The sequence below is a fragment of the Eucalyptus grandis genome, chromosome 11 (assembly GCF_016545825.1).
Source record: "Eucalyptus grandis isolate ANBG69807.140 chromosome 11, ASM1654582v1, whole genome shotgun sequence".
Taxonomy (NCBI): Eukaryota; Viridiplantae; Streptophyta; class Magnoliopsida; order Myrtales; family Myrtaceae; genus Eucalyptus; species Eucalyptus grandis.
Window position 1 is genome coordinate 36,481,153 of NC_052622.1, and position 69,852 is coordinate 36,551,004.

General features: G+C 39.4%; 6 protein-coding genes across 18 annotated transcripts in view; 4 read left to right on the forward strand and 2 right to left on the reverse strand.

The window, feature by feature from the left end:
• Positions 1-12,230: 12,230 nt before the first annotated feature.
• On the reverse strand, positions 12,231-16,911 carry LOC104438104 (disease resistance protein RUN1). 7 transcript variants are annotated; one of them, XM_039305700.1, is made up of 4 exons: positions 16,202-16,911; positions 15,483-15,810; positions 12,982-14,948; positions 12,231-12,898 (listed from the first exon to the last, which is right to left on the reverse strand). In XM_039305700.1, the coding sequence occupies exons 1-3, from the start codon at positions 16,828-16,830 to the stop codon at positions 14,748-14,750; spliced, it is 1,158 nt and encodes a 385-aa protein (XP_039161634.1). In that variant the 5' UTR covers positions 16,831-16,911; the 3' UTR covers positions 12,231-12,898; positions 12,982-14,747. The 7 variants fall into 7 exon arrangements, with proteins under 7 accessions (XP_039161634.1, XP_039161633.1, XP_039161631.1 ...); XM_039305699.1 differs by having other exon boundaries at positions 12,982-14,142; positions 14,714-15,810; XM_039305697.1 differs by having other exon boundaries at positions 12,982-14,269; positions 14,714-15,810.
• Positions 16,912-29,021: 12,110 nt separating this feature from the next.
• On the forward strand, positions 29,022-31,575 carry LOC104438105 (30S ribosomal protein S16-2, chloroplastic/mitochondrial). Its single transcript, XM_010051185.3, has 3 exons — positions 29,022-29,335; positions 30,071-30,116; positions 31,087-31,575. The coding sequence occupies exons 1-3, from the start codon at positions 29,203-29,205 to the stop codon at positions 31,304-31,306; spliced, it is 399 nt and encodes a 132-aa protein (XP_010049487.2). The 5' UTR covers positions 29,022-29,202; the 3' UTR covers positions 31,307-31,575.
• A 3,069-nt stretch (positions 31,576-34,644) lies between these two features.
• LOC104438109 (nucleosome assembly protein 1;3) lies at positions 34,645-38,178 on the forward strand. Its single transcript, XM_010051188.3, has 12 exons — positions 34,645-34,933; positions 35,030-35,073; positions 35,366-35,461; positions 35,928-36,020; positions 36,142-36,229; positions 36,311-36,372; positions 36,466-36,650; positions 36,775-36,952; positions 37,038-37,081; positions 37,271-37,472; positions 37,593-37,607; positions 37,713-38,178. Exons 1-12 carry the CDS (start codon positions 34,888-34,890, stop codon positions 37,779-37,781), a joined length of 1,122 nt encoding a protein of 373 aa, XP_010049490.2. The 5' UTR covers positions 34,645-34,887; the 3' UTR covers positions 37,782-38,178.
• Positions 38,179-40,687: 2,509 nt separating this feature from the next.
• Positions 40,688-45,598, forward strand: LOC104431215 (DNA repair protein recA homolog 3, mitochondrial). Of its 5 annotated transcripts, none has more exons than XM_039305721.1 (8): positions 40,689-41,013; positions 41,486-41,543; positions 42,025-42,242; positions 42,402-42,489; positions 43,018-43,190; positions 43,428-43,574; positions 44,490-44,624; positions 44,883-45,598. In XM_039305721.1, exons 1-8 carry the CDS (start codon positions 40,957-40,959, stop codon positions 45,249-45,251), a joined length of 1,245 nt encoding a protein of 414 aa, XP_039161655.1. In that variant the 5' UTR covers positions 40,689-40,956; the 3' UTR covers positions 45,252-45,598. The 5 variants fall into 5 exon arrangements, with proteins under 5 accessions (XP_039161658.1, XP_039161659.1, XP_039161655.1 ...); XM_039305723.1 differs by having other exon boundaries at positions 40,995-41,013; positions 42,029-42,242; XM_039305722.1 differs by having other exon boundaries at positions 40,996-41,013; positions 41,933-42,242.
• Positions 45,599-49,385: 3,787 nt separating this feature from the next.
• LOC104440181 (putative transcription factor bHLH041) lies at positions 49,386-53,033 on the reverse strand. 2 transcript variants are annotated; one of them, XM_018871449.2, is made up of 8 exons: positions 52,783-53,033; positions 52,572-52,700; positions 52,360-52,471; positions 52,213-52,227; positions 52,049-52,111; positions 51,197-51,961; positions 50,509-50,886; positions 49,386-49,900 (listed from the first exon to the last, which is right to left on the reverse strand). In XM_018871449.2, the coding sequence occupies exons 1-8, from the start codon at positions 52,968-52,970 to the stop codon at positions 49,832-49,834; spliced, it is 1,719 nt and encodes a 572-aa protein (XP_018726994.2). In that variant the 5' UTR covers positions 52,971-53,033; the 3' UTR covers positions 49,386-49,831. The 2 variants fall into 2 exon arrangements, with proteins under 2 accessions (XP_018726994.2, XP_010051453.2); XM_010053151.3 differs by having other exon boundaries at positions 49,387-49,900; positions 52,360-52,474.
• A 15,456-nt stretch (positions 53,034-68,489) lies between these two features.
• LOC104429075 (tRNA-specific adenosine deaminase TAD3) overlaps positions 68,490-69,852 on the forward strand; it is a 10,254-nt gene continuing 8,891 nt past the window's right edge. The window contains exons 1-3 of one of the 2 annotated variants that reach the window (XM_039304719.1): positions 68,490-68,739; positions 68,862-68,919; positions 69,051-69,124. In XM_039304719.1, the coding sequence (XP_039160653.1) occupies positions 68,658-68,739; positions 68,862-68,919; positions 69,051-69,124 (214 nt within the window). In that variant the 5' untranslated portion in view covers positions 68,490-68,657. The remainder of the gene's footprint in view (positions 68,740-68,861; positions 68,920-69,050; positions 69,125-69,852) is intronic. The other variant, XM_039304720.1, reaches the window with a different exon arrangement.

A 69,852-nucleotide genomic window follows, 5' to 3' on the forward strand; every position in this document is an offset into this window, starting at 1 on the left:
GCGGCTCTCCATATCTGAGCTGTCCATGGGCAGAGCAGTAAAGTACGTTCAGTGGTTTCAGCTTCCTTTTTGCAAATGGGGCATAATGGATCGGGTACTATCTTCCTCCTGTGCAAATTCTCCATTGGAGGTAGAGCATTGTGACATGTTTGCCAGAGAAATAATTTGATTTTGGGTAGGGTTTTAGAATGCCAGATGTATTTCCAAAGAGCTGGTTTTGTTTGATGAGATGAGATTGCTGTTGTGGTATGTGTGCTAGTTGAATTCTCTCTTGTTGTGAAGTAGCCACTTCTCACTGAATAGGTCCCGGACTTAGTATTCATCCAGACCAACTTATCTTTTGCAGCAAGCAAACCAATGGGGGTTGCAAGTATTTCCTTCACTCTTCTATCATCAAGCATCGACTTTACCCTTTATACATTCCATTTTCTAGTCCCTTGGTCAATTAGATCAGCCACTTGAACTGGTTGATGTCTTGTTGCTAGGTCGCCAATAGGACCACTCTTTAACCATTTATCCTCTCTAATTGAGATTTCCTTTCCAATCCCAACCGAGTACATAATATGTGGAGATATACAATCTCTTCCTCAGATAATACTTTGCCATCCCCATGAAGATCGGGAGCCTTTTCTAGCTTTCCAAAACTCACCTTGTGGATAATACAAACCCTTCATTACTTGGCTCAATAGGGACTGAGGATTTTGTGAAATACGCCAAGCTTGTTTCCCTAACATGGCTGTATTGAATGCTATTAGATCTTTACAGCCTAGGCCTCCCTCATCCTTTCTAAGTTTCAAAGATTCCCATTTTTTCCAATATACCCCAGCCCAGCATTTTTACTGTTAGTTTTCCACCAAAAGTTAGCAACCCTCATCTCAATAGCTTTACAAATAGAGATAGGGATTTTGAAGATGGATATGGCATATTGAGGGATAGCATGTACCACTGATTTTATTAAAATCTCCTTCCCCGCTTTTGATAACAAATTCTCCTTCCAACTTTCCAGTTTCATGTTAACTCTCGCTAGGATCCAGGCGAACATATCTTTCTTCGAGGTTCCCCAATTTGAGGGAATTCCTAAATATTTCCCTGTTTTTTCAATTTCTGGAACTCTCAATTCTAAAGCCATGTTCCTCCTCAATGTAGTGGGACAACATTTGCTAAAGTATATGTCAGATTTATTGAGATTAATGGCCTGACCATAAGTAAAGCAATATTGATATAGGATGGCCACCAAGTTTTGACATTCTAACATTGTACCATTGAGGAAAAACATAGAGTCATCCGCAAATAGCAAATGTGATAGTGTAGGGCAGCTGTTGTTCATCTTAATTCCTCTAAGTGTGCCATCATTTATTGTTTTTCTCATCAAGGAAGATAGAACATTGGCCACTAATATAAAGAGATATGGGGATAGGGGTCACCTTGGCGAATCTCTCATGTTGGCTTAAAAAGAGGTAGAGACTCCCCATTAAAATTGACATTGAATGTAACTGTTGAAACACATTGCATCACCCATTGTACCCACTGCTCATAGAATCCCATTTTAGTTAAGCATGCTTTAAGGAAATCCCATTCAATCTGATCATACGCATTCTACATGTCTAGCTTTAAAACTGCTTGGAACTTCTTTTTCCTCCCCCGAGTTCATAATCTATGAAGAACCTCCTGTACAATCAATATGTTATCTTGTATTTGCCTTTCCCCCACAAAAGCACTTTGTTCTTCAGCAATGAGGTTTGGTAACGAAGGTTTAAGTTTGTTAGTCAGCACTTTGGAAATGATTTCATAAATAAAGTTGCATAGGCTGATCGGGCGAAACTGTTCCAGCTTTTCTAGATTTGGAATTTTGGGAATAAGGGTTATTAGTGTTATGTTCATGTCAAGATTAGGGTAGCCAGTAGTGAAAAAATTCTGCGTTTCTCTAAATATATCCTGACATATGTTCAACCAATGCTTTCTGAAGAAAAGTCCGTGCAGGCCATCTAATCCAGGAGCTTTGTTGGCTCCTAATTGTTGCATAGCTAACGTGATCTCCTCCAAAGTAACAGATTCTACCAACTGTTGATTCATTCTCTCATCCACCGAAGCTAGAATTTGTTATAAAAGGGGCTAAAAATCTCGATGCCCCATTAACTCATATAACTTTTTAAAATATGTGTCCATGATCTCTTTCAAAAGCTGTTCCTCTCATACCCAGATGTCTTCTACATTTTTCAGTAAGGAAATTTGATTTCTAGTTCTTCTCTAAATGGCTATGGCGTGGAAGAATTTTGTGTTTTTATCACCCCATTTTAATCAATTAATTATGGACCGCATTCCCCAGTACATTTTCTTTTGTCGCCATAAATGATCAATTTCCTAAGTCAATTTCTTTACTTCCTCGCATTCTTGAGAGACTCATGTACTGTTCATTAAGCATTGCAGTTCACTTTTCAGCCAAGCGATCCTTTTTTTAGCATTAGTGAATCTGTTTTGACTCCCCTTTAACAACTTTTTTGTCACTATCTGCAGTTTCTCCATCACATTTAGTTGCTGGGAGTCATATGAACTTTGAAGACTCGATTTTTGAAGTGTTAAGTTGAGGGAGTTCATAAACATGATAGATGAGAACATTATAAAGCTATGGAATTTGACGGTAGTCAATTTGGCATAAAAATTTAGTCGAAGTGAAATTCCAAAATTTGGCACTTGAGTTTCGCATTATGGACAGAGGGTTTTGTTGGAACGTAGGAGTCATTTGTTAGCAAATAAACTTGATTTAGCCCATTCGTAGTGGAGATAGTGTCACGCCTCGAACCCCAAACGTATACTCATCCCTCTCTGGTCAATAAAATTTGCGACTTCCCAAGATGAGTCGCCGACCCTTTTTATTTTATTGCACATGCGGAAGCAAAAATAAATCCCCTGACAATGATCATCCCGTGATAGAAAAGCAAGACAACAAATTCACAACAAACATGCTTTTTACATTCATGTAGAGTCATGTACAAAATTCTATGGTTAAAAGATTACAACAGACCAGTCTTCCAAAAAGAAGCGGTCCTAACTGACCTACACTTCAAATCATCTCATCTCCGCTCCAGGTCCTCCACGATCCTGAAAATTAAGCACACGACGGGGTGAGATATAAATCTCAACGAGTTTACATTCTAAACCCCGATTAGAAGGGAAATACGCTAAGAAGCGTCCTAATCACACAATCAATGAGACTTACCTCATCTCAAATCCTCCCTGCAGGTCAATACAATTCATATCACAAACCAGAGCAGCACTCAAGCTCAATAAATTGGAATGCAATATTCAACCTCAACTAAGCACAGAAGTCCTGATTATAGAGACAAATCGTTATGACACGTCACATACCGTGCCACACAATTTTGTCCTATAATCCGATACATTCAACTCAATTCATCATGCGTTCTTAGTTTTGATCTCAGCATATAGCACGGCCTACTCTCTGTTTGGCGGTCTTTTGGCATGCCAAACATCGTCTCACCCCATTGAGCACGGCACGTCTCCATCATACGGCTTTCCCGAAGGAGCATAGGGTCCAAAATTTACTGCGACCAACTTCCCGTTATCTAGGGGCGTCTCATATAGGGGTCATGTCCAACTCAACAGCCTAGGACGGTTTCTCTTAACCACACACGAGTACTTAATCTCGGCCCAAGACACCGTGCCTTACACTCAAATGCCTCTATTAAAATAGTGATCCTGGCCTGTTTTTTTTTTTTTCGTACCCAAGGAACCTCCATGCGCTGCTTCGCGATGGAGTAAACCCTGGAGGAGCAGGAGAGCACCACCGCCCTTTCTGCCTCGGGCAAGTCATGAAAGTGTTGAGAAGATCTCTTCACATTATGTCTACTGAACCAGAAATTCTCGAAGCACCAGTTTCTCTAGCTCCATCTCCATCATCCCCAACCCCCTCAAAATTTCGTGTTTCCAATGCTTCTAAGATAGATTATCTTTACGAAGTCTCTCTTAGTGATGAAACCAAGATCTCTGAAACTCAACTTCCTCTCATGAACCCTTACTCTGCTTTTGCCAAACCCAACTCGTTATTCTCACCTATCAGCTCCATTCGCTAGCTTATTCAATAAACTCCCAAGCAAGTAAAGAAGTACATCTAGTCCTCCAAATTCGACCAGCACCTCATTCTTGCTACTGAAAATGAGTACTTTGTTACTCTTCATATCCCTCCAAAATTCCCCAAACAATGTGCTCAACAGAGATATACTCATGTTCATTATGGCGTTGTTCGTCTTGCTCTCACCTTTCATGGTCATAAAGGTTTGCCCGTTGTGGCAAGAATTGCGTTGTTAGATACTAGGTTTTTACAATACCAGCATGCTTGCATCGGTACTATACAAACTACTCTAAATGCTTGAATAGTCTTTGTGACTTTGTATCCAAATTCAACATCACTCTTTCAAACCCTCAGCTACTCTCTTTCTTAAAAGTCCAAGTCCAGCTCACTGGAGCTCCTCAAACTGCTGACTCTGTGGCTGCAACTCTGCGTTACCAGATGGTTTATCGCGTATAGAACCATGCTCTTGATCTAAACTTCACAATGGTAACAAAGATGCTTTGTTTATCTCCATGCAAAATGATCAGGCTTCATGCATCCATGTTCCTAGGCAGATCACGAAGGACACATTAGCCAAGCTCCTTCCAGAGACTTGGATCACTAACTATGAAAAGCTACACCAGCATAACAAGCATTTCCAGTCTACGGACTCTGAGTTCATCCGGAAAAAAGATGGAACTGTTTCCATCAAATTTGGCAAGGAAAATGAAGAAAGTCCTTCCACCTTCTTCATGATCAACCATGTGTTCTTGAATCAATTTTCGAGCTAGATCCAAAAAAACTTGTTCGACACTTTAACGGTGATGGACATCCTGTCCATTACTATAAAGACAAGTATGGTCATTGTTTTTGGGATCCTTTTTGCCAATGTTCTTATTGCTTAAATTCTCATGACAAGGTAAATCCATATGATAAACATCCACCTCAATGGAAAAAGCCAAAGGATAAAGTGTACCAGAGGTACTTAAACGAAGATCCATCTGTTGATACTCTTGGTAAGTGTGATAAATATCGGTTTATGGTTTCTCATGCACCACCTCCACCACCAAAGTTCAGTACTACACCCTAAGTTTCACTAGATCCACCAAGATCACCTCCACCATCTCCTTCTCAGAAAAAACAAACTCTCTCCCCATTCTATAAGCCAATCCTAAAGTGGGCCAAGAAGCACTCCTACCCACTTGAAGCTCCAGCAGAAATACCACCCACTTCCTCCAAAACGTTCATAAGAGTCCTGAGTGGATTGGACAATATCATTTGCTCCTGTCATTTCATGATCTTGAGCTGATGCAGCTTGTTTGTTTTGCCTGAGTGCTTCCTTAGCTTTTGGTGAGAGCAGGCTATTTCAAGTTATGTATCGTCTGTGATGTAGGTGCGAACCATCCAGCGCTTTAGGCACAATTCTTCAAAGCATAGATAGATTTCTTGTTGTATTTCTCCTAAAAGAATATCATGTACTCTCCTTTGGTTGAATACTCAGTCCATCACCAACCATGATATGAATGATGTCATTTACAACTTTGTTATGAGGTTTACAGGAAGCCTCAAACTTTGGTGGAAATCAATGTTAGAATAAGACCAGATTCATTTTCTGATGTCACCAGATTTTAGCCATGCCATTACTCTCTTATATCATTTCTTTGTGGGAAAACCCACTGACCTTATAGAAATGAAAAGAAGAGAATTTTTTAAAAGAAAATGTTGCTCCCTCCAGAAGAAACATCTTGATAAACATTATCGAGAAATGCTTCAGCTTTTTTATCAGATTGGAGCTGATCCAAATCTAAAGCATGTTCTCCAAACTTCTATCCCTAAAGAATTATCCCATATGGTTGAAAGATCCTTTTTTGGAAGACAAAGGAGAGTACAGGATATTCCTTTGGGAGAAATACAGCAAGAAATCCATCTATGCCTTGAAGAATTGTGCCTAAAACGCCAAATGATCTGCACCTACATCACAGATGACAGAAAACTCGAAACAGCTTGCTCTCGCCAGAAGCTAAAATTCAAATGTTCCAAGAAAAACTGTGATGGTACTTGTGGAAAAGCTTCCCGAAAAAAGAAGCACTTTAAGAAGTATTGGATGAAGAAATCATCCAAACATGGCCAGAAGCACTTCCGAAGAAAGAAGAAATGGCGATACCTATGCAAAATGAAGGATCGCACAGGCCATAAAAAGTCAAATCGTTGCTACATCTACAATCAAAAAAGACATTTTGCCAAAAACTGTCCCCAAGCCAGAAAAGGTCAGCATCATTTGATACATCAAAAGATAACGAAACAGGTATTTCTCTAGAAAATGATGATACCGAATCATTGTTCTCCGCTAATGAAGAACCATCTGAACAAACCCTTTGTGTCATTCCATGTTATCACACTTTCAATGAAACTGATTCAGATTCAAAATTTGAAGACATTTTTCACATATCACCCACTTCTGCAGAACCAAGCCTTGACATATTTTCAAGTTAAACTCACTGTCCCCATTTTCCTGTAAAATCCGCACCTCAAAGTTTGTTAAACCTATCACTGTAATTGCCCTCATTGATATCGAGGCAAGTTGTTCGATTCTGGATACCAAAGTTCTTCCTGAAAAGTATTGGACTCCTTATGTCCGATATTTCAACTCTACCTCAAGAGACACTTTCTCCACAAATGTGAGAACCACCCCCGTAACTGTCCAATTCTTTCCTCAGTGTTCTATAACCATAAAAATCTTTGGATCTAGTCTTCCCAACGAAGACTTAATCATTGGTTGGGATATCATGACTCAAATCACTCAGCTTCATATCATCCTTGGAAAATGTCTTAGATATAAAGACCAATTCTCTGAGTTTGTCAATATTCAGAGACTCTTTTCCATTCAGATGAGTTTATTAGATCCAATCATGCAAAAATGGTTAGAATCTTGTTCGGAATCCCATTTGGAATTCACTTAAAAGTGTTCCCATCCTTTGTGGGAAAATCCAAAATTCTTTGTTCGCCTTCCTTTAAAAAAGAATGAAGATATAAATCCAACCAAGGTGAGTCATATGGGAATGAAGCCAGAACACTTGGCTTTAGCTCAAAGAAAATGCTTAGAACTATTGCAACAAAGCCTTATTGAAATCTCCAACTCTCAATGGGCTTGTGAAGCCTTCTATGTCAATAAGCGTGCTGAGCAAAACAGAGGAAAAATGAGACTGGTAATCAACTATCAACCTTTCAACCTTTTTCTCCAAAATGATAAATTCCCTTTACCCTCCAGAGATTCCCTTTTTATTGGTTTAACCAAGACCCACATCTATTCCAAATTCGACCTCAAAGCTAGATTTTGGCAATTGGGTATCCATCTTGAAGACAGATCCAAAACAGGATTCTGTATTCCGAACCAGCACTTCCAGTGGAAAGTTCTTCCTTTTGGCCTAAAGGTAGCACCATCCCTTTTCCAAAAGGCCATGTGTCGTATCTTCTAACCAATTCTCTCAAGTGTTGCAGTGTATATCGATGATATCTTGCTCTACAGCCTTGATGAGCAATCGCATTGCCAACTTCTCTAGCAATTTGCAGAAATAGTAAAGAAGCATGACACCATGCTTTCTCAAAGAAAAATTAACATTGCCCAAATAGAGATTGAATCTCTTGGTATGCACCTCAACAAAGGTACGTACTACCCAGGGCCACATATTGCTCAAGAATTATTGAAGTTTCCTGAAGATAACTCACCACAAAGCAAGTTCAGCAATTTCTTGGGATCATCAATTATCTCAGAGATTTTGTCCCAAATATTGCAAAGCTCATGATTCCTTCATAATCTATGTTGAAGAAGAATCCCCCACCTTGGGGAAAAATTCAGACTAAAGTAGTCGTTGAGCTTAAGGAGATAATGCAGAATCTCCCACCATTGCAGGTACCATCAACAGGGAAGAGAATTCTTCAAACTGACGCCGGTGATGAATATTGGGTAGCCATCTTATTTGAAGAAATTGATGGTAAAAAACACATTTGTGCTCACAAAAGTGAAAAGTTTTCTCAAGTTAAAATGCATTACCATTCTATCTTCAAAGAAATCTTAGCAGTAAAAAATGGAATCAAGAAGTTTGAATTCCATCTCATAGGCCATCATTCCTGGTAAAATTAGACATGGCATCTTCCCCCAGATAACCAAATTTAAACAGAAGCAAATTCCAAATTCCCAACTACTTCGATGGGCTGAATGGTTTTCAAAATACTCTTTTGAAACTAAACATATTCCTGGAAAAAAAATGTGCTTGCCGACTTCCTATCAAAGCCAAAAGCACCAGCCGAAATCAACATGTACATCAAGATGCCTGCTTTTCATATGCTCAATTATGGTGTGAAATATAAGATTGAGAATATCAAAGATTTGCCAAGTTGGAAATATCACTAGGAGATTATTCAACAAATCCAGAATGACACCCTCGCTGAGAACCTGGAGAACCTTATGTGGCAATGTCACACAGATCTGTTCAGATTTAATGGAGGTTCGATTTTTTTATCATTTTTGGGTTAAATTCAAATTATCCGTTCGTACATTCTCTTATTTGGAAGGACGATGATTTCCCTAATCAGCTCAAAACGTTATTGTGGTACTTAACCAATAAGTACTTGATAGCTATTGAAATTCCAACTAGAAGGTTCATTGCCAACCTCACCAAGATTTTCTTACTTGGGAGAAATATCGAGAGAGAAAGTGATCAAAATCTTTTAGACTTTCTCAACTAGTTCTATCCTCCTACTCACTGGAAACATCTCTTGGAGAAAGAACAAAGAACCATGACACCAAATCTTGAAGTCCATACCATCCTATTTTTCAGATGCCCGTGGCATTTTTTCATAAATAATGGTAGCATCATTAATGCCCCACAAGAAATAGGAACCACATCCTATAAACCTCACTTGAATAGCAGAGAAGCTCGGATTCACAAATCTTATCCAGAATCTGTTAGATCTTGTGAACACTAGTACCGAGAACTTCAGAGAATCTTGTACCAGGAAAACAAGATCATTCCCAAAAATGTATGGAATAATGTACCCATTATGTGGAATTATTATGACCTAACACTAAAAACTAAGGAAGCACTTAGGCAAAACAGACAAGCTGCATCATCTCAAAATCATGAAATGACAGGAGCATATGATATTATCCACTCAAGACCCCTATGCACGTTTTGGAGGTTCTCTATCCCAGGATCCCCACGAACAAGGACCCTCATCCTCAGCTCAGAGCATAGATACATCTTTCTATACACAGCCATCCAATTGGCCTCAGCCAAGCATTCCTGCCAACACTTCAGAAGATGATAATACAAACTGGACTGAAGAAGAAGCATCCCACTGGGCTCATGAATAAGCCTCTGCATCCTCATCTCGCCAGCTCAACTAGATTCTATCACCTGAATACCTTGAAGCACTTGAGCAAAAGTATGATGCACATTGCTTAGCAACAATATACAGCTTGGATGACTCCGACTATGACTACAATGCTCATGACGGACGAGACCGTTAAGTGCGTACATTTTCACTGTAGCAAATTACTATTCACTTTTACTATAACACTAGGCTAGGGAAAGTATTGTTTACAGTAAAGTCACTGTTCAAAGTGTGCGAATAATTCACTCTCGGAAGTTTCCATCGCCTTTGTTTGTACCCAAACCCATGAGCTTGGTCCTTGTGTGTTTGTTTGTGACCTCTTATTGTCTATATAAGGCGAGGAGAGTATATTGTGTTGGGCAGAGTCCCTTGAATTAAAGTGAGTGTTTTGTGAAAACCTCTCTATGGCTTCTAAACCCCTCTTCTTCTCCAGCCTGGTAGGATCCTCTGAGAAATGCAACTCGGGTAGATTAGAAACATTTTCATCTTGGCATCTCTGAGTGTCTCTAAGCTCTGAACTAAAGGGCGGAGTGGTTTCATGCTAAAAGGCTATCCCTGAAAGGCTTGAACAGGAGTTGTTCGCCTACTATGGAAATGCATACCTGCAAGAAATTTACTCTTTCTTCACTGGTTCTAAGGACCAAGGCAGACGACGCAGGGATTCGAACTACAGACCTCTCTCGAAAGGAATTGAAGCTCAACCACTACGCCGCCACCACGAGTGGTTCCTAGCCTGTTTTCTTCATATTAGAAATACCCAGTAAAATAATCGTGTGTGGGTAATGATCAATTCGACCTAGAAAATGTGATATCATTCCTTTTTTAAAATCCTATTGTTTTATATAGTACTTAAAACTATTTTCAATGTCAAAATCCGACACCCAAGATTTTCTGAATAAATATTGGAAATTCACAATTTTTTTGGAATTAAATACCAAAAATCCAACCATCACTCAATTTGCGTAATTTAACATTCAATTACAGAAATTAACCACACCATTGCAATCAGCATGAAATTCTGGTCACCGACTGTCCCGGCCTTAATTATGGAAATTAATTAAATAAATCAATTTAAATTCTAAAAATACTAACCTAAGCCAAAATCACTAAATTGAATGTCAATACAAGCCTGGAAAATTCCCGAGCCCTTCTAGATAAATATTACGATTTATCTAGACCTTAGCTAAGCTATGCTAACCACCTAACATGCTCAATTAAGTAATTAAATTTATAATTTAATCTAACTAACCACATAATTCTTAATTAAATTAAAATAAACATCCATTAGTCGTCATTAGCCTACTAAAAAGAGTTTAGTGTATAAACTCACTGGTTTATTGTGGAAACCAGTTCACCGCAACGGTGGCCAAACTTGGGCTCGTGATAGCACCCACGGGCTTGGATTGGACCTGAAATTGGCCCAACAAATCTCAGCCCAATCTGAGATTTGTTTTTGATTTGGGCTGGGCTTCAAAATGTGGGCTGCTGAGCTTTCAAGACTGGGCTGAACTGTTGAACTGGGCTGAGAACTTGGGCTGCTGCAGGGCTTCGTGATGGGCCGAATCTCACATGGGCTGAGTTGGAAAGAAGTAGCTTCGGTGGGCTTCAAATGGGCTGCTGGTTTTACTGGAGTTGAGCGGTTGGCTCGGTGAAGATGGGCCGTGAAGATGCGGCCGAAGAAAAGAAACAAAGCTGCAAGTGTTCGATGGAATTGAAGGAGAATCGGTGGGCTTAGAGTTGACCGAGTGTGCTGGCGTGTGCTGTTACGGAAGATGGGAGCACGCTGGCGTTGAGCTGGGCTTGAAGACAAGAGGAATGGGGCTACTTCGTGGACGGGTGTTAAGCGTGATTATGAGCAATTGATATATGAGTTAATTAAGTTGAGTAAATGTTATGAGCATTTGAAAAGAAATTTATTATTGGAAAGCAAAGGAGACTCGGCTTGAAATAAAAAGCATAACAATGAACACACATGAGGGCCCGTAACGATGCCCTCTCACTTTTACTAAAGCCACTTCATTTTCCTCTTATTTGGTTTTCGTATGATAGAATAAAGTGTCACACTATGACAACAAAAAGAAAAGAACAAAATGTCAGACAATACTTTTCTCAAGACCTCCTGATTTGATCGTTGCTTTGCATATTCCATCCACTCTAGTAAAATTGAGGTCACACGACAAGATATGTTTGTTGTCACTGGTCTCTGTGGATGACCCGCGGCTTGCAAGCATTATGCAGACAATTCAAACCTACTGCGGTCATTGAAAATCTCCTTTTAGTTAAGCCGCAGCAAAGGAGGTGGTAATAGTGGACATGACAACCGATGGAGTACTATGATAACTTACATATGGTCATGCTTTCTTGAAGCACATGAGGAATTGTGCTTGAGGTGAATTGGAGACGAGGCCAAAGTAGACACGACCATGTAGCTGAGCAGACTCCACCGCCCATCCTTCGTCTCATGACTGTTCAGTAATAGTTCCTGATCTACCTTTAGGCCGAGATTACAGCTGGGCAAAAAAATAGAAAGAGCAACTAAATTGTTTTCACGACTAAGTACGTCATAACTTTATAGAACCAAAATCGTGTGATTTCTTGAAGAAAGATTGGGTCAATTTATAAATTCTAGTTCTCTGTTTAGAGCCCTTCTTTGTTCTTTGGGTTCTCTTCCTTAAGCTTGGTCGTGACGGGATACGGGTCAACAAGTAAATTTAGGAATATTGACTAGACAAGAACATCCTTGCACTTTCTTGGTGAGGAAAAGATGGATGGAAGGTGATCGCATAATCTTAAGGGTAAAGAATAACACAACAGTAAGTTTACTCTCAGTATGAGGAAATACACAGTCAAAGCCTCTCGTAAGGGCATTAATATAACCCCCTACAATAAATTACAAGCTAATTGCTAGTCATAGTAACGATATCAGGAGTCTCAAAACAATTTACTCCTTTTGCATCTTCGACCACGAGAACTTGTAGGGTTCTTGTTTGCATTCAAAGGATCAATGTTTGCGTCATTTGGTTGCTTACCTTGTCTGTACACCAAATGTGCCCCACAGCTTCTTAGAGTCCCCTCCGATGCTCGGAACAGTATTGTAAATTGACTGCGGAGATTCAGCAATTTCGCATCCAATCCCCACATCATTCGTCGTGGAATGTATAAGAGCCATACATGATCAGACTCTAACGAGGAAAAACAATCTACACCACCATAAGTTTCTTGATTGCTGACAAACAACTGGATCTCACACAAAATATCAACTTCCTTACGAGTAGGTGAACTGACAATAGCACAAAAGGCCAAGCCTGCTATGTCTCGGTATGATTCTGAAAGTACAGGAAACCTTATGAGTCTTGTCGTGCTTTGATGTTTAAACCACCTTGGGATTTTGTTTCCTGGATGAAAAATGTCAATCCGAGTCTCTCCAAGCAATCCCTGCCACGCGGAATATTTACACTTGAGACAGAAACATGTGCGTGCATGCCGAGAGAGAGAGAGAGAGAGAGAGAGAGAGAGACCTCAATTGACAGCATAGTGCAATTGCTGGAGCATCGATCCTGAATTAGCTTTTGACAGCCAGAGAAGTCAATTCGTCTAAGCCAAGGTGATTCATCTGGATTATATCGTAACACATCTAACAAGTCCACACATGTTTCCAAAGATTCACAACCTTTTGCATGTAAAGATGTTATGTTTGGGGGGAGAGCTAGAATCTCTCGAAGCTGCTTGCAGTGCATCAAACAAAGCTGCTGCAACTTAGTAAATTGACTGATGCAGGTAGGAAGACTGACAAATTTGTTCTCCGACAGATCTAACATCGTCAATGAGGACATGCAGTGAAGATTTTTCAAGAAACTAAGCTCTGATAAGCTGCATCTTTGCACATTCAAATTGATAACGCTTGAGAGGGCTAACGGGAGAGAGACATTGGTGCAATCTCTTGATCCCCATACACATTGCGGGAACTTGGTAAGTTGTGAGCATCCATCAACAAAAATATGCTCAAGATGCTGCAGTGTATAGATGCTACAAGGAAGGTTTTTAAGGTCCAAACAATCGCTTAAACACAACTCTTTCAGTTCGACAAGATTTGCCAGAGAAGACGGTAGTTCTTCAATGGCAGTCTCATGAAGCGCAAGTGTTTTCAGACGTTTCATTGGTACAAGAATATCTGGAAACATTGAAAGCTTTGAGCAACCTCTAAGAATAAGATTTTCAAGAGAACTTGCCTTCAGACTATTGGGGAAACGGCTAAGATTGCAGCAGTTCAAAAAGTTCAAATATACGAGCTTGGCAAGACGCCCAAGAGACTGATGAATCTCAACAAGTTTGGTGCACTCTTGGAGATCCAAACTCTCAAGATTTGGCAGTGACGATACGTCAGGAATTTTTCTCAGTAATACACAGTAGCTAAAATTAACAGACCTCACATTTCTAAAAAGCTGCACAATATATAATGAGATATATAAGTAGTCTTTTCAAGATCTTCACAGTTTTATCTTCACAGAAGAAAAAATTGCAAGTACGTACCTTGAATTCCTTCCCTAATATGCGGATGCTGCTTTTACTCAAGTCTAGGCCTACAAGTTTCCTGTCGCTTGTATTGAACGGCACCGATGGTTGAGAGTACTCAGGCCATTCCAGCCATCTTAATTCCGCGGGAAAGTATATGGGATCACCTGAATGTTTTACATTGGGAGCTAAGAAAATTCTGAGCCTTGTCATGTTTGTGAAGGCTTGAGCACTAAAGTGCACTGTATCAGGAGCGGGCAACTTGAGCATAATTGCTTCTACTTTATTAGTTCCCTGGCGGCACACACATGAATAGACAATTTAAGTACAAAGGTGCCTAGGTTATGTAAGGACCTAACTAGTAATAATAAAAAAAAAAGATTTGGTGTGCTTTGAGCGCCTTTTTTTCTTAGCTTTCAGATTTGCTTTTACTTTAGCATTTGACTCATGGGTTCTATTAACACCTCAAATCATGAAAAAAAAAAAAAAAAAACACAGTAATTATGCTCCTACAGATTTTTTCAATATACTTTCTAGGGAGAGGTCAATAGTACAAACCTTACATATGTGGAAAAGGTGATTCTTATGGGACCCTTAGCCATTATATTGCTTAGCAAAAAAATATTCGCACCCCTTTTTAGAAGAAGGCCAAAAGTACTTCTTAAGCAGATTTAACCCTACCAAATAAGCAAACATATCGTCAAAAACAGAAGATCATGATTCAATTTAGTACCCTGCCTTCTGTTAGGACATGAAGCACATCCTTATAGAATCACAATCTGCTGCGCTTCCCTGGCACTTTGGGAGATTCCCTCCGAACAATTTCTCTTCCCATTTCTTGTATCATGTCATGCATCTCCAGCTTGCCATACTCAATAGTGATGAGCGACTTATCTATAAGAACAGCAATTCCAACGTCTGGGCAGAGATCACAGCTCCCCAAAATCTTTGTCACCTTACTTCTACTTTCTCCCTTGAAGAAACATGCAATGTCAAGAAAAATATCCTTGTCATAATCATCTAGACTATCAAAGCTTATTCTCAGCACACTGAAGATTTCTCCATTGAAAACTCTCTCCAATCTATCTAATGTGCTTTTCCATTCAAGTAAGCTTCTACCTTGAAGGAAAGAACCCAAAATTTTAATGGCTAATGGAAGTCCTTTGGTGTAATCCACTATGTCATACGAAAGCTTTTCATAATCCAGAGGAGGATAATTTTGGAAAGCAATCGAACTGAAGAGCTTATGAGCTGGTAAACGATCTAATCGTCGAACCCTGTACATGCTTTGTATGTTATGAGCAGTCAGTAAATGTTCATCTCTAGTTGTTATGATGATTCTACTTCCACAACCAAACCAATCACATCCCCCAACTAGTTTTTCCAATTGGATCAATTGGTTCACATCGTCAATGACAATGAGGACCTTTTTTTTGGAAAGTCTACTCTTTATCATGCTCATACCTTCGTCAACATTGTGAAGCTTCAGACAATCATCCCACCTTACCTTATAAATAAGTGCCTCTTGAAGCCGAAGTAGGCCACTCTCTGCGAATTTCTCGCAAGATTCTCTAACGCTGGAAAGAAATCTACAATACTCAAATTTGTGCACAAAGGCATTGTAAGTAGCTTTGGCGATAGTTGTCTTCCCTATTCCTCCAAATCCGCAAATTCCAACTATGCGAACCTCATTCAACTCCATGTCTAGCAAAGTATGCATGCGGTCCACATGCGAGTCCATGGCAACCACGTTTTCAGGAATGTGTAACTGGTTGCGATTCTTCAGCTGAGCGCATACTGCCTTGACAATGCTCCGAATGACATTTGACTCGCGCCTAGTAGATTCAAAGACATTGGATACAAAAAGTACTTAGCTGATCTCAAATAAAATCAAACCGCGGTCAATATCCCACGCACTGTAGTGCATATTAAACTCAGTTTCAAGCAATTGACATCTAAAACAGAACTGGGCTAGTAGAGGGACAAGGACGTGGTCCACCTGCATGTTTATATAATCAACTCACGATTTGCTTAGTCGCTCGTCAAGATACGTAAGCTTTCCTGCTTCAATCAGCGTGAATTGATTTTTCTCCCATTTTATGCATAAGCATTGCCATGAATCTATTGCCATGGAAATTAAATTCCGTAACCAACAGTTTTTTTTTTTTTTTTTTGCCACAGAACAAACAGTAGGCATACTCAAAAAGGATAAAATGGTCGGCTTACTGCTTAACCAGATGCCAGCCAGAGACGTTAGCTGCTTTGGTCAAAGCTTTTCTCCACCTCTTCACCTTCTCCGAATCACCGCCGTTCGACTTCAACCTCTCCTCGTGATCGTTTAGCGCTCGTCCGTACCTCCGCCTCTGCTTCCTCACATCCGACGGATCCACCTTGTAGAACACCGGCCACACGATCTGCCCCATCGTATCCCTGCACTCCACGATTCTCACCAGCTCGTCCAAGCACCAGCTAGAGGACGCGTAGTTCTCCGAGAACACGACGATCGAGATCCTCGACTCCCCGATGGCTCGGAGGATCGCCGGCGCGATCTCCTCGCCCTTCCAGAGCTCCTCCTCGTCCATGAACGCGGCGATCCCACTCTGCTTCAGCTCCTCGTGGAGGTAGTTGGTGAAGCCGTTGCGTGTATCCTCGCCATGGAAGCTCAGGAACACGTCGTATCTGTATGGACGGCTGGACTCCCCGATGGCCTGCGTCATCTTTTTGTCCTTCCGAAGCATTCGCTTTTTCGTGAACGCCGGTAGCACCTTGTTTCTATCTCCATCGTCCCAAGGTATCTGGGGAATGGGTAACCTCGCAGGGCACCGTGAGGGACGGGAGGAGCGACCTCCTTCCATCTCCAAACAGCAACCCGACTGGTAATTGCCTTCGCCTGTTGGCCGGAAAAGGGGTTGACTCTCACGGCCGGCCAGCTCTAGTTAAATAGAACACGTCCTGGAAAGGCCAAAAATGATGAAATCTTCACCTAATCCAATCCGAGAAAATAGTAGCCACGTACTCGTTAGTCCATTCAATGGACGACAAGTGGCACCGTGGGGGCCCGCTCTGTCAGCAAGTCTCTTCTCTCCTCCCCACGAACTCTGTTTTGCATTGTATCTTCTCTCTCCTTACGAACTGTCCATTACTGATCCCAAAAAAATAAAAAAAACAAATACATGTCTACCGGAAAATATCGCAAAAGCAAAAAAATGCGAAATTTAATTGCCATCTAATTTTAGTAAAACTCTTAGAAATTCAAGGAGAGTGCGATGCTCTTATGTTTTGTGTAGCTGTTTTATCTTTCTCGTGGTAAATTGTCTCGACTTAAATTTAATTGCCAATCTTTTTTGTATTTTTGGAATAAATACAGTAATTAAAAGATAAGCACCAAATCATTTAATCTCAACACATTATTCATTATTTGAATTAGGAAACAATATCCAATCAATTTAATAATTAATTTAATAAAATCAATAAATTGATTTTAAGCCTTAAATATTAAAATATCAATTTTATTTTTGTTTGATTAATTATTTCACCTAAAATCTTATAAATGTAATAAATCATAGTACAGTTGCAAATTAGGCAAATAACCCAATGAATATTATACCTCTTATATAAAAGGTTTCGATTAGATATCAATCTCATCAATCTAGTCAATATCACGTTTAAATCAAATTAAAATGAGATTTTTTACCTAATTGCCGAATATACTTCAAAGTGGATGGATGGCTTGCGAAGGACGTCACGGGTGACTGGGGCAGCAAGCTCGCGATGGTGCTTGGCGATGGGACTCGCAATAAATTCTGCAAAAGAAAAGCCATCGGTCGCGGTGACACTACAAGGGAGACTGTTGATGACGTGGACGTCGGGACCTGCAAGGAAAAACAACCAAGCTCGGTGTCTTTTAAGAGGTCAACACATCGCCACGCATCCCCCAGCTCTCACGATCTCCTTTCTCCCTTTTTTCTTAATGATCTTGGAAACTCGTAAGTCAAGAGCCGACGGACAAAGTCCGGAGCCCACGAAAGAACTCACCATTTCGTGAAGTGAGTAAGTCCACCGGCGACGTATTGGAGATTCGAACCCTCCTTTAGTCTTATAGCTATGAAGAACTTGTGCTCTTGATGAACTTGACCGTGAGTAGGTGTCTGACTGAATGGTCAAACTACAGTCACGAACATTACTACTAGATCACCACCTTCAATCTCCAAGGGCAGTGCAATATTTCTTTCTCGACTCCCACTCACGATTTTCTCTCTGTTTCTTCGCGAATCACACTTGCAACTTTTAAGACAACATGGATTAATATCAAAACAAAGAATAACCCGCAAACAAAAACCAAGGCTCACCAAAGGCTGGTTAGCAGTTGTCCAGGACTGGAGGGCTATAGCTACGTCTCGTGGCGTGACCAGAGGACAAGTGGTGCGGCATGGGTGATGCGGGCAGTGAGATCAGCAACTCAGCGTTGTCGTGGAGTGAACAGTAGCTTCGTCATCAACGCGGCTGGACTAGAGCAGCAGCATCGTCAAGATTGACGACAGCGAGCTCAGCACGGCTAGGCTTGCGGCTGATCGGCAAGTTGTCGCGGATGATGAGAGCGTGGGGGGTCTCGGCCAAAGCTTGGCCAGGAGAACTCACCTTCTTTCCTCTCTCTTTTCTCACATATATCTCTACATGTGGCCGTGGGTATCGATATGTGTGCGACCCTTAGTTGCCGACCAAAAGAATCCTCTCCTTTTATACTGAACGGCTAGGGCTGGTAAAAGGAAAACCCAAAATCCTCTTTCCTTCTTCCGATCCTTGCATATCATGCACATATAAGCCGATTCTTCTTTATTTCCTGTTTTTATTGACTGAATATTGCTCCAACTTCGAATCGTGAGAATCAAATTTCGTTTTTGTTTTATTTCACGATGCCCACGTCTCCTGCTCTTTTGCCAATCTGCCCTTTTTATTTTGTTTCCTTGTGACTCACCAAATCAACCATACTTTACTATTTTTTTCCTACTTTTGTTATTTCCTTATACTTTCCGGACGACCCACTTCCTCTAGCTGACTTTTTCTTTCCATTTTTTATTCAACCACGTGAACATATACAAATTCTTAAGATCGTCATAATATTGCTCATTATATTTCCTAACTTGAAGTATCGCACGTGGAGAGAATATATCGATTTTAGCCTCATTAAAAGAATCATGGGCTTAAATGAGCAACAGTTCAGCCGAATTTTTATCACCATGGCATTAGCTCAACTAGCTAAATTTAAGCTTAGAACCATCAAGTCAAACCCATTCGTCGTTGGTCCAATGCAAATGGAATAAAAAAAATGCTCCTAAAACTATATGTTATGCAATTTAATTCTAATATTTTTTTTAGGGGTTAAAATTAATCCCTAATTTTTATGCAATAAATAAATGATTGAGTCACCAAAATTTAGGTGTCAATAATGCTCCATATGTGGTTCATACAGGGTTAACACCAGAGAAATTTTATATTTACAATGAAGTTGAATATGTGGTTAATGAATGTGACTTTTTTTTTAAATTTAAATACTTTAGTTTTCAAAATTAATTATAAAGACGCTTTGATGTTAAGACATCATAGATATGTTCTTAAGAATGTGTGGTTTTTTAATGTGAGTAAATTTATAAACATTTGTATTATCATGAACTTTTAAATTTAGAATCTTATTGTTCTAGGATATAATTAAGTTGGAAGTTCATCTCTAGTTTTACCATTGATATATATAGGGAAGGATGTATAAGAACAAGGAAGTAAATAACTTAAATAAAATCGCGAGAATTAAAAATAATGTAAAGAGCAAAAGCAATATATAAGATATAAAGTAAGAGTATGTATAAACAAAAACCAACCATGAAGGTGGTATGAACTTGTATTAAATAAAGCTGAAAAGCTGAAATTACATGTATTGAAAGATGCATAAACTAAAGCATCAAGTCATCCACTAGGGCGGTAATCCGTACTCCAGGGAGTATTGATGTTTGTATTACAAGAAATGGTTAACCAACTATCATGTAAGTTGGTAACCCTGTATGAAACTATGTATATGGAAAACTAACTTACTTTGAAACCAGGGGATACAAGGTAAAAGAGCTTGGAGATGGAAGAGATGAGGATGGAGATGGAAGGAATGAGGGTTTACAAGTGAGAGGGAGAGAGAGAGAGAGAGAGAGAGAGAAGAGAGAAATCTGGAAAATTTCGGTCCCCTTCTTCTATGTCGAGAGGGTGTATTTATAGGGGGTGCTACAGTGAAAGTGCTACAATGCTGAACAGTGTAAAAGTGAACAGTACTGAGTGAACGGTGTAAAGTGAATAGTGAACAATGAATAGTGTATGAACAGTGTCTGTCTACTACGCTCCGGTGTGTAGCCTTTGCACCGTTTGTAACAGTATCTGCATGTGATGTCTTTGAATTTAATCTCTGTCTAGGTTGATCCCGTAGCAGTCATCTTCATTGGTGTTTCCACTATGATGTGACTGTGAGGATCGGTCTGTATTGTCTTGAGATTTGGAAGATGCACATTGTGATCCTTCCGCTTCTGAGAGCATTGTTCTGAGGATGTTGCAGTATTCTTCTTTGCTTTGGACTGTGGCAAGTGCTGCACTTGCCATGGATTTCTCCTGTAAAAACGATGTATTTGATGGGGCTGCAATTATTTGAGTCTTCTGGCTGTTTAGCCATGTTCTAACTGCAGCTTCGGATCCCCATTCAAGTCTATTGAATCCATCCCACCATTTTGTTTTGTATTTACGAACAAGTCTTTGGTACACCAGGTTTCGTGGATGTATTGTATTCGAACCCCATGCTGTTACCCAAGAGATTCTGAATATTATAAAGAAATGCATAAGGCATGGGAACCTTATGTCATGCGGTGTTGGTTTGAAGTGTTCACCGAAGATCTTGTATCCTTGTTTGACGTGTGGGGTGTAATATTATGTCTAAGGGACCAAAGAGATCCCACCAAGAGTCAAACCAGTTTGGTAGACTTTGTCTTGGGAAGTTATCTTTAAAAAATAACAACCAAGTGTGTTGGAAATTTGTATTTTGTCTAAAGAAAACGTTCCACCAAGCTTGTTGGTAGTCCCAGTAGGTGTATGAGGAAGAATATGGTAGGTTTTGGGTAAGTCTAGTTTGGAACTTTCTAGGTGTATGAGGTGAGGCTCCCCAATGTGAGGGGTGTATGACTTTGCTGATGGATATAGTGGAGTATAGAATGTTTTCTGTATTGTTTTTGTCGGCAAAATGGATAAATCTTGCTGATTCTGTCTCCACTAGAATTTGCTCATAATAAGTAAGGGTTTTGTTTGTATTATATGGTTTGAATAACCAGTCTTTTGGAAAGATGTTTTTTGCAAATTTGATTGGATCTTCGTCGAAGAATCCATCTTCTACGGTTAATATTTTTTGAAATGATGTTTTAGGAAAGAATTTTGATTTTTGAGATTGAGGGGTTGCCTGTGGCCTAATAACCACCTCATTCGAAATTCTTTTGTATTCTGTTGGTTTTTGTGTAACCAGCGGGGAAGGATTGTTGCTTACCTCGATGGCGTTAGATGGCTCTTTCTTTTCCTTGTTTTGTCTCGACTGTGCAAGTAACAAAATGGTTTCTTTTGGTATCATGTCGGCTAGCTGGTTAAAGGCTAGCTTGGGATCAGAAGATATGTGTTCTATTGTCAAAGGTGTTTGGTGTAGGAATGTCTAGTTGTTTTCTGCCATTTCAAGCCATGTCTTGACAGATGTTAAGTCTTTCGGCTTTGGTGGTGTATTGGAGGGTTCGGCAGTGGCTTTGCCTTTGCCTTTGCCTTTGTCTTTGTCTTTTTTGGATTTTGGCATATTAGTATCCCCTGTAAAAATTCTCTTGTGAGAAAATCAGGTAATGAATTTAAAGAACCATTTATAAATTCAATGTCAAAATCGAATACTGAAAGTATGGCTTGCCATCTGGCAAAAATCTGTTTTGATGCAATGTTTAAAACATCTTTTTGTAAAATGTCTTTGGCTGATTTGCAATCAATTCTCAAGAGGAATTTTTGATTTAATAAATCTCCTTGGAATTTTGATAAAACTATAGCAAGTATTTCTTTTTTGATTGTCGAATAATTCTATTGAGTGGAATTTCAATGTTTTGAAATGAACTGAACAACCTGTTCTTTGTTGTTATTGACCTGTTTGAGAATACCACCATATCCTAACTCTGAGACATCTGTTTCAACTATTTTGAAAGTGGAAGGGTCAGCAAGGTGTAAGCATGGTATATCTTTTACATGTATTTTTATTTGTTTGACAATGTCTGTATGGACAGAGGTCCAGGGTGGAGGATCCACCTTTGGTGTAAAGGTTTACAAAGGATATTCATATTGGGAAAGAAATCCAAAATATAATTGAGACTACCCAAAAATCTTTGTAATTGAGTTTTGTCTTTAATCTCATCAGGAAATTTATCAGTAAAAGAGATTGATCTTTCAATGGGGGTTATAGTACTTAAATGAATGTAATGATCTAAGAATCTAATCTTGGTTTTGAAGAGTGCAATTTTAGTAGGAGAGACTACAAGACCGTTTTGTATAATTATTTTTATGAAGGTAGATAAGTGTTTGAAATGCTATTCTATATTAGAGGAGAATATTAGGACATCATCTATATAGACTATGATGTATTCTGAATAAGGATTGAAAATTTCGTTCATAATTCTTTGGAATTCTGAAGGTGCATTTTTGAGTCCAAATGGTATAACATTCCATTCATATTGGCCAAAAGGGACTGTAAAGGCTGTCTTGTATTTATCCTTTTCACTGACTTGTATTTGCCAAAATCCCGACTTCATGTCAAATTTTGAAAATATTTTCGATCTACAAAGCCTGTTTAGCAAATCTTTTTTATTGGGTATAGGATATCTTATCCATCTAAGGGCTGTATTAAGGGGTTTGTAATTAATGACTAATCTGGGAACTCCTCTTTCAAGTTCAGCATTTTTATTGACATAAAAAGCAGAACAACTCCAAGGTGATTGGCTTTTCCTTATGAGTTTTTTTATCTAAGAGATCTTGTATTTCTGCTTGACAGAATTTCAAAACTTCTTGGTTCATTTGTGTTGGGCGAGCTTTGGTAGGTATTTTGTTTTCAGAAAAGTCCTGTTCATAGGGTAAATCAACGATATGCTTCTTTCTTTCCCAAAAGGCATTGGGTAGAGTAGAGCATATAGTCTTTTCTATGTGTTTTTGAAGGGAAGTTATCTTTTCTATGATGTTTGGTTTTATAAGATTTTCTTCTATTCGTTTGAATTCTAAATATTCTTTTAAAAATTCAAGCTGGTTTTCCTTGTCTTTTATAAGGCAATTTATTTCTGAAATATAATGTTCTTGTAAAATATTTAAGCTTCTCTTCTGTGGTTTTGTTATGAAGTTGAAGATGATTTTTCTGTTTAGAGCATAGGTTTCGATACCTTCGTTAGTAACAAAGAAGGGTTGGATTAATTGTATAAAAGGTGTTCCAAGGATAACTTGTTGCCTCATGTTTTTAACTAAAAGAAAAGATGTTTTGTAAGACATTTGATCTTTTATTATTAGGGCTTCGGGTAATTTGTATTGTATATTCAATTTGTCTCCTGAGGCCGATTTTAAGGATTTAGAAGTTTTGTCAAAGTATCTTGTTGGAACAATGCCTTCTTTGATACAATTGAGGTCGGCTCCTGTATCAAAGAGTGCTATTGTTTCAATAATATACTCATTATTGATTTTTATCTTAATATTTATTATCCATTTTCTAGATGTTATTTCTATTAACAACATAAGAAAGGCTGGATCAGAGGTGTCTGGGGTACTAGTGATTTCATTTTGGTCATCGAGTTTTGTTTTTCCTTTTATGACAAGAGATTTTATATCAGAAATTTCCTGTTTCATTTCTAATTAAGTCTCTTTCAAGGCTTGTATTTCTAACTTTTGTTATTTTATTTCATTTTGGAGGTCATTAATATTTATAGGTCTAGACTGTGGTTTTTTGTTTCTATTCAAAATGTCTTTAAGATTGTATGAAGTATTAGGCTTAGAAGTAATATTCATAGAAGAGTGTAGTCTATCTAAGTATTCTTTTTTGGCTTCAGGGTCAAGTATTTTGTCAGCAGTGCTAAGAAGGAATTCTTCTTCTTTTGTTAAGACGTTTACTTCAAGAATGGGTTTTTCTAGAGAAGCATCTTCATATTCGGAACCTGAAGAGGAATCTATTTCATTGATCTGAAGACCTTCTTCCTCAAGAAATTCATCAGAAGAAGTATCATCATTTTCTATGAAGATGTTCTTTAACTGGTTAAGAGTATTCTCATCTAAAGAAATCTCATTTAATTTTTTATTAATCCTACAGTATTTTGAAATATGTCCTTTTCTACCACAAGAGTAGCACTTAATGTCTTTAAAAATTTTCTTATCAGTGTGAGTCCTATTTTGGTTATTCTGGTGTCTTTGGTTATTCCTACGGGGTTGAGGTTTGTTGCGATGTTTCTTTGTTTCTTTCTCAGGAGGACAAGTTCCCTTACATTTTGGTTTTGTTTTTTCATTATAAGAAGGGTCGTATTGAGCACAGAAATCTCCTAGACTTCTATTGGTGAGGGATTGTTCTTCCTTGAGCTGTCTTTGTAATTTGATAGTATTACACATTTATATTCCTTGACGGTAAACATAAGAGATTATTTCACCATAAGAAAGAAGATCATAAGGTATTTGGCCATTGTATTCTTCTCTAATTTTATCCCTAACTTGATCACCTATAATTTGGGGTAAACCTACTAAGAATTTTTCTTTCCAAAAGGGTTGATTGCAATTAGGTCTGATGAGAACCCTTTGAAGGAAAAGTTCTTTGTATTCTCTAAACCTTCCTAAGGATTTGCAACGCATATTGGATAAGAGGTCTTGATTCCTATCTCTAATATGTGAAGGGTCTCCTACGAAGTGTTGTGAAATGGAATAGATAAGAGTATTCACCGCATCTTGGATGAGATGTCCTTGATCATCATCCACGCGTTGGCCAAAATCATCTATTTTATAGGCAGTTAAAATTTGTATTCTTTGTTCATCGGTCAAATAATTATCCCACCAGCCTTTTAGTTATCCAGTAAAACTGGCTACTAAAAGATTAGCAACAGCATGATCAGAAACATCTTGCTGGGTTTTGTAGGCATTGGCAAGCATGACCATGTTATTAAGAATATTCATGATATTGCTTTCGGCAACACCATCTATATTCCATTCATAAATGGCATCAGGAGAGTATTTATTTTGTATTTTCTGTGATGATTCTTCTTGGGCAATGTCAAGTGGAGTAGCCTTACTATAATAAAGCTTCTGAGGTTGTCTCCAATTGAGTCTGTTAATCTCAGCGACCGGTTCATTATCAGAGTCACCAGATTGTTTGGTCAATGTACTGATAGTGGGTTGGTCAGGGGTGTCTTTAATGATAAGATTCTGGAATTTAGGGGTGTCTATAATAGGAGTAGGTTCTAGCTTTGCTTTTCCTAGGAGTTTTTTCTTTTGTTATATGGCTTTGGCAAACTCCGAGCTAAGGTTTTTTGGGAATTCAAAGGCTTTGAAAATGGGTTTTTTGAAAGTGTCAACTTGTGGTGTGATGAGTTGAGTAGGATTCTGAATGGTGGATTCTATCTTATTCAACTGTTTCCCTATGGTCGTCAAATGTTGATTAGTGTAGTTGTTTTGTTTAATGACTTTGTGAGTATAAAGAGAGTCTCCTTGATCTGAAAACCTAAAAGGAGTAGCTGTAACCTCACTTTCTCCATGTTGTATTTTTATTCTTCTAAGGGGTGGATGATTGGATTCTATGGTTTCACCATTATCAAGTTTCCACTTATAATGATGATCTAAAACGAATATTTCTTTTGGTTCAAGGAATTGTTCTTCTAACCAATCAAAGAAGAATATATAGACTTCATATTCGTATATGTAGTCGTAATATTTTTGTTTGATGTCTTTTGCTTTGGCAGCAAAGGTTTTGAAGAACCATTCTCTGATTTGTTTGTTGTCTTCAGAATTAAATTCTTCATTAAGAAAAGTTTTGTTTGGTTCAAAATGTTTTTCTAAAATATTAAGCTCAGCATCTATCATTTGAGAATAAGTAGGAGAATGATGAGGGGAATCTGTATTTTCTAGGACTAGTTCAGACTGGTTTTGTTGATAAACTGGCTTGGAAATCCCTGATCTATTATCTGAACCACTAATTTCTGGTTCAGGAGGTGTCTCATGATTACTTCTACTGGTGGAAGGAGGTAAATGTGTTGTATCGTGTGTGGGAGTATTTCTATGTATACTAGGAGGATGAGTGTTTCTGTGCGTACTAGGAGGAATGGTGATTATAGGAGGAAGATTAGGATTAAGATCTACGGACCTCGTATAGGAATTATGAAAAGAATGACTAGATCTTGAATCGAAAGATCTTCTGGGAAATCTAATGGTCACTCTTCCTTCTGGATGTTGAATGACATTAGTTGGATCTGTATTTTGAACAACTTGTTGGGGAATTTGGTTTTCTAATTCCCATTGTTCTAGTAAAGTAACTTGGTTCCAATTAATAGACCTAGGAATTGTTGTATTGGCTCTAGAAATGTCTGTTTGGAGGAGAAGTGTTTCTCCCCGAGGACTATGTTTGAACGCATTTTCTCCAAAGGCGGAGGACATGGCTTTATAATGAATTCTATAAACAAGGGCTAAAGGAATAGAACCATCTGCCACTTTGTAATTATGGGTTTTGATTTGGAGTGTTAGGGCTCTAAGAATGTTCTTATCTTTGAGAGATACAGAAAAATTGGGGTAACAGTCAAAATGTATAGGTCCTTTGCAGAGGCTTGTCTCTATAGTACCGAGAATAGATTCATCGTAGTTTAAAAGACGTGAATCTCGTAAAACTAAAAGAATGGAAGTATTAAGACCTTCTTTTGTAAGAGGTTTGACTCCTACTATTATTATTAGGGCTTCGGGTAATTTGTATTGTATATTCAGTTTGTCTCATGAGGCTGATTTTAAGGATTCAGAAGTTTTGTCAAAGTATCTTGTTGGAACAAGGCCTTCTTTGATACAATTGAGGTCGGCTCCTGTATCAAAGAGTGTTGTTGTTTCAATAATATACTCATATATATATATATATATATATATATATATATATATATATTTTTTTTTTTTTTTTTGCTAGAGGAACCGCTTTAGCCGATGACGGTCACCACGTAAACCCCTAGATGACGCTAGCCCAAGACCCACCATCAGGGCGCCACGCCTAATACACCTAATAGTCTGCCAGTCTCCCTGTAGCTTGCCTTGCAGGGGCTTCGAACACCTGACATTTCCCTTCAAAGGCAGGAGCCTACCCAGCAGAGCCACCACGGCCAGTGGTACCATTGATATTTGTTCATCTTTTCTAAAATAAATTTTATTTCCTTTGTGAAAGTGAATTTCAATTATACGGTTGAATTATTTAATAGCATTTAATTTTTGGATAAGTGCCGCAACAACATTAAACGATTCTTTGGAAAACTATTATTTTGAAGGTTACTTCGATAAGTAATAAAAATCATATTCACAATTATGAAAAAGTAAGTTTGCTCCTTTAAGTAATTTTTAATTCCTAAACTTATTGCTAATTTCTTAACTTAAGAATAATTTACAGCTATCCAAAATTGCTTACTACCTACAAACATCTTGAGCAAATTGCAAAATATAACGTCAAATAAATTTTTTACTCGTCAGTAAGTTTGACAAGTAGTCAATAAACTATATAATTAGAAGAAACTTATAGTAGGCAATAAAGTTTCTAAATGCGAAGTCATATTTCAACTATAGAAGTAATTTTCATGAAATTAGTTTGTACTAATTTTGAATGCAAAATTAACAATTTATTAAGAATCTTATAAAATCTGCATAGCATATGACAAATAATTTTTTCGTTGGTTTTGAGCTAACAAACTAGGCTTGATCCAACACCAAGAGCCCAGCCCCGACTGAATTGATATGGTCCAATTAGGTTGGGGGTTATGGCCAAGTCCGAACTTTCCAAACATAAAGATATTTTTGGAAGAAAAATCCTTTTTGACATACTATACTTTACAAGAAGATTAAGTCATATAAAAATAAAAATAGCGCTTACAAATTTACGAACTTCACTTAGAATTCCAATTTCAATAGGCTGTAATTTGGTACGATTTGGAAAGTTATTTCAAAGGGCTCCACTATGTTGTATTGGCCGCGCTAGGCCGTCTTCAACTTTAAACTCAGTTGTTTCTACATATTTCTAGTAAGTTTTCTTTAAACTTAGTTACTTATACCTACTGATTTTCAACTTCTTGATAGTTGAAAATTTCAAATTATCTATTAAATACTTATCTAGATGATATAGACTGAATTTTATTAGAGTTTGGAATGAACTAGTTACGTGTACTCATAAAATGCAAAAGATTAAAGTATATCGAAATCTGTAAATTCCCATTTATGTCGCTCTTCTGAAAAGGCAAAAAAGGAAGTTTTGACATTTGGTTTTTTCTTTTGAACTGTCTATTACTCATCCGAAAATAAAGACGTGTTCATGAGAAAATATCACACGAGAAAAACAAAATGTGAAATTTAAATTGCCACCTAATTTTAATAGAACTCTTTAAAATTCAAGAAGAGCGCCATGCTCTCATTTTTTGTATAGCTGATTTTCCTTTCTCATAGTAAATCATCTCAAGTTATGACTGATGAAGTTGTAATTTCATAAATTTAAAGAATAACAATCAATAACTTGTACTCAGATCGCCCTCTAAATTTGTTGTTTCCATTTCATTTTGTTTCTACTTTCCTAGAAACTTATAATTTAATGAAAAATCAACACCGAAAAAGGAGGGCGTTGTGATTTTCTCATATTAATCACGCACAAAACGAAAAAAAGAGTATAAATTAAAAATTGCAAGTATATCGGTCCATTTAGTTGATCAGTAAATTCTTTAAAATTCATTAACAACAACTCTAATAAAATCGCAGGGGGGAAATTGTGAAACACAAAAAGAGAAAGGGGGAGAAATGGCGAATGGAAGCCGAACCACTCCGTAAACCCCAGAACCCTCATCAGTCGCCCCTCGACTTTCGACCCCGAAAGCGCGACCGCGACTGCAGCTCAGTTCGCCTTGCTAGCGAAGCGAAGCAAGGGAGGAGGAGGAGGAGAAGAAGAAGCAAAGACGATGGTGGTTCGGATCCGGTTGGCGAGGTTCGGGTGCAAGAACCGGCCCTTCTACCGGGTCATGGCCGCCGACAGCAGATCTCCTCGCGACGGCAAGCATCTCGAAGTGCTGGGTTACTACAACCCCTTGCCCGGTATACTCCTCTCTCTCTTTCTTTTTTCCTTTTCTTTTCGTGTCTGGGTGGCGGTGAAGCGATGGTGGGTCCGTGGCTAGTGCCTGGAGTTCGCGGCTTGCCTGTTCGTTCGTCGAACGGCTGATTGAATTTGATTGGGTCGGTGAGAAAGAGTGCCCGTGGCAATATTCTCAGGTGGGTTCTGTCGGGTTTCGTTGGGTGGGTAATGAGGGAAGTGTTGAGTATCTGGGTTAGGAGGTACGAGCGAGCTGCGTGCGATTGATTTGGATAGCGAAGGTCGGAGCTCGTTGACTGGGTGCCGAAACTGCGTGAATCTGGAAGAAGAGAAAGGAAAGAAGTGCGAATCTTTACATTGCTAGATTAGTTCTCTCCCCTTTGTTTCGATTCGCTTGCAGTTGAGGTTCTTAGTTGTGTTCATCGGGTTGTTCGCGCATAGGTCAAATGTTTGATGAAATTCCCCAGAGAAATTTGACTTCAAACTTTCACCTCTTTAAGTGTTCCTTTGGAAAACTGATGTCGTTTTGTTATCTTGTGGTTTTTTGTATCCAGATAGCTATGTTTTTGATGATTGAAAGTCGTTGCTTGAGAAGCAAATAAAAATTGGAGAATGAGGACCAACATATGAAGATTGATATCTTATGACTGCTTGTCAATCCGTGTTTGTTTTTAGACTTGATGATGATGAGGATGATGACCATTTGCTAATTGCTCTGGAATTTTCTTGGTTATGAATAGGTCAAGATGGTGGAAAGCGGATGGGTCTTAAATTTGACAGAGTGAAGTAAGTCCTCTCTATCCATTCATTTTTTGCTTTGTCAATTAATATCTGGATGTTTGGAGTAGTTAGTTTGATTGCAATCTAGAACCTTGCTGGAGTGGTTTGCACTTGAGGCAGTAATGTTACTAGAATTCTTGGTGACACCCAATAGGCCTCATTCGTCTTCTGCCTTTTTTCCTCTTTATTGGGTGCAGTCATCTAGTTCTCTAGCATTGAGTAGCAGTTTGACCCTTAATCTGGTTGATTCTTTCAAGAGTTCTTGCATAGCAATAATATCCTTTACTATTTAGGTAACAGGTTTGTTCATTTGTGTCCCCTACAAGCGCCGAATGGCTTTTTGCCTCTTCAGATGTTTTGAGCCGACGAATGCAGCTTCTCTTCTTGACAAATAGTATGCACCTGTAGGTGCTTCCTTCCTTGTATACTTAGATTGGGTGATTCTTACCCAACCATGACATGCATCTAACTGAGATCCCCTCTCTCTGTCTTGTTTCTGATAGTTTTGTGTAAGAAGTTAGAAAACCTAGGAATTCATATCTAAAAATGCCTTGCTCAGCTTCGAGATTTCAATGTGTTGCCTGGAGTATTTACTCCGAGGCATAAGAAATTCATTTTGGTCAAATCTAAGCTTTCCCTTCATTGTGCATCTTTGAGATTTTATGTTGGGAACTTGGTGATTAGTACGCATGGATGGCAAACAGATATTTTGTTAATTCCTAGTGAGGCCCATGTGCGTGTGTCGTAAATATCCTCCATTATCTGACTTAAATAATATTCTGGGCGTGTGGAGCTAGAAAGGGCGATAGCTCTCTTAATAGTTCTCCTGTTCCACAATTCTCTGTATATACATGCACATATGCTTGCGTTTTCTTTTGTTTTGTTTTGATTGTCTTCTCTCTCTGTAAGTTTCCTTAATTTCATGCCAATGTACTTGTCCAATCAGCTTGATTATAATATCTTCTGATTCATCTAGGTATTGGCTTTCGGTTGGCGCTCAACCTTCGGACCCCGTCCAACGCATTCTTTTCAGAGCTGGTCTCCTGCCTCCTCCACCCATGGTGGCAATGGGACGCAAGGGTGGGCCGCGGGACACACGTCCTGTTGATCCACTTACTGGACGTGTCATAAGTCCTGAGAAACAAGCTGTTCCCAGCAAAGCAGATGAATCCACCCCCGAAGATGCAAATGCTTGAGGCAGCAAGACTACCCAGTTAAACTCGGTCGCGGCAGTCTCAATTACTTTCACTATTCTAGAGTTTCCTTCAAAAAATTTTGCATATCATTTCACTTAGGGCCTGTGAGAGTCTGTTTTCTAATTTTAAGGATAGTTTTCTGTACAAATTGACTGCTACCTGCTCCAGAATGCTAGGAACGACCGCGTGCAGGAAATAAAAACTTGTTTGGTGCATGCTATAGACCGCATGTCTTTTAAGGGGTTGATTGATCCAGCGAATGTTCATGATCCTGAAACCATCGCTTTCCTTTTGTGAGGTGAACTGCTTGTCCTCCATTCTTTACGCGCGTCCCTGTCCTTACCCCGCGACTTCTCTTGTCGGTGCGAACGACAGTAGGTCCTGCGTTGGTGTCGTCGGGGTTAAGTCTTCTGTGGCTTCCTATTTACCTCGGATCTTATGCGATCTACGCCGCAAAGCGACAACGACGATTCATCTGTAGATAAGGTCTACAGAATTAGAGGCGTCTCCCTTTTGCTCTGTAATGAAAATGATGTTGAGACGATTGGCCGTTGCTATCCTCTAGAGTTTTAATGGGTGTCGGTTGTGCAATCAAATTGACATCGGAGGACATGTCCGGAGTCTGCAGACTATTATGGAGAATGCTAAAAAAACAATGATCTTTTCAGTACTTGTATGAACGCTGATGGCACTGGTCATTTTTCTTTTTAACTTGGTTGCAGTCTTTTGAGTACTTTTGAAGATGAAATTGGATGGAAATATTGACACAAATGGTCCCTCATCTTTGGCTCAATATGCTATGTGGTCCTTGAATTTTAAAGTTGTTCAACGTGATTCTTGAATTTTATTCTAATATAAAATGTTATCTATAAATTTTTAATTTATTCAATATGATCCATAAATTTTTGATACTTACTTAATCTAGCTCTCGAACTATATGTATCATTTATCCAATTAGTCATAATAATCTTATGTCACTGCTTACGTTTAACATTCGTGTTAGTTTCTTATTAATGTGAATATCGGCCTAGTAATGGAAAATAAATTTTTGGGAGGACTACTTACTGATAATGTGAAAAAATGCCGAGAATACATTGATCTGATCCATTTTAAATAGCGAACTCATGAAATAGGGTCGTCACTCTTCGTGTATATATAGCGTATAGGTAGACGGCTAGACGAGAAATTGTTCTTTCATGAAACACGATAATTGCTCTCGACATATATATAGCGTCCCAAGCTATGGCCAGCCAGAAATTCTGTTCGAACTTTTGTTCTGTCGGTTCTTGTTCATATAAACATATGATCTTCCATTTGTTTTAGATCGTGGAAATTGGAGAACTTCATGACGATCATGTCGAGCAGTCATGAACCACAACGGGCAAGCGGGCTTGGGACAACCGCAATCGTGGCTCCGGGGACCCGTTGGACAACCATGACCCTTGTGAACACTTGATTTTTCACCTAAGTTTTGTCCGAACATCCATCCTCAAGGTGTTGATGCAAGTAAGAACCCTAATCAATGACCTTTCAATTTACATTTACCGGGCAACGATCTATACTTAACTCGACTTAGGTTGAGAAGATGTGGGACTTCGGATTCACAACATGGGAATAGCCGTGTCTTTGCACAGAGAACTTTTTGCAATCTCTCATAAAAAAAAAAATTAGATTTATTGAAAGCCCCTAAATTACAAAAATCGCTCTGAAAAAAAAAAAAATCGATATCACAATACAAATGCCAGCACAAATTTTCGTCATATACAAGTAAAACAGAGCAAACCCTTTTTCTCCTCCTATTTTCTTTTCTAGTATTTTCAACCGATTTTTAAGAGGTCAAGTTCAACAAAGCAAAATTTAAAAAATGAATGTTGGCAAAATCTTTCAAAAATTTACAAAAATCAACTAATTCCTTCACCAAGCGCATTGCTTCAATTAACTATTCGAGATTTGGTTTACCTATCCGAGCCTTCTTCATTCGGCAACCCCTGAACAAATCTTGTGAATTGATTTCTCATTTATTTAGAGACCCTTTAATGGAAATAAAAATCTACTTATGGACTATAACGGGAATATCGAGAATGGAAAATCTACGACCAAATTGTGAATAAATGAAGGAAAAAATCCCTCTTCCCCCATTACGGCTTTTCTAAAATTAATAAGGGCGCGTTTGTTTGTGTTTGTTTAAAAATTGTTAAGGCACGAGAAATAAAAAAAAGTATTTCATTCGGGGAACAATTTTTGAACAAAAACACGCGTTTGGTAAACTTGTTCGGAAATAAAAAATAAACAGAAACATGTTTGGTAAATTTAGATAATTTTTTTATTTCTTTTATTTTTTCTATTTTTTTCTTATTTTTCCTTTTTTTCTTTTTTTTTTTCATTTTTTTCTTCTTTTGGCCGGTCGCCGGCCAAGGCCTTGGCCGGCGGCCGGCGAGGCCGAGCTCGCCCGGCGGCGGGCGGCGCGGCCTCGCCGGCCACCGCCGAGCGAGGCCGAGGCTCGCCGCGGGCGGCGGCCTCGCCGGATCGGGCGAGATCGAGCTCGCCCAGGCGGCGGCGCGAGGTCGGCCTCGCCATGGCCGGGCGAGCTCGAGCTCGCCAGATCCGGCGAGGCCGACCTCGCCCGGCCGGCCGGCGAGCCTCGGCCTCGCCGGATCCGGGCGAGCTCGAGCTCGCCCGCCCATGGCGAGGCGGACCCTCGCCCGGCTACGGCGAGCGTCGGCCTCGCCGGGGGCGAGCGCGTCGGCCTCGCCGGGGCCGGCGAGCCTCGCCGTGGCGGGCGAGGCCGCCGCCCTCGTCGGCCGGGTCGCCGGCCATGGCCGAGGCGGCGACCGGCCAAAAAAAAAAAGAACAAGAAAATAAGAGAAAAAAAGAAAAAAAAAAAGTGTTTCTCATTTGTGTTGAAACAAGAAACACAAAATTTGTGTTTCTTGTTTCTGTTTCTTTTTTGTTCCTGGGAACAAAAGAACAAAAAAGGAACAGAAACGCACCCAAACGCGTTTACTGTTGCTTTTTTTTGCTCCTGCGAACAAAAAAATGAAAAACTGTTTAAAAACAAAAAAAAGAAACGCAAACAAACGGGGCCTAAACTTCCCAAGCGGCCTTCAAGCCCAATCCCCTCCAAAAGAAATAAAAATACCGAAAAATAAAAGAAACCCATCAGTAGAAATAAAAATCCTGAATTCGACCCGAGAATTAACAAATATACCAAAATGAAAATGAAAAATCTGAAAATGAATAAATGTACCTAAAAAGAAAATGAAAAATCAGAACGTAATTCGAAGGGGAATCCGCTTCACCTTTCCATAAATAGACCAGGTTGTAATTAGGGTTTCTAGAGAGAGAGAGAGAAGAGAAGAAGAAGAAGAAGAAGGAGGAAGAGGGGGTGGAGATATAGATTTAATCATTTATAAGCAGGCCACGCTCGCCTCTCCTCTTCGCCCAAATCCCTCTCTCTCTCTCTCTCTCTCTCTCCACCGCCCTCTCTCTCTCTCTCTAGCCCAATTCCCAAATCCTAGGGTTTAAGCTCCTCCGCCGGCGGCCGCCTCGCTCCTCCCCAATTCAAGCCGCGCCCCGCCGCCATGAGCAACGCGAAGGACAACTTCAACGTCGCCGATCTCACCGCCGGTAAGGCTCGCCGGAACGATCTCCGCCCTTTGTTTGTGTCGAGCTCGTGATGTGACGATGATTGGTTTCCCCCTCTCCCTTCTTCTGTGCGTGCAGCTCTCAACGACGAGGATCGAGCGGGCCTCGTGAATGCTCTCAAGGTCAGTTTTGAAGTGAAGTGGAATTCCGCCCGCCCCCTTTCCCCTTCTTCTTTCGTGGGTTTACTTTAGTTAGGGCGAAAGGCGGGGACTTTAGTCTTGTCCGCTGCGGAGCTTCTCCGGGACGGTTGTCCGTGCCGTGGGGAAAGTTGCCTTTTTTGGGTTTCCTTTGGTTGCTTGGTTCGTCATTCGTCGGATCGTGGCGATTCGTGTCTTGGGCTTGAACTCGTGGCGGCTTGTGTTTTCGGGTTTCGGCACGGGTGCTGACTTGTCTTTGTGGGGGCTGTTTTTGCAGGATAAGCTGCAGACGTTGGCCGGGCAGCACTCGGATGTGCTCGAGAGCCTCGCGCCCAATGTCCGGAAGCGCGTGGAGGTCCTGAGGGAGATCCAGGCACGTTCCTCTTGTCGATTGGGAAAAAAAGAAGAGAACTTGCTGTCCTAAGTCTTGTTATCTGCTGCTAAGATTCGCTTCTTCTTGAGTTTACGCCTTTTACTGGTTGTTCTACTTTGTGAATTAGCATTTTCATATTGTTTAAGCCCTGCGAAGTACTTTCAAGTTCTTAGATTGCTTCATCGTGAGATAAGAACAGAAATGTGTGGGGACACATGCGTAATGTCTGTTGCCTCTAATTAACATAATTGTTCTTTTGTGGAGGTAATGGCCTTTAAAAGTTGTATAATTTTGAACATTCCTTTTTCGTGAATGATTAAGTTGGTTTAAAAAAGATGATTTTGTTCTAAAAACTCTACCAGGTTACTTGTCTGTTGATTTTTTCTATTTGCAAGCATTCATGTTGTGAGGAGATGTGAATTGGCCCAAGTGGGTTTTACTGAACCTGAGCATTTGAAATGAACAGAGCCAGCATGACGAACTGGAGGCAAAATTCTTTGAGGAGAGAGCTGCACTGGAAGCGAAATATCAAAAGCTGTATCAACCTCTGTACACAAAGGTATTGTTTTCGTTTTCTACTTATTGATTCATATCCTCTCTCAGCTTTCTACATATTTATGATTATCATCTCTCATACTCTTTTTTCTTATGTGTTTGGGGTCGGGGATGCTGAAATGCAGAGATATGATATTGTGAATGGTGTTGTGGAAGTTGAAGGAGTTACTAATGAGGCAGCAAAGGAGCAAGAGGAGGACAAAGCCGATGAAGGTATCTAGTTGATGACCCTCCTACGCCATTATTTTCACTTGGTGCAAGTTATATGACATGCCCACTTTTTTCTCTTTGCAGAGAAAGGAGTCCCTAATTTCTGGCTTTCTGCTATGAAAAACAATGAAGTCTTAGCTGAGGAGGTGTGTGTAGATTGCAAATGCTTCTTTCAAGCACTGACACCAAATATTGACTACTTATCTAACTAGATTTATCATTTAACTTTTGTTGATCAGATCTCCGACCGAGACGAAGGCGCTCTCAAATATCTCAAAGATATTAAGTGGTGTAGAATAGATGAACCCAAAGGGTTTAAACTTGAGTTCTTCTTCGATACAAACCCCTTCTTCAAGAACTCTGTCTTGACGAAGATCTATTACATGATCGATGAAGACGAACCTATACTGGAGAAAGCAATAGGGTAAGTGGCTTTTCTTTTTGCGTAGTGGAAGTGTGGTTTTCCTTTGCTTCTGAGAAGAACTCTTTTTATCGTTTGTCTTCAGTTTGATATTCTAATCTTTACGGAAACTATTCGATTCTTATAGGACGGAGATCGATTGGTATCCAGGAAAAAGCTTGACGCAGAAGCTCCTCAAGAAAAAGCCAAAGAAAGGGTCAAAGAATGCGAAGCCTATCACTAAAACAGAAAATTGTGAAAGTTTCTTTAATTTCTTCAGTCCACCTCAAGTCCCTGAAGAAGATGAAGACATTGATGAAGAGACTGTATGGCAGCAGAATTGATTAAGAAATATTTGCTTTATTCTTCATTCTCATTAGGTTTATTTGATCTGTGCTATTTCTTTTTCAGGCTGAGGAACTTCAAAATCTGATGGAACAAGATTATGATATTGGGTAGGTACCTCATGACTTGTCCTAATCCAAGATGCTTGCATGTCATTTTAGCTTTCTTTGGTGGTAGCCAGCCTATGTTAATGGCAGTGAATGAAATGTGGTATTCTTTGATTTATGCTTGCTTTGACAGTTCGATTGCTTCCTGTGGTTGCTTCACACTTATGTTTCTGACTTGTGTGCATCTTGCAGGTCAACCATCAGGGACAAGATCATTCCGCATGCAGTCTCATGGTTTACAGGGGAGGCTATTCAAGGAGAAGAGTTTGAAGATCTAGAAGAGGAGGATGAGGATGAAGATATTGACGAGGATGAGGATGAAGATGAGGACGAGGACGAAGAAGAGGAAGACGAGGATGAAGAGGAAGACACAACAAGCAAGAGTAAAAAGAAGGTGAGATTCTGTTTGATATTTGGGTATTTCTATATGCTTATTATCTCACAGCTTGATAATTCTGATTAGAGCTGAACTAATTTCTATTCATATTTCATGAACTTTGGGAATTCACTGCAGTCATCCGGACAGAAGGTATGGTGATTCCCTTTATACATATACTTTTACTTGGTTCACTTTTCATACCAACTGGATTTTGTCTTTGATATCCTAAATATACTGTCGTTTGGTAATTTACAGAAGGCTGCCAGAGCAGTGGCTGGGGATGGCCAACAGGGAGAGAGGCCTCCGGAGTGCAAGCAACAGTGATGCATTGCTTGATCGCAATCACAAGAGTCTGAAGCGGCTCATCATCAATTGAGGGAGTATGGGGGGTGAAGTGTTTGCAGTTTTGGTCGGTCTAGTTTGTTTCTCGTCTGGTATGTGGGGTGATTGATTGAGGGGAAATTTCTATTGTGGTATAGTCGTTCGTTTGATTGGGGAGGTGTGGATTATGTGTCAACACCGTGAGCAGGGAAAAGCTCAGAGCATGTCTAGGGAACTTGAAAATGATAGCAAATCATGTGTTTAAAGTCGTCTGCTTTTAGGATCTCCGTATCTTCAATTTTGTTCCAACGAAATGTCTCCTTAGTGCTATTGTATTTGTGATCGTCGGACTGCTGATTATTTGGTATTAAAAAGTCGATTCATAGTATTTCTTTCTGAATCTCTCCTCTGGACTCCACCTCTGCTGTTGGATTTGAGCAAATCATGGCTCCCATCTTTGCCTGCCCTCTGATAATGTTCTCTTGGGTATGGAGTGCTGAAAATTCAAATCATGCTGATGCCAAGGTGGGCAAGAACATGGTATATTCAATATGATGACATTATGGGCAAGAGCATGATTTATTCAATGTGATGACATTATTATGGACACTTCGAAGGCTTTATATCTTGGCTGCCCTGTCTGTTCGGAGGGTGAAAAATGATGACCCAAAAGTTGATTCCCCCTCTGGGTTGGAGATGAAATGGGGGCGCAATTATCTCCTTAGGATGATGATTACTAACTCGAGGTGCACTTGCTCTGTCAGCAAATGAATGATTTCGAAAGTATTTGTGTGAAAATGATCGCTTGTGTGACTTAAGAAAAGGGAATGAAAGAAGAATGCTTTCATTGTATCGTTGCGGAAGTTAAAATTTTATTTTATGGAGTAATTGTTATATTTTTGGTAAATATAAGGTGCAAAACTGAAAAAAAATTAACATCTAAAATCTACCTTTTGCAACTTCATCACTAAACAAAACATGATCTAATTCTCTAGGAGATTGCAAGTAGAAGATAGTATCTAAACACTTCACTGTCAATATAACAAGTATATCAGTAAGCTGATTGTCAATAAAATAATTAGTCTAAGTGATCTAAACGATTATTTTTAAGAAAATAATTTTTAAATTATTCTTTTTTTTCATGAAAAAATTGGAATTGTAATAACAATCGATATTGGTCTAACGGGATGGAATCGAGCGACATTATGAACATTTCAGCGCATTAGATTACATTTTGTCAAAAGCGCAAATGACAAAATCATCTTCTTGCCATAATGAAAATTTGGAAATCAAAAAAACTAGACGTGAAGCGGATATCGCGAAAGTTTTCGGACGTGATGATGGGTTAAAAAAAAAAGTATGCCCTTCATAGGATCTGAATAAAGTAAAATAATGTAGAAGATTTAAAATAAATCCAAATGAAAATAGATATGGAGCAATAATCGCACATTATTTTTGGAAGCAATAATTGCACGTGAGTTGGCGCTTAGTTCACGGATGGGGTCGCTCCAGCCGAAGGTCTAACACGAAAAATATCAAAAGAGAGAGAAAAAGAGGACGGCCATGGAGTTGTCAATGCCATCCTGGATGCATTGATAATTCATGGCTTCGACACTTTCACGCACAGTCGAACGCATTTCCGACGCCTTATAACTTTGGCTTTGGCCTCGACTGTAGTAGCTCCACCGGAGCTGCGCACCGGACGAGCTCGTATTATGTCGCGATCCAGCTCGAGACCCGGTAATCACTACTTCAAAAGAAAGAGTTTTTAGAGCATTGATAGGTGATCTTATGTGAGCCGAATAAGAAATCAAAACGTGATCTTCACTATGTTTTCCCCCCTTTCCGTTGGGACCGAACCCCTCATCTTTCATTGACTCGTCCTTCTATCCTCGCTTTTGGGATTTAGGGCCTATTTGTTTATTTTTATTTATGTTCCTGGAACAAAAACTTTATGTTCTTTTGTTTTTTGGGAAAAAAAAATAATAGAAATACGTTTGGTAACACTATTTTTGTTTTTGGTTTTTGAGAATAGATTTGAAATAGAAACAAAAAGTAAAAAAAAATTATTTATTGTTCTTAGAAATAATTCCGAGAAACACTTTTTTTTCTTATCCTTTTTTCTTTCATTTTCTTCCTTTTGGCCAATTGCCGGCCCCTAGTGAGGCCGAGCTTGAGCTCGCCCGGCCACCGGCGAGACTCGACCTTGCGTCGCTTGGGCGAGGCCAAGCCTCATCGGTGGCCAGGCGAGGTCACTGGCAAGGCTCAACCTCTCTTAGGCGACGTGAGGTCGGCCTCGTCAGTGTCGATGAGGTCGTCGGCCCTCGTCGGTTGGTCACCAGCCATGACGAGGCCGGCGATTGGCCGTAAGGAAGAAAGAAGAAAAAAAAAAAAAAATATAATAAAAATGTTAAAAAATTAAAAGAAACAAAAAAATTATAGAAGTTTACTAAACGTATTTTTATTATATTCAGAAATTGTTTCCTATAACAGAAAAAAATAATATTTATATTAAAAAATTATTCTTTCAAATAGAAACGATACCAAACGCGCCTTTTAACTATTAGGCTGACTACTTAAGGAGCGAACTCACTCAATATGCATATTAGTCCAAGCATTTGCGTCCCTAAGACCATTTGAAGCAATAAATTAGAAGGTTCCCATCAATTTTTAGGTGAGGCTCATTGAATGTAATGGCTCAAATAATCTCAAAATATATGGTCCCTAAATTACCTAATAATTTATCAATTTCATGATCATTTCATACTCGAGCCTCGTCTGCGAGGCTCCTATGGCATCTTCAATTTCAGAACCGCGACAAGGCACATCAATCATCATGACACGAGCAATTATTCATTGAACCTATAAATTGGACGTATATCCTAATACTGTGAATGCATTTTAGTACTTGCAAAAGCCGTCTTTGTACCCCGCATCCAGTCCGAAAGTTCATCCTACGGATCGTCGCACGGAAAAACAGCAAAGTCTCACCTTTTCGGCTTCGCTTGCCGCACGGAGAAAACATCGACGGCATCGAAAAGGCTCGCTGCTCCGTCCCTACAGTAGAATTCGAATCGCCGCATCGTCGTCCTCCTTTTGGCGGCAATTCGAGGCTTCGACGCCAGCTCGACGAACCCACTTCTTGATATTCCATGGTGGGGCTGCGTGCGATCGCTTGATGGCGAGGCCTCTGCGGGGCGCTTGTTCGCTCGGACGCTTCTTGCTCGAGCCGGAGGTCCCATCTTTTTCCTGTCCCCTGTTCTTGTACTTCGACAATTCTCGAGCTTCCTGTGTGATCGTTCCGCAGTTGACTGTTGAATTTGGTCGCGTCCGTGGTCTTGCTCTGTTTGCGTCCATGGGATTGTGTTCTTTTGACCCTTTTTTCTAATTTTCCTCTCTTTTGGTTGAGCTTGCTGAAGTTGCTCGCTTGTGAGAAGGGGGGAAAAGGGTGAAGTTGTGTTTGGGTTGCTCGTGCGTGTGGTTGTAATGGTGGGTCTTGGCTGACTGGAAAAAGTGGGGATTTGTACCGTACCGAGTTTGGAGATGCTTTGTTTTTTATGCCCTCTGCACTGATCTGAAGTCAGATGTTGTCCCTGCTCCTGATACTTTCTGGGAGACGGAATTGCTGTGTCGTGGGTTCACTTCACTCTTGCATTGGTGGTCTTGTTCTTTTGGGGTTAGTCATTCTACTTTTTCTCGGACTGCAGGGCCGTTGGGGAGGGCTGGTGAGAACAACTTCTCAGTTTCGTGACTTCTCTTCCGGAGGTGTTCTTTTTTCCCGATGAACCTTATAAGATTTCACATTTGTTTATGTTGTGTGACGAGGCCACGCTCTTGGGCTGCACCAGTGCAGTCTCCTTTAGTGTCCATTGCTCAAATTTTTTTCGTGGTTATATGACAAGTTGCTTAATTCGAATGGTTATGGCCGTGCCTTTAGAGGTAGTGCTCCTATTTGGTAAATATTAGTGCTGCCTAACATGCATTAATCAAGAATGCATAAGTCCTTCATAGATGTAAGTCACCCTAGACATATAGCTTCCCCAATTCTCTTTAGTTGGAGGGCACTCTCAGAAAAAAAAAATGTTTCTTTTTTCCTGGGAGGGCAAGAGATCTACTAAAGTTTGTCACAGCAACTTGATAATTGAATGAAACAGGATTATGCTGGATCAAGAGAGCATTCCATCTTTGAGTTTACACATGAAAGCTGTACTTTCCATCTGAACGGTAAATTTCTGCCTGCACGAAGGTAGGACGAGATCCGCCTCTGATGGGAGGGAGTCTAATGAGGAGAACATGTCTAAGAAAGATTTGGCCTTGCAACAAGCTCTGGATCAGATTACCTCCTCTTTTGGAAAGGGGTCAATCATGTGGCTTGGTCGATGTGTCTCTCATAGGCAAGTTCCAGTCATTTCCACAGGCTCGTTTGCTTTGGATATGGCTCTTGGAATTGGTGGACTTCCAAAGGTACTTGGATACTCTTTTAACGCAATAAAGTTTCTGGTTCATTTGATGCAGGTGGCTTTCAAATTATATGTATTTCTTACAGAAAGTATAAATTGGATATGTAATTCTCATGTCTGATATGTTAATAGTTCCGTGATTGATGCTTCTTGAATTCCATAGGGGCGTGTTGTAGAGATATTTGGTCCTGAGGCTTCAGGAAAGACAACACTTGCATTACATGTGATTGCTGAATCACAGAAGCAAGGAGGTGACTCTCTAAACTCGTACAGTCTCTCTCTCGATTATGCTGGCTATTTAAAGAAAAAGAACATGATTATCCAGTGTGTATATGTGTTCAACGGGCAGCTCATTCAGCTTTACACTTAATGCATTCAGTAGTCTTGTATTCTCTTCAGTTTATCCATGCTTGTTACTATGAAATGATTATACTTTCTTTGAAGTGTTACAACTGGCACAGATTGGTATGCTGTTGCTATCGATAAAACTCGTCTGAATGCATAGGAAAGTGTCAATTGCATATATAATGAGTACGCAATATATTCGTCGGTACATGCAACACAGGAAATCTGAGGACTTGCACATTCATAGTTCTTGGAATCCCTTATTTAAGTGCTAAACTGGAGCATATCATAATAACTAGTATCTCATAGTGCACTGTGCTTGAGGATAATCATTATTTTTCTTTATTTGTAGTGGTTAAGTCAGGAGTGAGGCCTATTGGCTGACTCTCAACATGTTGAAACTTTGCCTTATGTGAGCAAATCATTATCTGTAGGTTACTGTGTTTTTGTTGATGCGGAGCATGCTCTTGACCCTGCACTTGCTGAGGCTATTGGAGTGAACACAGAGAATTTGCTTCTGTCCCAACCAGATTGTGGCGAGCAAGCTTTGAGTCTTGTGGACACTTTAATAAGGAGTGGTTCTGTAGATGTTGTTGTTGTGGACAGTGTAAGGCCTCTTTACTGGAAGTGTATGTAGTCAACACTGCCAGATCCATTACATCAATAGTATATGGAAATTCCGTTTGTGGAAAGTCAATACTTGGACGACAGAAGCAGCGCCAATGTCGGTGTAGGTTTGAAATAACTAGGTTATTCTACCATTTTAACCGTTAGAATCTTCTTTTTATCATGCAACTAAAATTCAAGCTGAGGTATATGAGTATTAAATTAACTTTATTTGTAGGTAGCTGCACTTGTGCCAAAAGGAGAACTCGATGGTGAAATGGGGGATGCTCACATGGCAATGCAAGCTAGGCTGATGAGCCAGGCACTTCGGAAACTGAGTCACTCCTTATCACTGTCACAAGCTATATTAATCTTTGTAAATCAGGTATACCTTCTGGAGATTGGACAATTGTATTCATGGTTATAAATTCCTAATGTTAAAAGCTAATCTTTCATATTCAACTACCTTCATGGATGAGAGTTTTCTTTAAGGGCATTCCAAGCTATTAAAATGTTTTCATTCCCGGTCCGGTCCAGTTCCCAAAAATTGGAACCAAGGACCGGTCTGGTCTGGTCCAATAGAACCAATCACTTATTTTTTCCCTCTACTTTTTTCGCACTACTTGAAACTAGACCGAAATAGTGTTTAGTTCACTTTTTTTTTTTTTCAAGAACTAATAAAATAAAAAAGTATAGTTAATCGGTCCAGTCCCGTTCCCCATTGGAGCCGTGAACTGGAAGGGGGAACCAGGAACCAAACCTCTCGGTCACTGGTTCCACTTTTGGGAAGTGGGAACCGGGCCGACACTCCCGGGAACCGGATCAAACTGGCCAGTTTGGTCTGTTTCAGGTGCTTCCTGGTTCGGGCAATCCGTTTTATACATGCCTAGCGAGAACACAAATTATATTTTTGTCTATGCTTGTGCGTGAGATATGATCGTTCCAGCTAGAATGAATAGTTCAAGCTTGCTTTTCGGTTGATCAGAAGTATAACTTGGATCTATGCTTGAGTATTCCATCTGGTTGGTTCCCTGTTGCTGCTTTTAAGAGTTTAAGAATCCCTAACTTCATGGCAGATGTATGCTGACAAAAATAGGGGCACATCATAGCACAGGAAATTGCGATAACCACCATGAATTTTCCCTTCACACTTCCTTTTCTTGTCTTTTACACCATGAATTCTCCCGCCATGCTTCCTTGTTTTTCTTGTCTTCTTTTTAGATTTTCCTGTGTGCTTGCGGTGCAATTGATGGAGTGAAGTTTTCAATTATCTACCTGACTGAGTTTCATTTTCTTTCAGGTGAGATCCAAGATTTCGACCTTTGGAGGCTTTGGTGGACCCACTGAAGTTACCTGTGGTGGAAATGCCTTGAAGTTTTATGCTTCTGTGCGCCTAAACATTAAAAGAACAGGGTTTATCAAAAGGGGTGAAGAGGTATTTGATCTATGAATACATTTTCGCCTCTCTTTATTCGGATACGAGGTTGGCTGAAATAAATCATTCTACTTCGATTCTCCTGTACTTCAAGTTTGGATTCTCTGAGTAGTCTTTTAATTGCGTGATCAATTATATCATTGCTCATATTCATAGTCATTTCAGGAGCATTTTAGTATATTGTCTTCCGGGCTTTGTATTCTAATAATTCTTCATTGGGGTTCGGATCATATTGCTTATTCCAGATTTATTATGTAGACTACAGGCACACAAGTCCAGGTCAAAATTTTGAAGAACAAGCTTGCCCCTCCATTTAGAACGGTACAACTTGAACTGGAATTTGGCAAGGGGATATCTCGGAATTCAGAGATCATTGATCTCGCTTTGAAGCACAAATTCATCACTAAATCTGGGGCAACATATGGACTAAATGATCTGACTTTCCGCAACAAAGAAACTTTGAAACAGTTTTTGGACGGCAATGAGAGCATCCGAGAAGAACTCACAACTAAACTCAGGGAAAAGCTCGCGGCTGAGACGATGGTTAAAGATGCAGAAGATGAAGGCCAAAAGCCGGAGGAAATAGTTTCTACGGATGAGGACTTGGCTTCTGCAGTTCAAGCCTAATTATGCATGCGGTAACATGGTAACATAACGGTTTCTTTCCTATGCTGTATCTTACTGTAGATATTCTGCAACTTGACTGTCAATAGCTCAAGTTATACATAGACAGAATAGCAATTCCACCTAATATAGTACATGTAACCAAGCTGGTAAGGTCGTTTTTGGTAGGAACATAGTGCAAGGGACGGAGGTCCTTACGAGGTTTCCCACAGCTGTCCCTGTTGTTTTCCCCTTCCCTCTTTTCCTTCTAGTGAGGATGTGAATGTTTCAAATGTCTGGGGAGATATTAATATTCCAAAAACTCCTAGATTCTGCATCCAATATATTGCTAGAGCTTAAAGGTTCAGGAATTGCGGCAAGACTCGTGATCTGAATGATCTGATGAGCTTTTTCCCTGCTTCATGTAACTGCATTTCCGGTCGCCCCTCATATTCACTGAACATCCATCCACATCAAGAGCCCCATTAATCAATGACCAACTTCGGTACCTTCTATTGCCAAACGCAACGCAACACAAATGCTCCCATCATGGGACAGATTTCAAAGAGTCGAGTTGGATTCAATGTACTTTGCAGGATGAGTAGCCGAGTCACGAGTTAATTAGGTATATGCTAACCATTTCACATCGCGTTGGATAACCGATGTCAAACTTTCCAAAAATACTCCCCGGCAAGTCATCGATACTTTAATGTTCGGCTTGTGACTCGAACATCACTCTCCCTAGTACTCTCTCAGGGTGAGGCTGGCAGCATCAATTGACTTTTGGAACTTCGAAGTATTTTCCCCAAGAATCCCCTGTTTGAATTCAACAGAACTGGTCAATTTCATGATCAGACAGCATCTCTCTTTCAGTGCGATGTATACGCATAAGTATCTATCTTTCAAGGCTCCAAACTGGTCATCAAAACAAGTCCACAGTCAATTACGTAATTGTGCTCTAAAGCCAGCATACATCAGCACTTTCAATTGGCGACGGTCAACCTTGTTGAACGTTACCTCTTTTTCCCGTCAAACATTCATGCACATGAGCAGTCGATGTTAGTGATTTTGGCGGAGCGATTAACGTCAGTAAGCGGAAGAGGACATTGCACGAATCAAAGGATATAGCTTCTTCTTCTTCTTCTTCTTTCCATTCATTTTTTTAGGAAACAAATAAACCCAAAAGTCTATTGATATCAATCCTTGAGATCTAGTTTCTCGAGGGACGACTATAGGAATTCCCAAATGATGAATACATCTTTTCCATATTTAGTGTTTACACCGAACTTTTGGGCGAAGCCGTACTCCTCAACTCAGAAAATAGTTCAACCATGCTCTAAAAACATCCAAATTTATGCTTGATTTTTATGGGTGAGGTTGTCTAATCAGGACTAAACTTATTGCACGAATGCCAATTAAGTCATAAACTTTTTGATTTTATAAATTAAACCTTGAACCTTTGCGCGAAATTCTATTGACCGGATCGTCACGTAAGCAATTTGTAGCGAAAATTGACTAGGGGGATTATATTGGAATTTTACAAAAAGTTCAGAATTGAATTGACAAAATTAAAATATTTAGGTCTAAATTGACATATATACAATAAGTTAAGGATTGATTGGGTAATTGTCCGATTTTCATGCCATGCCAATGATTGAAATCCATTTGATAGAAGATTTGTTAATTTGAGTTAGAACTTTCAAAACTAAGTAAGATAGAAAAGATACTTTTATCTATTAAATTGAGCACAAAATCCAAAAAAATCGTGCAACATGAACCTCCTTCACTTGCTTTAACATAGCATATGCAATCAATTTTGGACTTTGCTTCATCCCCTAAATAATTATATGATAGGCACGTCCAAATTTATAATTACCAAAATTTAGGAATGGTTAGAATTTGACTGAGTGTCACATAGTCAAACTCAACCCTAGGTTACACTATCCTAGTAAGCTTTGCCGCTTTTGGCTTGTTTTGTCTCAAACGCTCTTATTTTCTTTTTGTGAACTGTTGAAACACGAGGGTCAATAAAAACTATGTATTCTCCATAGAAAATTGAAGTTGCATGCTTCCTCGAAACCGCGCAAGGATTGCGATTTTGCCAAGAGGAGCCAGCTTCTTGGAAACCTCATCTTTGGAGCTGCTCCTAATTTTCTTCCATAATCATATTTCTTGTTCACTTTGTCAATTCATGATGGGGACATGTGGACTCTAGACAGAAGAAAAGTAGAAAAGACGGGAGGGGTTAAAAAACAAAAATAAAAGAAGGTGCCGCAATTGAATTTCTAGAAGTGGGATCCACCACCTTTTTTTATAGGATGCCTTCAAACAAGGAAAAAGAAAACTTTTTAATATATTATGCATGTATGCATTTATAAGCACAGGACACTGCTGACCATCTATTCTAATGTGATATATCGCCCTAAAAGTTGATCGGAATAATTACATTGAAATTTTACGTAAATATTTATAAATAAATTGATAAAATTAAAATGTTATGGATTGAATCGACATTCGTACAATAAGTTGAGGTGATTTGACAATTGTCCTATTTGATTTGTCATGCAAATTCCTTGCAAGTGCAATGTCTTGGGACACTTTTTTGGACATTTTACTTGTATACAATGTTCTGCACAAATTTTTGTCGCTATGATAGGATATAACTATTTTATGGCTTTCCATATTGGGTGAAAATGCAAACCTAATGCAAACCTAACTATAGTATATAGCGAAATGCGATGTGTAGGATGGACGACAATAGGGCAATCCCGATGATGAATTCATAAATGAAATCCAATTCTGAATGAGATTACTTTTCGGAATGGGGTTATGAGGATGTGATTCTCCAACAATCTTCTTTGAGGCAGACGTGAATGACTAATTCTAGCCTGCCTCCAAGAAAACAAGGATCTAAATTTGGTACACGATTTTGTAATTTAGTACGTCACTTTAAATTATCTTATTGTTCCACAAAAAGAATGATAGCACTTTGTGGATCATCACAGAGGGCTTTACTTGTTTATTTATTTTTTTCATTCAATGAACTCTCTCCATTTGTTCTCTTCCTGCATAAGCGTTTCCCTTCTTCTAACGTCGATGGAGTTTTCCTAGGCTGATGTAGACCTTCACGCACCCTCACATATTATAACCAAAAGCTGTGCCAATTTATTATAATTCGGAAGAATCCGACGCCGACGCTTGTTCATAGGATTTACTATAGGTGCATCTCTTTCTACCTAATGACTTAGAGCAAAATATAGTATTAGAGTCGGGTTCCACTCCGATTTATTTCGCTTTTGTATGAACTTTCCTAATCGAATTTCTCATACGCTTTCTATATAAGTGCTGCCTCTCCATCGGCCCTTTTCGTCTTTTGGTCTATATGTCGATAATGGACGACAAAACCCTAAATTTGTGCTTGAACACAAGTGATAACGGACGTCAGCTTTTTTTTTTTTTTTTTTTGGAGGTTCGGTCAATAGCGCCGTCTGAAAGTCCTTTTGATTTGTATGTGGAAAACAAGGAAAGTGACCCTAATTTTTTTTTTTTTGAATTCCCCAGCTGGGAGCACAGCCAAGCGTTTCGAGGTGCCACGTCACGGGTCCAACCCATGGAATATTATTCCTCGACAAAGAAGCCGTGAGAGATGACGTCATAATTTGATTAACTTTTTTCCCCGTGGCTGGCGGGTGGGCCCCACTCGAGGAAGAAGTGTCCCCATTGCTAATTTTTCCAATCTTTTGACCTTTTGACCGGCTTTGAACAACGACAACATCTTCAGTTCCATCCATGTTTTTGTCCATGTGTTCGGTGCGCTCACATATAATGGTCTCCTCTCCTACGAGTTGCAGTCAATTTGGGCGACACATGATGGGATTTTGAAAAGTTCCCTTTTTTTGCTCTCCTCTTTTTTTTCTTTTTCTTTTTCCCCTTTTTCATTTTTTTCCTGGCGGCTAAATCTCGCCCCTAATTCCCAACAGAAACGATGACATTTCGTTGTCTATGACTTAAGAATGCATCGAGCATCTTCGTAACGGCTCGAAGGTTTTTTTTTTTTTTTGCTGCTTGATTCTACTTTGATCCTAATTTTACGCTATTGGAACGAGACAAAATATCTAAGTGAATACCAATCGCTTTTGTGTGGTGGAATGAGAAATATTGATTTAGTCTATTCAACATGTAAAATTAGGCATCGGTTGTCACGAAATCGCAAATGGAACGGGTAAGAGTCTCACATAATCAAATGAATACTGTATGTAATCGGTCCAAATATTTCTCATAGGGAAAGAATACTTAAAATTAATTATCTATTGGCTATATTATCCCCAAGAAGAAAAAGCTATGTTATGGCTACAAAATCAGAAGGGCGGCACTCCACTAGTAAGCACTAGAACGTTTGACAAGGAAGGAGAAGAGAATCATGAAATCATGTATGATTACTTCGTGTGAACAAAAATGGACGGCCGAGATTAGGTGACGGCCGGTTGATGAGCGGTGGAGATGGGCTGGCCGTGTCAAATACCGGGGGTGCGCCGCCGCATGGCATAACTACTACCTACCCCTTGGAAAACCTGAAACTGGTTCAAAAGGTGGGGAAGAAAATGTCATTGTGCCAGGTCAGCAACCACCCTCCTCACTGCTTCCTGGAAGCCCGGCTCGTCCCATTCGCCTCCCTACAATAATGTATGGACAAGATTTTAGTTTAACTTGCCATTAAAATAAATAATAAATCTAGAGATTGACCTGATTAAGATAATTATAATAATCTAAATTATAATTAATCTCCCCCTCTCTTTTTCATGCAAGACAAGGAAAGGGAATAAAACAGTTCATTTAATTCACCCTTTTTTGGGACACGTGCAGCTCATAAAAATTCACCAATTTGGGGTAATTTTTTGGGATATTGAGTGATATTATTCATCAATGTGAATAGTACGTAACATCACGTGCACCCAAATGCACATCATCGCATTACAAACTAACATACTTTTAAACTCATCAAATTGCGTCCTTAAAAGATGCATACAATTGTAATTTGCATGTATATGTAGACCCATTTTGGAGGTGAATGATATGTTTAAGAGTGATGACTAACCCTAAATTTATAATGAGAAAAAAAATTGATTATGTTGTTCTTTGATGTGTAAACTATTAAAAAACGTCTCATAAGTACGAAAACGTCCATAAGATATTACCGCTAATTAATAATTACTATCTTGAATTTAAAATTATAATTGGTCCAATATATGACAAGCTTCGCATCATTGTTTATCGCGCGTACCTCGACGTTTAGTCTTAGGTTGACCCGATTGACGATGTTCGATTCGTGCACTTGGGTGTCGGCATCCATGGACATCAAGCTCACGTTCCTCACTTGCCTCAAGAACTCGAGGATTCGAATCACCAAGCTCATCGCCGGACAGTCTCCCCGCACGGTCACTTGCAGATCCACGGTCCGGTCCTGCGACGTGGACTCTGAGACGGTTCTCGTCTGGACCTCGACCCTGGAGCCGTCGCCTGGCGAGCCGCTGCTCGTGGGTTCCTTCGGTGGCAAGAGTTGGGCTTGGAGGACCGTGTTCTTTCGCCGGAGATCCTCGACTTGTTCCTTCAACGAGCCGAGGTGCTCCCTCGTGGTCGCGAGCAAGGATGCTTTGTCTTTCTACACAATGTGAATGCATCTTGAATTGATATATAACATTATAAGCTGATCATTGAACAAACTGTCACTCGACATGATGAGCTACATAAGGTTTACTTTTTGCCTTTGAAATTGCAAATGTTTGCAACTTATAATGCGTCCTTATAATCAGTTCAAGATTTACAAGGTCACATGAAATATCAAATCCGATGTGACCCAGAAAAAACCTAAATTACTTCTTCAAGTCACGACCTCTTAAATAGATGCCAAAAGTAGCAAGACTGGTTTTCTTCTTTTCTGTAAAATGACAGTCTCAAGATAGCTTACATACCTTGGTTCCAGGAGGAAGAAGTGATCTCAATGCGAGGAAGCTCTCGTTGAGCTTCTCACGCCGCTTCCTCTCCGACATCATGTGGTGGAGCTGAGTGGTCGACGGCTGTCGGCTCCCGACTTGCAATCGCTCGCGGATCCGCATCAAGTTCATGCTCCGGCAGTATGCGATTGACCGCTTGAGCATGCTGTGCTTCTGAGGGCCGTGCTTGATCTGCGGTCTTGGAAGCCCTGGCGAATACCTCCTGAACGCGGTTGGTCTTGGGTTTTCGACATTTGTCTGTTGTTGCTGTAGTTGCGACGAGGAAGAAGATGAAGAAGGCGATGATAGAACTGCGAGGAAGGCTCGCGTCATAGCAGCGTGTTCGCTCTCAGGGACAATCGGGAACTGAATGTTCCCGAGTGATCTCGCATATTCGTGCATCGCTTGTAACGGGTGAGAACTAGCACCAGTTGTACTAGTACCAGGAGTATCCGTGGTAGTCATAATTGGCATCGACTGTGTGGTAATAGTCTCTGCAATTGAAGGGTCTCTGAGGGCTAATTCTGGGTTAATGAAGGAACTGGTGGTGGTGGGTATGTTGAAGAGAAGAGACGAGTATTCGGGGCTGTCCATGGAAAGCGATCTTAGAGAGGACGAGGAGGACGAAGGAGGATTTGTCATAGGGGTAGTGTTTGGTTCAGTGGCTCGGGCCAATTCGCGCATCGCCATTTGTCTTGAGAAATCCTCTGGGAACAAGTTCATCATCTGCGTTTGTATGTCAACCTGCAAAAGTAATCAGTTCTGAGATTAATCATACTGATTTCTTCATTTTGATTCATCTACATAAAACATTGTCCCGAATTCATGTACCTGAGGTATGTTGGAGAAGCCTAGCTCAATCTCTCCGCTACTGCATCCCATGAATACTGCAATCTTGAGAAGGATTTAAGCATCATTAGGATCTGCAGGATTTTTTCGGAAAAAAACTACATAAATGCTCATCAAAAAGCACATTTTTTTTTGCATACACCTACCTTGATGGATGCTTCCTACAGCCAAGATGAGAGAGAGAGAGAGAGAGACAGACAGAAAATTAGCATCTCTGAGTCAGTAAGATGATGCAAAATCATCAGATTCAGCATCAAGAACGAGAATTATGTGATGGGCGTGCGAGGCATTACTTGATAGAACTCTCTTTGACAGGAGTTGGAGGCCAATCTCGAAAGGTCTTCCTCTCTCAATTCAATGTAGGGGTTGCTGTTCCTGAAGGCCAATCCCGGGACTTGGGTGTGGCTGCTGCGAATTACGGAGCGGAAGAGCATGAAAAACAAACAAAGTCTTAAATTGGGTCAACTCCTAAACTGTAATCTGTATAGTTTAGATCGTGCAGTACCTGTTCGGATGAAGGATGAACAAGGACTGCCTATATTCATCAAAAAGTCGCCTGGGTTGAACGTTGTCATCGTTACCGCCACTTGCGGCGGCAGCTTCCTGGAAGAGACCATCCAAGTAGCACAAACAGCTGCAGAGAAGGACAAGATCATCAGTCAACACGAAAACACCGAGAAAAGTACTAATCAAACATCAGCAGCGAGAGAGGAGACCTTGTCGGAGTTAAGTAAGACCAGAGACAGATGTATCTGCAACCGAACGACTGGGCGATGAGGTGGAGGACGTTGGAGCGGGCATCGCCGTCAAGGAGGAACGCCGAGTCCATGAGATGAGAAGGCGGAGCCGATGGCGATGAAGTGGAGGGATGGAGCGAGAGAGGGTGGACTGATGTTGCATGCATGTAGAGATCCCTTTATATGCTTCTTCAGATCGTCTCTCTCCTCCTCTCTGCTTTCTTCTCGCTTTCAGGCCATCTCGATGGTGGGTGGAAAAGTATTCTCAGGTATATATAAAGGGGGAAGAGAGAGAAAGAGAGATAGAGAGAGAGAGAGAGAGTCTAAGCAGCCAAATTTAATTAAGCTTATGCCAGTAGTTCGCTTCCAAGGGTTAGGTGCTGAGGAGGGATGACAGGGTCCATTCTGGAACAAGGAGAAGAGGAAGTCTTTGAGAGGGTGAGGTGGAGGGCCGTTGAAAAGTACACGAGGCTTTATGGGGGGAGAGAGGGTCTTACAGAACCAAAAAAGAAGGAAATTTTAGACACAGGGAGAGCTTATGATAAAGACCGATTCCATTGAATCAAGTTAATCAGAAGTCGAAAACGATTGACATACCCAGTGGGAACAAATCCTAAAAATCTGTACGAGGAAAAAATCGATCGTGTTGTCAATTTACGAGAGGGAGAGCTCATGATAAATACTGATTCTATTGAATCAAGTTAATCAAAAGTTGGAAAAAGATCGACATACTAAGTGGGAACTAATCCTAAAAATCTGTATGAGGAAAAAGTCGATTGTGTTGTAAATATACGAGTGGAATTAATCAAACTTTTATTTGATTATGTTAGTTGATATTGTCAAATTTAAAAGGGACTACATCCAATTAACACATCAAAGCAAAATGTTTGTGTGTTCATGCTCATTTTTACTTCTCATTCTTCTATTTTAAATTTTCTTGTATTCTGCACATAATGAACTTAATCGCATAGTGCCTATGGAGCTTGTTTTAACCTTAAATACGTGGATTGTTTTACTTAATATTAGACCCATTAAATGTGTTATCTATAAGTCAAGCACCTCACACAATGTTTCCTCTTAACCCTTGTAAGTTGCCAAAAATGATTGAAAGTTTGGTCAAAATATGATATTAACATGTTTGAATCGCAACATTACTTGTAAAGGTCATGCTCGCTGCCTTGTGAGCAAAATCTCATCCGATGCACCGAACCAACGCTATTACACGTATCAATTTAGATGAATTGGGTCTGAAAATTCTTTTATTCATTTATATTTTGCCTCCCAATATTGTTGACATGCTCCTTTAGCTGGAGACTGCCCCCACAAAACGAAAGAAAGATCCATGGGAGAGAGAGGAGAAGCCACCAAACCAGAGAGAAAAGTAGTGGTCAAAGTCCACGGTGGTGAGGATTTTGGAAGAGGGTCAAGGGAGGAAGGCAGCGGGTCCTTTTCCTCTCTCCCTTAAGTTATTCCTGTCCCTTTATATTTTAAAAATTGCCCTTTGTCCCCATTCCTCACACCCGAATTTAACTCCACCGTTTATATTATTTTTCTACCGTAATAAGAAAAAAAAAAACTCAGAAAGGTATTTCACGTTCACACCGGTCATACAAGAAATCAATAGATAATCCTTGTCTTTCCACACGTGCGATTCAAGACTGGTCATACGATCTAGTCATGGTAAGAAAAACCATATACAAACACCATATAATACAATATCAAGGCCAACCCATCACATAGATTCAATTAACCGTAAACAAGCATGTCTCGAAACCTTAATATAGTAGGTTTTGACATAAAATTTTAACATTAATCTGTGGCCCCATCATCAAATTTAATTAGATATTGGACCACTTTTGGAAGTATCGCTTGAATAAGTTTTTTCTAGAAAGCCTCAACGGGTCATCGGGTTTGAGTTTACCATGTAATTAGGTCACAATGCAATGTGAACACACAATAGTTTATAAATTATTTTCACTGGTCTTTGACTTTTCTCTGAGTTGTTGAGAATATTATCCTCTCCTTCTCTCCGATATGTGTCTAGTTTGGACCTTGGACAAGAGGAAAAACCTGCAATTCATATATTTCTGATATAGATAAGAGTGGTAGCTTATAATGACCACTACTTTGATTAGGCGCTGGTCAATTAGGGAGACTAGTCATTCTTGAGGACCTCCCTAATACAGTGCCTATTCAAATTAGTCAAACGAAGAAACAAAGCAGCCCATCCAAAGTAATCAATGATAATAACCAATTCTTTTGGCGAAATTATCTGATTAATCCTAAATCTATCGCGTGATGAAATTCTAATGTAATCCTTCCGATCCATTTTTACCGGAAGTTGCTAACATAGCTATATATCACGTAGGATAGCCGGCGATGATCGAACAATCACGTTATTAAGGAGAAATAAAAATATGATATTTATTTTGTGGTATTATTGACAATCAATCGATATTGTATGGTTTGTTGTATGTGGTGCCATCAGAAATTCAAAGTCAACGGGTTTTCAATTTGTGTCTATGGCGTTTGTCAGATGGCACGGTTGGCGGCGAGGACCCCCACGAATCTTTGTCCCTACTTCTCACGAGCAATACCCAAGAGGACTTTCCACTAGTAGAAGATGAATTATATGGGATAGTCCAGCGGCAATATTGTCACATTATCTTTCTTGAGATACACAAATTTAGATTATTCCAAGAGTGAGCTTTTGGCTAACACTTGCCGTGAATATTTGATGCCTCATATGAAGAGATTTTTCAACTTTTGGCACGATTGAATGACAGTAACGAGCTCATCGATCTTGGACCTTCATGCTCCAAATTGAATTGAGTAGTTGTGGCTCATACTAAACATTCATAATGAATGTAAAAACCATATAATAGCATTTTAGAGCTTTTGCCCACCGAAGAAAAAGTCAATAGATGGATAACCACCCCAAATTTGGTAAGCTTTTTGATCTCATGCTCACCTATCTTTCATGAAGTTTTTCACTAGCCCTATGAACGAACCTTTGGCTAACTTGAAATTTGGCGATTTTACCTCATATATATAGTTACATACTACGAATATGTTAGCGGAGCTATAATAAGGGACTCACAAATTTTGAACTTTTATGTCTTGGATGATAATGGGTAATTATAAGCTAAATCGAACATTTTTATGGCGGCATTACTTTTACGGTGATGTCTAGAAGGTTATCAACGTTGATCGCCTCCTCACTCCCTCTGACCTTTTCTTTACATCAATAAAAGTGTGAGGAGGGACGACCAGCCCAAGTATCCCCTTTCAGCTTTATTTTAAGGTCCTACACCAATCATTAAATGCTCAGCTTGAGTCATAGTTACTTGACTCACTTGTATTAGCTCAACACCGCATATCAGAAGTTAAAATTTTTATTCACATGAGGTTGAAAGTAATGTCCAAAGCACAAGCTGGCAAGTGGTTTACTCAAGAAGCGGGAGGTCTTTAATCTGATTTCTATTCGATAAAATTACTTAAAAGGCTAGCCTAAAAAAGGTAACTCCTTGTAAGTGCTCTAATCTCGACATGGATGAGCTACCTTTGGATATACTTAAGTGATGGACTTAATCTGATTTACGAAAATTGGTTCAGAATACCATATGACTTCTATAACGAATAAAAATTGAAACTCTGAAAGTATACTGAAATAAGCCCATTTCTTTTTTTGGTTGTCCTCTCTATTTTTTAAAAGTCTTCCACAACTGATCTCGAGTTTCTTAGATTTTCAGGCAACAAACAATGGATCTAGAACTTTGTCTAGGTAATCTTATTTCCATTCAACTTGTGTGATATAAATACGGTCAACTATCAAGCTGGTGAGGCTGGAAAGCAATTGACTTGATTCATGATATGATTTCTATCGAATGATCGAGAACTTGCGCTATCATGGATATGCGTATTCAACAAACCCCTCATTTTCTTCTCCTCCTCCTCCTCCTTCTCTAGGTACGACGAGATATCTGAATCTTAATCTCGACTCATCCAATTTACGTAGCCTACCCTTTTCACCAACGCTAGAAAAGTAGTATTATTGTCGACGACTGGCAAGAAGTAGGGGCAAGGAAGCAGAGAACTTCTAGATCTTCCACCTTTAACAGCTGCAAACTTTGTTGCATTCGTATGACTCAGAAAGAGTGTTCGAAGCTTCGTAGCTATTCGGAACCGCTCGGATCGCTACTTAGATTTGGCACGACGAGCACCACGACATATACGTCATTTAAACCGCTAAATACCGGCAATTTGCAAAATTTTCCTACGCCATTTTTCTCTTCAATTGTACTGGAGCTGAGGAATGGACTGACTCCAAATCAACTAATGACAAACAAATTCATTTTCCCCCCGTCGCCTATGCTTAACTCATGAGAGGCTGCGAATAATCTATCTTCACATTAATCTCATCTATTACTACCCCCTTAATTTTCTTGTTCGTCGTCTCTCGGGCCATTTCGGACAAGGAAAGAAAGACCTGCGAACGGGGCCTACCAAGTCACACCCAAGCTTATTCTCTCGCAATTCCCGTAAAAAATGCGGCACCTCGCGACGGAATGCTTACAGATGTTGACTTCGTCGATGAATGGTCATTAATGGGGTCGGCGAACCGAAGCTCTAAGGAGCGCTTTCTATTTCCCGTCATTAATGGGTTCCGACCGCGGGTGACCCCGCAAGGGAAAATGCCCAACGGTGTGGGACGAGACATGATCATTTCAAGCTCGCAGCTCCCGCTCGAAGCCAAGATCTTATGACTCGTATTGCCATCCGAACAGGGCAAATCCCACACCCGCTTTGCCTAGGGCCCCCACTATAAACGACGCCCGTTCAAGCCCGATTCCTCGAAAGATTGGACACCCGAAAGAGAGAGAGAGAGAGAGAGCCACGCACCACGTCGTTTCTGTCGTGTCCACACGTGCTCGCGGGAATCTCGGTGTGAACGATGGACGAAGAGGGAGAGAGAGGAGAGGGCTAGGCCTGGATAGTGTAGCGTGTGGACGGGATCGCATGTTCAAGGGAGTTGGTCGAACCCTACTTTCAAGGAACGAGAGACTGGCGTGCATCGTGAGAGCCCTTCGGATTTTCGTATCCACAATTCGCGTTCGTGCCCTTGATCGACTAGTTTTAAGGATCTCATCAGTTCCCTCATATCATGTTTGTGCCTACTCTCCATTGTCGGCAAGTGGTACAATGGGCTAAACTTTGTCTTAGTCGTTTCCAAAGGCAAAAGGAAAAAATATTAAAAATGTCTTAAATCTATTATATTAACGTCAATTTAGTCCTAAGTTTTTTGACCTAGTGATAATTCAGTTATTTTGGCTAATTTTGGCCGGATATTATTTGTATGAAAGTTAGCCGATTTATGTGGCATTGCTGACGCTGTCATGAATAATATTTTAATATTTGTTCGATTTTTTTTAAATTTTTTTCTTTCTTTTTTCTTTTGCCAGCCACTGGCCATTGGTAATCACCGGGTAGGCTAGCATGGCCTAGGCAAGGGTTGCCATTGCTCACTAAAGGTGAGGCAAGGTCAAGCAAGCCCTATGTAGGGCACTGCTTGCCAAATTTAGCTAGGTCGGTCCTCGCCCAGGCCAGGGTGGCCTTGCCGAGCATCACCTTCACCCACATGACACTCGACGAGGCCACTTGACTTGGGCAAAGGCCAGCCTTAGTAGATTGGTGAGGGGAGCTTGGCGACACTACCTTGGCTTGGGCAAGGCTGGCCTCACCAGATCTTGGCGAGGGGAGCCCTCACCGGGGCTCGGCTAGGTCGAGCCACTCCTTTGGTGGGTGACAACGATCCTCGCTTAGGTGAGGCTAGCTCACTTGACCATGGTTGATGGCCAGCCATCGCTTGTGACTGGTTACCAATAAAGGGAAGAAGAAAAGAAAAGATTCGGAAAAAAAAATGAAAAATTGAAAAAATATTAAAATGTTATTAAAAATTGTGAATGTTAATGCCGACCATACCACGTAAGTCAACTAGCGTCCACATTAGCAAATCCAGCTAAAATTAATCAAAAGGAAAAAATTGGCATTAGATCAAAAAAGTTTAGAACTAAATTGGTACAATTAAATGCTTATGACTAAATTGGCATTAATGTAATATGTTAAGAAATTTTTATAAAATTTTTACCAAGGGCGAAATGGGTAAGGCCAGAGAAGCAATTCCTTTCTTGAGTCCGGTCCGCTCAAGTCTAAGCATCTTCATCTAGAAACATAATTTTCTTTAATCATTGTGGTACTTGAACATCCCGCCCTACCCATTAATCATCAGCTCAAATCTCGTGCATTCGAACTTTCATTTCATATTTTCGTGCACACAACGAAGTAAACGAGAAGAGCCACGTGATGATGGGTTGGCTCCAACTTCGGAGACCCTTGATTTTGTAATCTTCTGACGATGGCCTAGAGGGAACAAGGACCACTTGCTCTTCATGGGGCATTGAAAAATCGTTTGCGTTTCCGGTCAACACATTCAACGGTCTTGATCTTTCGTCGTCGGGAACGGTCAAATTCTCCTCCGGTTGCTTTCCCTCGGGGTCTTTGTCCTTTCATACCATCCATCGTCATGCATATTTTTCTGATTGTCTGAATCTTCAACATCATTTTTCTAATTTAATTTATTGCCGCCTTGTATTATATTTAAGCTCTGACGTCTATCTTATTTCAAAATGCAAAGTCAACGAGCTGTTGTTTCAGTTAACGAAAGGTGAAATCTGGTGTATTTACAGAGAGGGCTGGAATACATAGAGAAACAATGTGATTGGTTGGTATAAACACGAACTGAGAGGGATTGACATAATCGTAGGTTAAGATAGACAATATAAAATAGTGATGTTAATGGTCTTTCTCTGGTTGGATAATGGACGTTGATTTATATTGATGCCTCAGAATTAAATTAGGATGAGGGGGCTTCTATCGTCTCTTGAGAGACGATCCACCATTCTAAAAGAGTCGTACCTCCAACACAAAATAAAGTAGCTCATAAATAGTTTGAATGTTTCCAATGAACGATCAAGATTTGTTCTACTGACCCTTGAGAGTTTGATCCTCGAGGATTTGGAGAAGTGTACTGAGATTTAATCGTCTGATATGGCAAAGAAGGATGCATTGGATTCGAAAAAGAATGGTTGAAGAAAAGGAGTACCAGAGAGCAATCTAGAATAGTCATTCATTTGAAAATGACCCTAATATTTATCAAAACCGAAGTACATCTTGCTTGAATATTTGTTATCGCGTGGATTACACAGACGAAACTCATTAGTTAAGCTACTAAAGTTGTTTGTTTTTCTTGAGTTTATCACTAGTTGTTCAATTTATGTAGCTAAAATTCTTTTTGGAACATAAATCATGTTGCTTGGAAAAGAAAAAAAAACATCCGTACTAAATACAAAGGATGAGATATCATATTTATGTTGTTAATTGATCCGTTTGATTTCATATATGTGTTGGGCAAATTTGATCTTATTTGGTCGCTAGTGACGGCTATCAATTATGTCTAAGTTAACGTTAATATAAGAATCTATCAATGTGCTACGACTCATGACGAAAGATGTGATTGGGGCTGGGTTTTGGTAGACTCGAAGAGCGATCTCCATTGGATCTAGTAGAGTTAATAATGCCATTGCTCATTTTTTTCCCAGCTCGTGCTCATAAGTGATGACTTTAATGGTCAATGAATGGGTTTTGTCAAAGCCTTAAGACTGACGAAGTTCTACTTTTTCTCGTGAGAGTGGGGCTATCAAAGATTAGGTAACAGCTTGAATTTTTCCCCTTGGTGGGCTCAACTTGTAACAGAATGGGCGAGGTCATCGAAATGGGCTGGGTTGATCTTTGGGCCTGTGATTTGAATTCCAGCTAGGAGTTCTTTAGAATGGTTACCTCAACAAAGCGATTCCATTTGTAGCATTGAATTTGTTTGACGGGCATTAATGACCTCAACCGTTGGATAGACCTCCTCCATTAATTCAAGTAATGAGGGTCAATATCTATCACCATTGGATCAAGTAGATCTCTAACGTTGAATCAATTAGATGAGAATCAACATCCTCTACCGTTAGATCAAAGAGAAATCAACGGTTGTAGTTAGAACAAATTTTTTATACCAATAAGGAAACTCTATTGTCTCTCGGTCAACTCTCTCCATACATCCCTTTCTCCTTTCTCTCTAGTTTCAACCCTCGCCACTGCCCTACTCTTCCCGACGACCATTCGTGTCCCCTCTATTCGGTACATTTTCGCTTAGCTAAAGACAATTCGCTCACATCTGGCAATTCCCTCACTCGTTGATTGACCAGCTGGTTGCGCTGAATGGGAAAAATCTCTTTGATATTTCTTTGCTGCTTACTATTATGCCTGGTGTACATCTCCTCCTCCGTAGCGTCCGTGTCCACTAGATGGTTAGAAAGTTCCAAATCTCAAGTCAAGCATTTCAAGTCATCTAATTGGGACAAATTTTGAAAAGCAGTATTTATGTATTTTTTTTTTTACGGAATTTGGCCATATGATTTTTTACCTATGGTAAATATATAACCTAAGTGTTTCAAAGTGCTCTTTGATTTAAAAAAAAAAAAAGGCATTGGGATCACAAATTTTTAAAAATCGGACCAAATACACGTGCAATCTTGAGAGATATGGATAATCAATAGTTTTGCATATGTTTTGCATGTATATTGCAAAGTATATGCATGAAAAAAAATTATATGGATGAAGATGAGCTAATGGCACCGTTATTTGCCTAACGGTGACGGAAGTGTCTCAGCCACACATGCTTCCATGCTTAACCGGAGACTTGAATAATCAGTTTGTCCAAAGACATCCGATAATATTCTGGGTTGATGACCATACGGGCTATTTGGCTGAAAATAGCCCTCGCTCTTTCCACACAAAAACCATATTTGAGAATGGAGTTCGGGGGATCTATAGCCTCTGCATGGGAGCTCTAAATCTCACAAGGCCAATTATTTTTAAATAATCTAATTTAATTTAATTTTTAAAAGTGATTTTTACGTCATTTTCACCAAACTTGGCATATTTTTCCATCTAATGTCCCATTGAGTGTAGGTGATTGGAAAGCTCTAAATCCCACAAGGTCAAGCATTTCAAATCCTCTCATTGCAACTAATTTTGAAAAGTGGTAGTTACGTATTTTTTATATGAAATTTGGCCACACAGTATAACTTTTTCATTTAATGTCCAGGGTAAACATACGACCTAATTGTTTAAAAATACGGTTCGATTTTTTTATTTTAAAAAGGCATTGGGATCGCGCATTTATAAAAATCAGACTGAACATGTGCAATATATGTGCAATCTTAAGAGAAAATAACCCTTGCTTTTTCCACCGTCACTATTATAAAACTCAATGATATTTCCATTGTACCAATACTCAATGATACTTGCTTCATAAGAAATAAAGACTGAGGATGTCGAAACAAACCTTTGATATTATCGATCTCGTCTGGATTCCACCGTTGCGAATGAGAAGGGTTGCTGCCACTAGCCCCAAATGTGTGCCTCACTGTTCCCTTGCCACGAGTGTGTCAATTGTTTGCAGTTCCAACTCTCTCGCCACGGTGAATGAGCAATTGTTCGATCTCTTCCCATGTCTGCCCATTAGTCTCAGACATCAAGCAATAAAGTACTAGCCATTCGATGAACACGATCCCCGCAAACATCAAGGCTGCCCATTGAAGGTGATCGGCCTATTCAACGATACGTATGTTGGCGATAGTCCTATACTTATCGCCTGCTTCACACCAACGCTAATTGCATAGCCCTGCAGACGCAGCCTTGTTGAGAAGCTCTCCAAGTAGTGCACTACTATGATTGGTCCCAGCTTGGCGAAAAAGAAGATCATCTAGCAAATCCTTGAGATGAAGCACCTGACCGCCGCCCACATGATGCCTTGTTTAAGCTTGGTCAGTGCATCTCAGTATCTTCAATTTTCCCTCGTTTTTATTATTACTTTAATTATTAGGTATTAATCTTTATTGCTTGAGCACCATGCATGATCACTTCTACACATTAATGGTTTCAATTTTTGAAAAAAGTGTTGGGATAGCGAATTTTTAAAAACCAGACCGAATACATGTGTAATGTATGTGCGATACACGTGCAACATATGTGCGATATAATTCCTTGAAGAAGATGACTGGAAGATATGTTGGTGCTGTCAATGAAATAGAGGAATAAGAGGACAGGGAAGAGGTGTTGGGAGGCGGGTATTTGTGTCGATTATGCATATATCTCAAAATTGCATGTATATTGGACATGTATTGTAGGTACATTTGGTCCGATTTTTGAAAATTTGCAATCTTGACACTTTTTGTGAAAATTGAAACCACTATAAGTTATATTGATCAAAGTGTGGCCAAATTCCCTAAAAAAAAAAACAAAAAAGTACATAAATAACACTTTTCAAAATTTATCCCAATTAGATGATTTGAAATGCTTGATGACATTTAGAGTTTTCTAATAATCTAGAGTGGGATGTCAATCAGAAAAATATGCCGATTAAAGTTACGCCAAATTTCATAAAAAAATGCGTAAAAATCACTTTTCAAAATTAGTCTCAATTAGATTATTTGAGATACTTGACCTAATGAGGTTTAGAGCTCCACTTTCTCTCTTGTCTCAAACCGAGTGGACTCTCATATTTATTATTAATTATTAGGTATTTTTATTTATTTGAAATACACATGCATACACATGCAATTACTTTTCTCTTTCTTCTTCTTTTTGTTTTCATTTAATGCATTAAAAATGACCTATGGTGATAGATCTATCAGATTCGCTATATGAAAATCAGAGTAAGTCTATGTAGTTCATAAAATTCCTTTTTGATGAAAAATCAAAGGACATCCATGAAGTTCCTTTACGTTTACTTCTTCTTCTTATAACTTTAGTAAAATAGTTGTGCACTTGAATAAACCAGGTGATTTCAAATTGAAAATTCTTTGAGAAATTAGAAGTTATCTCTTAGAGCACATGCTTCTTATAAGTGTCCATTGTAGGTGAAGTAGAAAATAGAAGTTCTAGGATGGCAAAAAAATTCACAACACACAAGCTTCAAAAGAAGGACGTAATAATATAATATTATAAGAATTCATAAGTTATAATATTCAATCACTAAAAGTCACAATGGACAATTAAGAGATAACAGCTGTCAATAGCCTTTTTATAATTCGTTGTTGCTTGTACAATTAATTCGTTCATTTTCTTTGAATATATTTTATACCACTTAGGGCTTCCTATTTGGCTGAAAATAGCTCTTGCTCTTTTCACCGTCCACTGCACTAGTACTGAATGTTTGCTATACCAATACTCAATTGATACTTGTTTTATAAAAATTAAAGAGCAAGACATCAAAACGGACCTATCGGGACGATCATTGTCGATTTTGCTACCACTAGCCTCAAATGTGCTTGAAGAATCTTTATTTGGTACTCCTTCAATTTCGTCAACTGGAGCAGAAGCTAACACATCTCCCCCGTGTCAGATTGCTCCATATTATTTGCTCACAACACAGCTTCCCCAGCCTCCACGTCATCTTCTTGCTCTATATGGTCGACTATTCCCAACGCATCTTCTTTAGCCTCTTCTTCCTCCACTTTCAACCCATCTTCCTCGTCCTCTTCTTCATAACTTCGTCGACTGTTCCAAGCCCGTCTTCCTCATTCTCTCCTTCTTCTCCCATTTTGAACATCAGCAATAAGAATGTTCGATAACTCTTGTCTTCGCCAAATGGCTACATGACAACAAAAGTTGTTTGAAGCCCATCGCAATTGCTATGTTGAAAATCAAAAGTAAAGAGAACAAATCAGTATTGATACAGGGAATGGATAACTGCACATAATATATATAAAAATAGAGGAAAAGATAGCTCCTTATGATCATTGACGAGAAGTAAACTTAGGAAATGCAAAAATAAAGGACAAAGATTTGCACAAACTCCATTGAATTGCGTGATGCAAAGAGGGAGAGCTTAAGTTTGATTGCAAAATGTATGCAGTACACAAGCAATAGACATGCTATACATGTGCAATACATGTGCAATACATGTGCAATTGCTTTTCTTTTCTTTCCTTTTTTTTTTTCATTTAAGGCATCAAAGAATGACCTATGGTGATAAATCTATTATTTTTATCAATAATAAAGTTCGACAAAAAGAGTGCAATTACTAAGATCTAACCTAATTATAATTATTGTTTTTTCTTTACAATATAATTAAGTTACAAGAGATTGATTCAATGTATAAAAATTAGAAGAGGTCCATGTACTTCATGAAATTCCTTTTTGATGAAAAATCAAATGACATCCATGAAGTTCCTTATTATTTTTCTTTATAATATAATTAAGTTAAGAGAGATTGATTCATTGTATGAAAATTAGAGGAGGTCCATGCACTTCATATAATTCTTTTTTGATAAAAAATCAAATGACATCCATGAAGTTACTTTGTCTTTACTTTTTCCCCCTAACTTCAAAGCTATTTTTCAAATAACTATGCCAACATCACTCAACTAACGATATTTGCTTTAAGCAAATACACCTCGAGCCAAAGAGTCATTTCCCCAAAGCTCAAACTCAACCAAATGCAAACTCAACCAAATGTAGACTTAGTAGGTCCAAACTTCTTGGACGGTCACTAAGGTGAGTCTTTGACGCTTCACAATATCGAACAAGAGAGGGAGAGAGAGAGAGAGAGAGAGAGAGAGAGAGAGAGAGAGAGAGAGAGCTAACTACAAGCTAGTGACGTGGAGATTAAAGAGGTGGCGAAGGTTGAGGCAATGGTGTACTAGTTCCAAAGCATCTAATTTGGCCAAGTTCCTTAAAAAAAATACATTAGTACGACTTTTCAAAATTTTTCCCAATTAATGATTTGAAATGCTTGATCACATTTAGAGGTTTCTAATCATCTACAGTCAATGGGATGTCAAACGAAAAAATATGCCAATTAAAGTTTGGCCAAATTTCATAAAAAAATATATAAAAATCACATTTCAAAATTAATATCTATTAGATTATTTGAAATACATGACCCAATGAGGTTTAGAGCTACCATTTTTTTTTTTTTTATCTTTTCTCAAATTGAGTTGACTCTTCTATTTATTTATTAATTATTAGACATTTATCTTTATTGTTTGTGCACTTTGCATGATCAGTTTCACATGATAATAGTTTAGGTAATAAAATCAATAAAGATAGCATGCAAACCTTTTCATCAAAAAAGAAAAGGGACTGAAAAGATTTGCATGGACGCTTAAATTTTGGCTATTTCACTTAGTTATCTATCACATAAGAAAATCAATGATCGATTCCAACTCTTCAACAAAAATATCGTTCGCATGATTTGTATTTGCATTGTATTTAAGATATATTTCAATGCATTTAGGATGAAGCATGTTACAGGGGATTGGAGGTGTACATGACGTGCGAGCCAACACGTGTAATGAGCTTAAAATCAGTCAAGTTTCCAACTTTCTTGGAACTTAAAGACGGGGGATTGGACATTCCAAGATTAATCAAAGATTTATTAGATTATACTGAGTTAAATTGAATTGGTTCAAACTAATTTGAGTTCGAGATTGATTCAAAAATTCGGTCAAGATAAGGAGATCTAGTTATGTTAGCATTGTTTCTCTCTTGATTATTATCTCGTACCAATATCAAGAGTCCAACCTAATTTTAATCTAATCCCTCCCCACGAGTGGATTGAAAAGACATATATCTCCCATGTTTTTATCTCTTTGGAAATCCTGATCTTTTCAGGAAAGGTGATTTGTGAAATTATAGAAAGAGATTATTTCTATCTAGTATCGTGCATACTTAGGATATTCTGATTTTTGTTGATAAAATATATCAAAACAAAAACAAAGATGTCATTAGTGTATGATATATAGATTGCACTTAGTCCTGTATTGTTCAGGTCGCATATTACCCGTCATTTAGAGGTCACATATTTTAGGATACTTTTCAATATGCATTCAATATTAGGGGCGTGCAACGGGAACTGCCTGAACCGGGACCAGATTGGACCAGACGGGACCAATTAGTTCTAGGCAATCCTAAGGGGTGTTGATTCAGTCCTCGGTTTTTATTTTTGGAACCGGTTGCTGGTTGATCCGGTTCCTGATTCAAAGTTAAGAATTGGGTTGATTGGACGGATAGGACCGGACCGACCATTCATGTATATCTTTCCATTTTTTAAAATTTTTGAACAACCATTTTACCATTAGGCCAATTAATCTTCCGTCTCTTTCCCATTATGCCATTACGTTCCCCATTTCTTTCCCTTCCATTTCTCTTTCGCTTACCCTAACCGTGCAAAATCAACCCTTTCCTAGTTTCCTCTCGCAGGCACAGCCTCACCTGAGCTAGTCACTTGATTCTCATGGCCTTGCCTCCCACCTTGCTTGACGTACTTTCGCAGCTTCGCCTTAGGTCTCCTTTCCCTCTCATGGCCTCGCCTTCCGCCTTGCTCGACGCCCTCTCATGGCCTCACCTCATGCCTCGCTTGACATTAACAACTTTCCCTCTCATGGTGTCGCCTATCCACTAGACTGGATCGAACCACGGTTGGGTATGGTCTCGGTAAGACCAGTCAATCCAATCTACAATTCCAAAAAATGGAAACCGGTCCTCTAAGTCTGATTCTCGATTTTTGGATGGAATTGGATCAGACCGGATACCAATCACCCCTATTCAATATAGATAGCATTAATCAATTATCACATCCCATGCACTATTCATGTTAATGTATTTCAAATAACATGAAAAATGATTGCAAAAGAAAGGGTTAGTGTCACATCATTATATTATTAATCATATAAATAATTTAATGGGAAGACTAATTAGAGCATACTTATGGTCTTAGAATTCAATGGTTTGCTTTCATAAATAAGAAATAGCGTTTCATATAGTTTGCATCATAGGGTTAGTCCGTGTTTAATTCTACCTCAGGTCATAATGTTCATATCATGTCATTTGTTTTAGAATTCTAACAGTGCACAAGAATTGCATTCAATCTATTATAGCATGGTATACACAATATTTAGGACTTAATGTTAGTTCGCATTAGATTAGGATACACATAAATGCAACATGTAATTAAGTTATATCTAAGTTGAGTTTTATTTGTAAACAGGAAAACCCAAAAAAGTTAATTAGTGTTGCATTTTATGCATCAATCTAAGTTATCTGTTATAGTTTAAATCATATATTGATCTGTTCATATAAACTCCTAATTTATCACCGTTGTCGTCATCATCAAGAAGTATTGAAAGAAAAAAAACAAAAATATCAACTCATCACGCATATTAGATTTGCATTGTAGCAATTCATTGTCACTGCACAATCAGATTTGTTTGAGCAGTCATGTCCAGGAGACAACAATGAAAAGGGCCTCCACTTGCTCATGCATTCGAGGTTTTTGATCTTTTGAGTAGTTTATTTACCTTTTCCAGGGTCTTTTATCTTTTCAGCATGTGATTAACCCCTGACGGCGAATGTTAAGAATATGATAAATGCTGTACTATTCAATAACTATAAAAGAAAATTACAAGAAATATCTTTCAAAGAAAATCAATTAAGAAAGGAAAAAAGAAAAAAAGAAAAAAAAAAAGAGCCGGTGTAAGAGCAAATGGGCGGGCTTGAAAGTGAATGGGCCGGTTCAGGCCCACAATCAGGCACGAGTTCTCTCTTTCTCTCTCTGTTGAGACGGTCGCCGCTTCTTCCACTTTCAGCCGCCGCGCCGGCGAGCTTCGCGACCGCCGACGGCGTCGCGGTTTCCCGCCGCTTTTCGTGCTCCCGGCAACCGGAGATAGCTGCGAAGAGCGATGAGCAGCGAGAACGACGATGCGTGGCGAATCGTCCACGTCCCCGGCAGGCCGCCGATTCCGCCTGATCAGCAACTCGCAGGTATATTCTTCATGGACGACCGACCGAATCCTGAGCGAAAGATCCGAACTTGACGTGTTGCTGATGTGTTTTGCGCTTCGGAATTGGCGTTTCGTTGCGGTTTTTCTTCCTTTTCCTGCAAGCGGTGAACGTGGTCGCAGCTCAGATTGAGCAGCCGAAGCTCACGAACACTATCATGAGGTCAGTCTCAGTGTCTTACTTAGGATTTATGTGTTAAAGCTCGTTCTGCGCTTCTCAGAGATTGCTGTTTCGTATCTGGTTTGATTTCCCGCTCGAATTTTTTGGGAATCCATTTTTTGGTTGTTGGTTAGGCGTTTGAGTCAAATTGCGCCATTGGAGGACCTCCACCACGTGAAGCGGGTGAAGAAGAAGTGTCTCGAAGAAGGTACATTTTTTGTTCATAAGCATATCGGTGTTATGGTTGTCACTGGTGTGATTGGTCACTTAATGATGTTGATATTTGAACATCATTGTTTCTTGCATCTTTGAAATTTAGGAACAATTTTTGCTGTGCGTGTCGTTATGGAATTCGAAGATTTGTGAAATCATAAGGCGAAGCTTTACTCATTAACTGAACATAAGAGTAGTTGCTTAACTAGGTCCTTCTATCGCCTTTTGTTTATGGGTTACCCTTCAAAAGTTTTAAAAAAACCATTGCAATGTTGTTGTCATCATGCAAGGGTCATTCAACGGGAACAATTTCATGCAAAGAATTAAATGTCTGTTGTTTATCCTTACGTGTGTAGTTCTTGATTAGACATCAGTCCTGTGTATTTACTGCTCTTTAAGTAACAGAAAAGAAGGAATAGAATCCTCTGACCTCATGCATGGCAATTGTCATTGGATCGAAGAAATTATATCTAAACTTTTAAGCCCCAAAGTTATGAGAAAGTTTTGTCTGCATTGGAAGCACCGTAAGTCATTAACTTGAGTATAACAAATCAATCAGCATTAGATATTTAAAGTCATATTCACATCATCGGTGTAATTGCTCAGCAAGACACTTAGTCCTAACCCACACTTGAGTGATGAAGCTGTGGTTTTTGTAGAACGTTGTGGGGTGAATGAGAAGTGCTTCTCGCCTCCTCCATTCTGCATGCATATCCTGAATTT

Bases quoted from the DNA above. Each gene is read 5' to 3' on its own strand.
- LOC104438105 (XM_010051185.3), top strand. From the start codon at position 29,203: ATGGTGGTTCGGATCCGGTTGGCGAGGTTCGGGTGCAAGAACCGGCCC. The intron at 29,336-30,070 runs GTATACTCCTCT...GGTTATGAATAG, and splicing joins TTACTACAACCCCTTGCCCG to GTCAAGATGGTGGAAAGCGG. The intron at 30,117-31,086 runs GTAAGTCCTCTC...TGATTCATCTAG, and splicing joins CTTAAATTTGACAGAGTGAA to GTATTGGCTTTCGGTTGGCG.
- LOC104438109 (XM_010051188.3), top strand. From the start codon at position 34,888: ATGAGCAACGCGAAGGACAACTTCAACGTCGCCGATCTCACCGCCG. The intron at 35,074-35,365 runs GTCAGTTTTGAA...CTGTTTTTGCAG, and splicing joins GCCTCGTGAATGCTCTCAAG to GATAAGCTGCAGACGTTGGC. The intron at 36,651-36,774 runs GTAAGTGGCTTT...CGATTCTTATAG, and splicing joins ATACTGGAGAAAGCAATAGG to GACGGAGATCGATTGGTATC.
- LOC104431215 (XM_039305721.1), top strand. From the start codon at position 40,957: ATGGCGAGGCCTCTGCGGGGCGCTTGTTCGCTCGGACGCTTCTTGCTC. The intron at 41,544-42,024 runs GTGTTCTTTTTT...GCCTGCACGAAG, and splicing joins TCGTGACTTCTCTTCCGGAG to GTAGGACGAGATCCGCCTCT. The intron at 44,625-44,882 runs GTATTTGATCTA...TTTATTATGTAG, and splicing joins TTATCAAAAGGGGTGAAGAG to ACTACAGGCACACAAGTCCA.
- LOC104438104 (XM_039305699.1), bottom strand. From the start codon at position 16,830: ATGGAAGGAGGTCGCTCCTCCCGTCCCTCACGGTGCCCTGCGAGGTTA. The intron at 15,811-16,201 runs GTAAGCCGACCA...TGAATCTACTAG, and splicing joins GGCTGGCATCTGGTTAAGCA to GCGCGAGTCAAATGTCATTC.
- LOC104440181 (XM_010053151.3), bottom strand. From the start codon at position 52,970: ATGCATGCAACATCAGTCCACCCTCTCTCGCTCCATCCCTCCACTTCA. The intron at 52,701-52,782 runs GTCTCCTCTCTC...CCTTCTCTGCAG, and splicing joins TCTTACTTAACTCCGACAAG to CTGTTTGTGCTACTTGGATG. The intron at 51,962-52,048 runs GTACATGAATTC...TTACTTTTGCAG, and splicing joins GCTTCTCCAACATACCTCAG to GTTGACATACAAACGCAGAT.